Below are 68,168 nucleotides of genomic sequence, written 5' to 3'. Positions count from 1 at the left end.
TTTGTGATCTTTGTTCTAATTTTATTTCTATTGTTTACATATTAAATTGTTGATCTTGTTCATATATCGTTGTTACTATTTGTGATCTTGTTCTATATCTTTGTTTACTTATTTTGTGACTTGTTCTATATCTTTGTTACTATTGTGATCTTGTTCTATATCTTTTTACTATTTTGTGATCTTGTTCAATTATCTTGGTTACTATTTTGTGATCTTGGTTCTAATTCTTTGTTACTATTTGTGATCTTTTCTATATCTTTGTTACTATTTTGTTGATCTTGTTCATATCTTTGTTACTATTGTGATCTTGTTCTATATTCTTTGTTACTATTTTTGTGATCTTGTTCTTATCTGTTACTATGGTGATCATTGTTCTACCATCCTGTTACTATTTGTGATTCTTGGTTATATCTTTGTTACTATTTGTGATCTTGTTCATATAGCTTTGTTATATTTGTGATCTGTTCTATATTCTTTGTTACTATTGTTGATCTTGTTCTATATCTTGTACTATTTTGGATCTTGTCTATCATCTTGTTACTTTTGTGATCTTGTTCTATATCTTTGTTACTATTTGTGATCTTGTTCTATATCTTTGTTACTATTTGTGATCTTGTTCTATATCTTTGTTACTATTTGTGATCTTGTTCTATATCTTTGTCACTATTTGTGATCTTGTTCTATATTTTTTACTATTTTAAGATAATGTCTCATTATAAATAGACATATAGTGTATATATCGATTCAAAGAGTGACTTTAATTGCAATTATATTTCAACAGTTAAACTTCCTTGACAACCAGATCGGCTATCCAGCTTTATTCTAAACGACACAGTTCTCAACGCTAAGAGTGAAATGGTAACTCTTTTTTTCTCTGTGTTTGTGTGTGTGATGCATTCATTTACACATAAACACATAAAATAAACACATAAAACTGTATAGTTTATCTGCAAACACTTCTTTTTTTCACCCGAAAATAATTTTACATTAAAGCTCATTTGAAACAACCAATAGTCTTGCAATGTTTTTTATTGTTTATAACATCTTTCTTTGCACATTAAAGAATCTCTTTGTTTTCTTGTTCGTTTGTTCTTTCGCGCATTTTTGTTTCTTCTTACAGTATACAGTCGATGAAAATGATTTTTTTGGAAATAACCTGGAGATTATAAAGAAAAATCGGTTATTGGAGCTTCAGAAACTGCGAAAGCCCGTGGACGTAACTGAGTAAGTTTGAAAGATGATGTATCTTAATAAGTATTTAGTATATACTATCTTTGCATTTTATGTGTAGATATGTTGATGATGATTGATGATGAGTGATGGATAGAATGAGGATGATGATGATGATGTCGATTTGTAATGCGCCAGTATCCATCGTTCGAAGAAACGCTCTCAGTTGAGCAGAAAAACAAGAAGAAAAAAAAGAATGTGAACAAATATATAAAACATCAGGAAAGTAAAAAAAAATATAGACAGAAGTGTTTCTTGGTAGTTTAAGACTGGTTGGAAAGTTAAGTATACATACAAAATATTTAAGTAGTAATACATTGTTATTGGTGTAAACATAGATTGTAAAATAACCCGAGGTATAAACCTGCTGTTTTGGAAGTGAAGATGCAAATTTCTTCTATAGTACAGTTATTAAAAAAAAGTTAACGGCTTTTATTTCAGGTGGCCAATGTCTGCTTCTGCTGTCAATGCTTACCACTCATATCTGACAAACGAAATAGGTAAGACAGCAGAGGAACACTGTGGCTTCACATTTGATGCAGTTATGGGACCACTATCACAGCGTCCAGCATCTATAAAGTTAAAATATTTACTATTAGTTGAAATTTAAATCAAAACGACACAAAATTAGGTAACATTGCAAAATGTATAAGAGAAGTCTATTTTAGGCAGGACTGTTAGCTTAATTAAATACTAAAACTGTCTCCATATAAACTAATTAAGTACACTGCGCTCGTCGGCAAAAAGCGAAGGGTTTTTCAAGAAGTAGTGAGTGGAAGACATTATATGGCTCAAGTCAAACGGTTGTCGACGGAGTACATTTCTACAAGAATTTCATGTTACTTTGCTTGTTTAAAAGTTAAAATCTTGTTATTTTGTAAAAAAAAAAAATGGCGTAATTTATTTTAGCTACGTACTTACATCTTATTCAACTGTTCCTTGCAGTGTTTCCAGTGGGATTCTCAGCCCACCGTTCTACAGTAGAAAGTTTTCCGAGTATGTAACATGTTGAGAAAATGTCATATCAATATTTCTAGTTTACTTTATAGTACTGGTTCATAAATCATGAATCATGGTTTAAATGGAAGAAAAAGATCCACAGTTTCAGTTTGGTTTCGTATATTCATCATCGCTTTGACTTCTCTCTGAGCATATCGGAGTACTTTAAAATTTGTAGAATAGACAAGATGGTGTATTTCTGCCTGCTATAACCTTTTCTTAATTTTACATATCTTATCCTTCACATCTTCTGTGACATCCTTTGTGCCATACACACACACACTCTCTCTCTCTCTTGATAAATCCATTGTATTGATTTTTCGAAATGGTGGTTTTATAGCTTGTAAAGAAAAATGGTTATTTGGTAATTCCTTTTTAAACATTGTGAATGTTCACAACTACTTTGGTATAGTTTTCTCCACAAGGTTGTATTTATTACACATGCATTAGAAGATATAGCTGAAAAGCAAGGGGAGTTATGTTATTCTCAAACATGTTATAGATAATGGGTGATACTCACCTTAACCTGTTGTTCTTAAACTTTTTTGAGCATAGGTACCAGGCAAATACTTTTATACGGCCCTCTGAAATACTGGGGTCTGTGTACCAGTAATGAAGCATTGAGAAAAGGTTCACACCTTCGCAGTTGAAAAGATTTTTAAGCATAAGGGATACCTTCAGTAAAACTTCGAATGGGTATTAACTGTACTTAAATGCCATCAGCGAGGTTATGTTTAACTCCCGTACAGAATGTTTGAACTGCCCCTTTTGCCCTGACATAGTTGAAAACTGAACAGCACTTTCTCCTTACACAGCACTAATATATGGACCTTCGAATAAGCTTTTCATCCTACAAAATATTCAAGCACAGCTTCCCTTTTCCTTTGACACTCTTGATGTCAGATTAATAGAATGCGAACTAACACTCTTCTTGCCTCTTTTGTTTTAATGCACTGGAAATTAACAAAAAACTGTGACTTAACCATATATGTTAATGTAGTAAAACTGTGACTTAGGCGACCAACATACATTTTAATGTTAGTTGTATATGTGTCTGTGACTAAATTAATTCTGGATCAGTATTAACTTTGTACTTCATATTATATACTGTATGGTTATGGCTAATAACAAGCATATCTTACTCACGGGCATGTTGTGCTTACTATATTATATTACTTTGATTATTCTTTGATTGGTTATGCTCCCCCTGGAAAAAGGGTGATGGGGCCTATTTCATAAACTGATTCTGGATTCTGATTCTCTCTCTCTCGCACTCTCTCTCACTCACTCTCTCACTCTCACTCTCACGCACATAATTCCGAGATTTATGAGTGCTTGTGTGCGTGCAGCTATGTTTTCTGGTAACATTATCTAAGATCCATGTTTCAGCGCGCTGATATTCGGTAGCATTGGCTTCATCATCGGTCACGAGATCACACACGGCTTTGACATCTTAGGTAACACCAAATTATTTCCAGCTTACATCAGAAGAAACGTAGAAAAAATTTCAGTGTAAATCATGTAGACGTTAATGTATTTAAATTTCAGTAAGGACGCTGTCCAATGGATAAAGTGTTTGTGAATACCTGTATTTGTGTCAACAAACAGAGATAACAAAAGCCGATGTTGTGTCGAGCTGCCTTAAGATTAAAGTTAAAATTTCCAGCTTTAAGAGTGGTGTAGCCTGGCTACTTAGAAATGCTTGCATCCTTCTCTATGCAGGCAGCAACATTTGATGAAAGGAAACTTGGGAACCTGTGGTGGACTGAAGAGACTTTAAGATCTTCAAAATCGGACCCATGCTTTGGTGAACCAGTTTCAGTCAGTTCGTAACAAGGAGCTGAATCATGCATGTGTGTAACATGATTCATAGCACCAGGACCAAATAAAATGTAGGACTTCTATGTTCTGCATCTTTTAATGTTAGAGATTCGACTGTTTGTTGATTTGAGATAGAATACGAGAGAGCGAGTAAACACGATGCATAGAAGGAAAAAAAGAAGGAAACGAGTAAAGGGGACTAGAGAGAAAGGTAGAGGTGATAATTGAAACATAAAAACAGAAAATAAGGCAAGAAGAGAAAAAATTGATGGCGAAGAACGTGGAGTGACAAACATAAAAGTAGGACTTTGGGATGAGAATGCATGTGGACAGTAGGAGGTAAAATTAAATTCGTTGCAATAATTAAGACTATATAATATATATTGAGTCTTGTGTGTGTGTGTAGTGCAGTGTGATGATTAGTCGCACATAAGCAGAAAGAAGGACTTTTACAACGATCTTCACTTGTTTGAATAACTACAGTTACATGTATATTCCTTATGTTAAATGTGAGCGTGAGTGCGTGCTTGTATTTGTGAGTTCGTATGTGTATGTTTGTGCGTACTCGTCCCTGAACAGGTCAATGGACGGCTGACTTTACATGAAAACATTGCTGACAACGGTGGAATCAAAGAAGCTTTCAGGGTAGGCCACTCGTAAGAGCCGTAATTAATATGTATGAGGCTATTTGCTCTAGTCTCTTTAGCTCACACGTGCATACACAGGTCGCATGCTTTAAACTCACCTTCTCACCTTCCCAGCCACAGGTCTGAGCGAATTCTGTTGCTTTCGTTCAGGCATACCGCAGTGCTATCAAAGAGAAGGGCCGAGAGGAGGACAAGTACCCTTCATTACCGTACACACAGGACCAACTGTTTTTCATAGCATTTTCTCAGGTCACCTCTTACGTTTGATATAGGCTTATTACATTCATCTAATGCAGCTTCTATCAGCTTATTGGTATAAATTATTAATTTTGAGGAAAAAGTAAATATGTTTATATGTAAAAGTAAAGGAAACTGAAATGTTCCATACACGAAAAGTCCGATTATCTACCATTAATACTTAATCTTTCACAATACCTTTTACATAAAAACTGATAGCTACACATTTAAATTTCGTAGAATCTTTATCGTAAAGTTTTACTTTTATGCATCAATTCACATTTATTTTAAACTTCGTATAATTGTTTTTTTTCCTCAGTCCTGGTGTGGTAATTATTCACCATTCATAAGAAAACTCCGTCTGCTGTCAGATCTCCACAGCCCGGGAAACTTTAGGTGAGGTGTACATACGTATTTGTGATTCTCGTGTAGCCTGCATTAATTTCAAGTGAAGTGTAAAAACCGCTTTTTCTCCCAACATACAAAACATTTTATTATATAATGAATAGATACACCCAAACTTACAAAATATACATGAAAATGTCACACAAAAAGCACCGCACATACAGAAGGCCACATAGACACCCAAGAGGACATTCACTAGCAAAAAAAAATAAATAAATAAATTAAAAAATCATCAAACACAGTGTACACACACTTCCCAGGCAACCTCTCATTAATACAACAAAGCACTAATCTCAAACCTTAGAGCAAAGTATGACAGCGACAAATGTATCAAACAAAAACATCAGGGTGTGTGTGGGACACAGGTATTTTCGGTCTGAGCAAGCCTCAAACCAACAACCTATTCCTAAATTGCTTTTTGTTCTGATTCGTTTTTCGCTGTACTTCTTTTCTCCTTTCTTTGCCTTGTGTTCTAATCATGATACATATATATATGTATATATAACATGCAATTATACATGGAAATATTTCAAGATTTAAGCCACATACATATAAAAGCTGCATGCAATACATAATAGTCTAACAAATACGGCAGTTCGTCTACTGTGATGTAGGCAATTACAGATAGAGCCGTTATGTAAGAAGTACAATGGCTAAAAGGGAGACCACTGATTCCAAAGATATTCTATTCTATTCAATAAATTGCAACAAATTGCTCCACAATATTGTGACTTTTAAAATTTAGCATAAACTTATCCACTGTTGGTATGGCCTTCAAGAATCTGCATTTATAAAATAAACAATTTTCTAGAAGAATAATGAAGTTACAAAGCTTTGTCAGCCCACCCAGTGTCTACTAATACTAACAATACAATTTCTTTCCAAAAAGTTTAATTTCCACTTAATGGTTATTTAACATTATTCCCTAGTTATCCCCAAAAGCATTACTCAATGACGGTGTTCAGAATATGTGTTCAATATTGATTGTCCTGTCTACAAAAAAACAACAAAGAGAAGAAGTAGGGAGCTTTCATTAAAAGAACGAGTTTGTGGGTAGTTTGTAATTATTAATCCGTTGTTGTAATACATTCCACACCTACTGATCTTTCAGATCATCAAATCGTTCATGCTAATGCTTGACACCTCGTCTCAATGTGATAAAGATTATGATGCTGGACTCCACTGGCTTTCTATCAATGAGGTTCTTATGCTTAGCTTGACAACTTATTTTTTCAGGGTGGATAGGAACTCTTCAGAACAGCGAAGACTTTGAGCGAGTCTTCAAGTGCCCTGTTGATCACCCAATGAATCCTCGGCATAAAATGTCAGGTCTGGTAGAAGTGAAGTCACCTTAAGAACCCTCACACTATAAATGGCGACTTAGAGGCCTAGGGTCCTTCGTTTCTCAATTTATCATCTCGGCAATTGATAATGTATTTAGTTATTGTAGGAAAAAAGAACATTGCAAGAACCCGACTTTTACGATCAAGTACTCTTTTGCTGTTACCACTCTCTGAGCAGTATGTGCAAGAACATCTAAATGTTATTTATTAGGTGTTGTAATTATTCTGTTTGTATGAATATCAGTTAATATTTTATTTAATATTTTATATACATTTATATACTTGAGATTATTTCTTTTTGTAATGCCTCAAAATGTCACCGTGCACGTGAAGCCAACACTGCATGTGTATATATATATAGGAGCAAGATCCCTAATCTAGATATACTAAACATGGGGAAAGCTTATTAACATGTACCAGTTGTCTAGTAAAAGGTTTGATATCTAATGTGGCCTTACTGTTGTTACCCACTAATATAGCTATCCAGTTGTCTAGTAGTAGCTGACAACAACTCTAGGCGTCGCTCTTTTTGGTTTGCGATGCTGTCTACTGCTAATATTGATGTCTGATTTATAGCAAAAAGTAAATAAACTTACATTTACACTGCATTTTGAGTTATTACTAGTCGGTCATTATTTAAATATAGTCTCTTTTTCCTTTGTCTTCTTCCTGTTCTTACGCTATCTTCATTATGATGTATACTCTGTGCCACCAAGTCAACTCGAGGGGCAGTTGTTATGAAACAAGAGTTAGTTGCTTCCTCTGGGCAAAATGAGGACCTCAAAGAAAATCATCTTGTTTTCGAAGTTATAAAGCAGCGAGGAGACTCGGCGGCCGACACTTCTTCGTGCACACGCACACACATATAATGATATCTGCACACACAAACAATGTTTTAAATTAGGTAAGTCATATCTAAAAAAAATATAAATCAATTGTAATTACACACAACAAACATCAGCAAAGGAAGGGATCGATCTCAAATTGCCCAGTCCCCTCTTTCCCACCTCATCCTTCACAAACGAGAGTACGTCGCGTCGTATTTGACGACAACAAACGTGCGGTCTTTGGACAAGGTCTTTGTCTGGCCCTCCACAACAAGTTGTGATCACTTTAAGTCAAATGTGACTTTGAACAGCAACGGCAGACGAAAGCTTTATTTGATGATATTTAATAACCGGCCATTTATTTAGTTGCAACCATTTGCTAAAGGTTCTTGTTGCTTGTCACTGCTACATTTAGGGTTCGTGAAGGAATAACTTTATAACAGTATACTGATATTAACTGCCTGTGTGTGCTTCCTACATCACTTTCCTCTGTGCGTCTGTGAGTGTGCGTGTATGTGTTACTCGTTTGTCATAACAAAAAGTAATTAAACTGTTGCTGTGTTCATTCGCGGGCTTATTTAACTACAGCTTCATCTCTTTCGAAGTATATGCATCAAAAGGCTTAACTAACTGCCCACATTTCAAAAATGTATCTTTAACGTCCGTCAGAGACTAAACTTTCTCTTTTTGCATCTATCAATATATTACGATATAAATATATATTATACAATCAACTACTACAATACTTTTTACTCTTTTCATCATGCTAATATTGTTACAGCCTCTTACCCATAAACAAGTACTTGCTGTCATCAAGACACGTGGCACGAGGGACGATCTCTGCTCTTTGAATCTTACTAGCAGCTTCTTAGCTCTGAGAAATTATGTAGTGTTTTAGCGAATAGTAAGCCACGGCACTATCAGATCTTGCTACTAAAGGACCCTCATACACCATCTCCACTCTATTTTTAAAAATTTTTCTTCTTTCCAGTACTCGTAATATCGTTGGTGGTCACTACTACTACTAAATAGTAACGATAAGAAGAAGGAAGATTAAGAGGCATCACATTCAAAGCCCAACAGCATCTTCTATATCAAAATGTGTGCTCAAAAGGAGAATAAATAATAGAACGACACATAAAGCAAGAACAAACGGTTGGAACATCAGTTGTCCTCACAAAATACTTTGGAGAACGCGAGGCTGTCCATGGCCATTAGGTGTAGGCTAGTATTTCTACTGCACTTGTGTAAAATCGCGCGCGTGTGTGTGCGCGCGCGCGCGCGTACGTTAAAAGTGTGTTTTTACATCTACACTTGTGCAGCTCATCTTGCTGATGTCGATTGAATTAAAGTCATGGGAATTTTTTCGGTCAGAAAATATATCCTATTAATGAGGGAAAGGAACAGCCCATTGTTTTCTCTTGTACTTAAGCGATCTAAAACTTTAAGTTTGAAGGAGCCCCCACCCCAGTTATTTTGAACATAACTGGACTTGGTGCTTTATTTTATTATCCTCCTAGCTACACAAGCAGAGTCGTGAGGGGTTTTAATTCCACATCCTCATTGTCTTACATGAAGCCACGGTTTAACGGCTTGAATCTCGCTAAGAGAAGCGATTATTGGCTCGGACTTCGAAAAGAACTTTTGGCCAGGAAGATAACCAGTCATTTGGACAACAAAAATGTCTACGGTAGCTGAAGTGGCCTGGGAGATTACTGTAAAAGTGGCTAGGAAAGATCTGGTTTCTTTCTGGATCTTTTTCCCTGTGGCTTCTCAAGGTTCTAACAGTGACAACACGACTTTTTATTTCTCATAAGCCCTGCTTTAGTATTTAGTTCACAATTAGGGACGTTTGTTTAAATGTGTGTGTGTATATATATATATAGTACGTACACAAGTGCGTGCGCACACACACACACCACTTTAGTCTTGCAATGTTTAATTAGATAAACTGTTACACGCCAAACCCACATAAAGTCATAAAGTAAACAGCTGAAAAGAGCCACTTGAGATGTTGCCAAATAGCAATAATCATCATCCACACCTACCAAAAAAAAAACAAACAAAAAAAACAAATAAAACCCCAAAACACATCGACTTTGAAAACCTCAAATGGCAGCGTGTGTGTGTTCATGATCTACTAATTTAAGCATACCACGGTTTTGTTTCATAAATAACACGTAAGGCAGAATGAGTCAGATTGCAAGCGGAGAAAGGGAGTTAACTCTAGCAAAAAATAGAGGAAGCAGACGGCATTGACGGACATAACAGTGGAAGTACGTTGTGTGTGCGTTAAGAGGTGAAGCATAGATGCCAGCGCTTAAGAAGTAATTCCTTGCCTAGCCAAGGTATTTTTTTTTTCGTGTACGGGCAAATTGTGTTGGAGTACTTCTGAAGAAGGAAGCCTCACCTCCCTAGATCATTCCTCGATCGCCATTGGTAAGGCACCCAGCAGTGTGTGGACTCAGTGCACTATGGCTTCGTGTCGTTCGCGTTCTTCGAGTACCGCTACTGTGACTGTGTGAACCCCCTCCCCGACACGGCCATTGTGTACGGCCTTGGAGTATCATCTATCGCTGAGCTACAAGGAGTTTTCTATCTCCTCGTGAAAGGAAAATCCGCCTCTAGTAGATTACCAGTGTGATTTGTGTTATTCGTGTTCCGACTGCAGATGGCAAAGGGCGACAACTCTACGCACTGTGAGTATGGTTACAGACGACTGATATGTTGAAGAGAGGTACTGAGATCTGATACACCGCGGACTAGAACTTTAGAAACTGTTTTCAGTAATGAACTGAGAGAATGATATACCTATATAATTAAAAGTAGAGACTATTACATTACTAGATGCTTACTTGTCATAGATGGTTTTCACCGTCTTCTCTCAAGAACTGAGTGCTAAGACATTGTCGTATAAATAGATCTATCTGTATTCTATGTCGTAAAATCCTGAGCAGCTTAATAACACGATGTGTACAGCCTCAGGCAATCGTTGTATTTTGTGTCGAAAGAACGCGTACGGACGTCGTGTGTGTGTGTGTTGCTCCTGTGAGAGGTGGCGTCCGTGACAGTGTGCGTGCGTGTGTGTGTGTGTGTTCTATCCATCGTTTTCTCCAAAATCCGGCTATACGTTTTTCAGGCCAAAGCTGAATACAGCTCCTCATCGCCCTCAGTGTGATGGATTGTGATGTGGATGCTGATTACCATATCTGGAGAAGATCATGAGATATACACAAAGACCATCCCATCTCCGTGTCAGTGGATGTAGGACGGTAAATTTGTCTTCATCTCCTTTCTACCTCCAGTTCCTGCCTCGTTCACTGCAATATTCCGAAGGACCTTTTATTTAAAGGCCAGCTTCGTTTGTCTGAGACAAAAATTGTCGTTATATATAGCCTTAGTTTGTTAGGCCCTATGCTCTACTTGTGGCGAATAGGAACAAGATAGAACAAGAAGATAGCATTAGTTACTGGCTTCCTTACACAGAAAGTGGAAATATCGCTCAAAGAATCAAAACCACTCTAACTTCAGTGTATGATTTAACGATCTGAGCTTATCATCGCTGCTGTAGAGTACAACCTTGCCTACTGTCACCACTGGACATGACTAAGCTCCAAGATTCACGAACCAATATAGTACAATAATATCTACTTTCATTTTACTATATGTAAGAGCTATTTCTTTCTGCAATGCCGGTCATTTAGTAGAAACGCGTGACTGCATAATTCATATTTGTGTTTTTCAATTTTCAATAAAAGTAGAAGAATTGTTTAGGCTTAAATGTTAAACTTGACACAAAACGTCCTTTCTATGTGACAAGCAACATGCAGTGGAGAAAATATATAGAGATGGTTGACACTCCATCAAAATAAACTGCCATATTGTTTTATAGTAAACGAATTATTTTGAATAACTTGCAGTCTTAATTCATACTCTACAGATTCATCAGACAAATATATCATCTAGAAAAGTGTTCAAATTTTGGGACATAAATTTCTACAAGTATTGAATTTTCAAAGTTTTAGATTCTTTCTTCAGCCCCTAATAATTCTGAAGTCAGAATAACAAGATTAAGATAAAAGGTCCTATCTGTCTTACATTTTATCGCTTTGTTGATAGAAGACGTAATCCATTGAATTATTTTTACATCATGGAAAAACTGAAGTTTTCTTCTAAAAAGAAAATTGTTCTTTAGCCGAACGTAAGCATCTAAAATGATCTCGCTTTGTTTTGTTTTTTTAAACAATGGTTTCATAATTTACAATTCATGGTAGAATAACTTTTTTTTACTTGTATTTGTTTGAAACTCAATAGCTTACTAAATGTAAGTACACGAGGTACAAGCCAAGCAAACATGCTATTCTCTGGAACCTGACAACAAACACAGGCGTAAGAAGTTTATTGGAATCATCGCGGGCTTTGTGGAGAACAGGAATGTGAGCCATGTGCATGTAAAATGACTAATCGTCTTCTAATTCTTTTTCATCTTCTATCTCACTACAGAGTACAGTATCTATAAATATTATATGTGCGCCTGATTATTTTCTATTAATATGGCTATGTAATGCAGAAATGCATGCATTGTTTTGATTTAAGGAATCCAGCGACTGCACTTCATTGATATCTACGAGGTGGCTGGAGAGACTTCGACCTTCGTGATGAGAGTCACCTGTCTATAAGACCTCACTTTTTGACGATGCAGCGCATGAGCAGTCTCACTGTGGACTGACCTACTTCTTAAACTGCTGGACTGGGATTTGTCTCAGAGAAACCGGACACCGATACAGGTACCAACTCTGTCCGAATTAAACAGTAGCGTGGGGGTAGTCTGGTAGCCACACTACAGTTGGTCTGTATGCCAAACCTCCATTCCGACTGCTGTTTCTTTCTTGATATCAAATACAAGGAGATGCTGCACAGAGGAAGGTGCCACTCTCAAGTAACCGTTGTCTGGGGTCAGGTCGACCGCAAGTTAATTGTGTGTAATCGTCATTAAACATACCGATACACCTTTTCCAGTAGCTTCGTACATACGAAAGTAGTGACCCTGCGAGCAGATGCTGAGTTTTAACTTTACATGGATTTGTCATATACACATACAATGATATTTTGATGACAAAGTAAATGTTAGCATCACTGAACTGAACACACTCAAATATCTGGACTGACTGTGTGCAGCTCGTACAGTAACTGTAGGCTTCGTCCATTTGCCCGCCATCAGAACCCGGCCTCTAATTCACTTCATCGCCATGAGTGACACTGAAGACCCCAGTATTGGACAGAGCAAGGAATCTGGCAAGGCCCTGACACCAAGAGAGAAGTTCCACGCCTTTCTATCCATTCTCCTTTTTGTCGCCTCAGTGATTTTTCTTGCACTCTTCGTCACTTTTTACACCAGATATGAAGCCGGGAAAGGCAAGTGACAACTGCGATATTTACGAAGATGCCAGCAATGTGCTGTCTGTCATCTTAAATCTCATAATAAATTTTAAAATATAATTATACGGTTTAACGAATCCGGTGCTTGCGAGTCTGTATCATTCACTGATTTAGTCTTTAACATGGCTAATTGGCTGTCAGTAGTTCACTATGTTTTGACTGTTTGCTGAGGTCGTATGTAGCGATAAGGCATGTGAAGAATAGTGAAGTATAAAGGTTTCGTAGGAATGTCACCACTGGCTGCAATGAAAACATAAACACGGCCACCAAACAATAACTTTAAAAATGTTATGTCGTCATAGCGCCATCGTAACCATTGTGCATAGACAAATCTGTTTACTGTTAACTGTCACTTTATGCAGTGCCCGTAAAGGTGCACGGTAGCATGAAATTGTTTTTATAGATGTTAGAGTCTCTTGCTGGAAAATCCACTCGACACCTTTCCTGATGAAATGGGTATCTGAGTAGGTAAAGGCGTCGGGTACTAGATAATGTGACGAGCTCGGCTCTCAGATTCTTTGCCTTTATATTTACAATCGCAGAAAAGTTACTGAAAGCTCAGTTGAAGCATGATGAAATTAATTACAAAAAGAAGAATATACAGTTAAGCAAAATTATCTTTAACCCTTTAATAAATAAATTGCACTTACTAACTTCTTGCAATCAGCCACGCAGCAGCAGGTGTGGTAAATATATGTCGACTGTCACACAGTTGTCATGAATCGAGAACTGAGCTTGATTGTTCTCCTGACATGTCGAGCCAGATATCGAGAAGCAGTACACAGAACACATAACTAAAAACTCAAGACATGTACTTAACTGAGGCTATGAAGTGAAAATAGTAAATTCACTTTGTGTTTTGACGAAAAGGTTTATTCAGTGTTTCATTGTTCAAAATAACACAACCTCACGACGATATCTATTCCAGGTGCGGCTGCGGCTCTTGAAGGTGTTTGTCAGACGTTTGACTGTCTGGAGTCAGGTGAGTATACGTGGAAGGATTAATAACACTCGATGAAGGCGCGAAGACATGATGTAATTTTGTATAAGGAAAAAAAAATTGTTCTATGAGTCTGGTGATGCGATCTGCGCTTGCAAAATAGTGTGCTTTCTCATACACTATGATTCTCCTTCTATATGAATCATTCTATGCCGCATTATCACAAGCTTTTATTTACTGTAGGCTTATTCTTGTCATGTGATCTAGTAATAAATCGACTCACAACACGTTGCCCACAAGCACGCACAAACGCACACACACACACACACACACACTCTCTCTTTTATCTTTTTCAATACTTCATCAGTTATCTGTGAAATACTGTAGTTTTCAAAGTCATAAACATCTGTATTTGAAAGCACTATCAAAAACATTTCTTTATTTCGCAAGCAAAATCTCACGAGGAAAATGTTTTGATGATGGCCACCACTTATTCGACAAATAAAATTTCTCTCTCTCCCTCACACACAGAGAGAGACACCGTTAGTTACACTATTATCTCATGTTCCTGAAATAAAGACAAGTAACATCCTGTGCATTAGCTTTTACACTTTCGTTGTCTTTATCACATTTCAACAGCTGCTTACATCGCCAAAAGCATCGACTCCAGTGTGGATCCTTGCAAAGACTTTTACCAGTTTGCATGCGGACGCTGGGTGGAGGAGCATCCAATACCAGCTGGCGAAAGATCCATCGACACTTTTAAAATATTAAATGACGAGATCAATGAGTTCTTGAAAGGTCTGAAATAGAGATAAAAGAAAAATATATGCAAGCAATATATGGTAGTGATTAGAATTTCGATGATTAATATGGTTCTAGTCGGAAAAAGAACCTTTATGTTTGGAGCACACTGTGTGGTTTGTAATGTATAAAATGGTTTCCTCTAGTATTTCTTTCTTTATTGCTGTCAATGAGCATCAAACTGATCATAGTCATCCAAGTCTTGCCTCACTAGCTCTACAGCTTATCACGATCCTGACTTCCACTTGAGTTTGTATCGCTAAGAAGATTGTCGTCAACTTTTCGATGTCTTCGATGTGCTAAACGTAGCTGTTTAATAAGTTGCCAGCTTATTATCACTTTTTTCAATCAGCTTGGTATCAATATGGAAGAGTGACATACTTTATTGATTTCAGTATTAAAGTAAACACTTTATTCTATATAAATAATTACTTTTGTATTCTATTAAACCATGCCATGTTTTTCTACAAGCACATTTACACTATACATCATTATTAATTATACAAAATTTTAAGACGGTTTGATTTAGCTGCAGTGAAGCTATTGTTGACAGCCTAATATGTAGACTGAAATGTGTCTGCAGACCAACTTAGAGTCAACGACAGCGCAGCACCCGAGCAGTCAAGCAGGCGCGAGCATTCTTCCGTTCTTGCGAAGATATTGGTACGAACCTGATGTCTCCATTGACATGTCTAGTACATCCTATCTTCTTTTATTTTCAATTTCTCAAGCAAACTCAACATTTCCTATAGCTCCCCATGATGGATGATGATAATGGATGCATGATGAATGGAGGATGATGGTGGATGGTAGATGAAGGATGATGATGATGATGATGATATGATTATGATGGATATTATTATTATTACAGATACCATAAAGAAACGAGGCAAACAACCGTTACTTGACTTCCTCAATCTAACTGGTAGCGGCATCTACCCGACACTTCAACCGAACTGGACAGACTCGGGTATGAACTTGTCGGAAATCGTTGAGTACCTGACTACTATGGGTGACCTTGGCTTTAACGCCTTCATCTCCATCTTTGTGAGCGCGGATGAGATGCAATCGGACCAAAACATAATCAAGGTAACGTATGAACCACCCTTCTTTTTCTGCTGTCTTCTTTCACACACCATTGTGTTTTCCTCCTCTGAGGTCCTCTTTAATTTTCACCCTCTGTTGTATTCTCTTCGTTGTCCTGAGTTTCTTCTTAAATTGCTTTTATTTCTCATTAAATTAAAATTATAGATCTATTGAAAACACATTTTTTTCGTCGTTCAAATCAACGTTTCCTTATCTGTGTTAAAATAATAAACCATCAAGTATATTTGGATAAATAGTTCTCTCTTGCTCACTGACCCGACTTCCTTAGAATCATTGTTAAACAGGTTGTAGAATACGAGTTAATTGTTAAGGGTTATACAGATTTTGAGGAAGCAATTGAAAACAACTAAACATCACGGAATAACGGAAAACCATAAATTTGTCAAGATTTTGTAACTATAGCTATAATACATGTTTTGAGAAGTTGTAGGTTCAGAAAAAAACCGTTCATCATCATCATCATCAATCATCATCATCATCATCATCATCATTATTATTATTGTTCATTGATTTGTGGCTAGCTTATGACACACACTTACTACTATTAAATGTGTTAATTACCACAAATTCTGACATCATATCTCGTATCCAGCGGACAAACCTTTAAGTCATTAGGGGCGTTCTATCAGCCTATCATTAAAGTCTTGCATGCAGGTAACTGGGACAGCCATTTGTCTAAAAATGTCTGACGATTAATTCAGTTCACACAGACTGAACTGGTTCTGGATTCCCGTGAACTGTACCTTGAAGAGAGAAACTCCACTGTATTGAAGTATCTAGAAAATCTATATCGCGAGGTCCACGAGGCGCTGGGTGCACACGCTACCACAGCTGCTCAAGACGCCAAAGATGTGGTGGACTTTCAGATACAGCTGGCCAAAGTAAGTGTCGGATAATAAGAAAACTAATGCACCTATTAGTGTAAGGGTTGAAGTAATACAAGTACCCTGTCATTTTCTTTCTACCCTCTAGGACACGTCCGTATAGGTTGACAACAATACACCAAAGCATCGACATAAACACTCTGAGATAAACGACATTGTGATCGCTTCCAACCCAGTTTCCTCCCGTTTTACTCAGTTATAATGTAGACAGCAGAGGGCAATATGCCTTTGTTAGTGAATGGTTAGTCGTTGAACGCTATTGCAAGCAAATCTGTGTTTTTTTATGATAGTGCGCTAGTCAACTCCAATGACCGGGTTCACCACCACATGCAGTCAGCTTCTCGGCCAAGCCAGTCTCAGGCCTTGTTAACAGACCCGATGGTTGTTACTCTCACTGTCACATATGCCTCTGGCACACGGTCTACTGTGTATCCCCGTTAAACTTTTTATCTCTTTGTTTTATGTCAGTCCTTATTACCTCATCATCTGCTAGTGTCATGAAATACCTCACTGTTAAGCTCCAGAAAGATAAAAAAAAAAAAAAAACCAACCAGAGAAGTAGATTCTTTGGCCTACTCATCATCAGATTCTGAACCAAATATGATTGTTAAACGTTTACTGTAGTTTTTTGTGGTTAACTGTCGTCGTTTTCTGTATTATTTGTCTATTACCTTCTTTTAAATGTTCACACGGATTGTCTGTGTGATTTATAATTTCCCGTGTTAACATTTATTACATTGAATGTTGTTACACATGTTGTCAGATGTAGTAGATCCGATGGGGGACAATTGCAATCTCTGTTAAACATTTTCATCGTTTGCAGGCCACTGAACCAAAGGAGAAAATGATGGACAGAATTAATCAGCTCCACAGAATGACTCTAGCGAACATGACTGCCAGGTTTCCACAGGTGTCACACAGCAAATCACCAATATTCTTTTTAATGAAAACACGTGTGTGTGTGTGTGTGTGTGTGTGTGTGTGTGTGTGTGTGTGTGTGTGTGTGTGTGTGTGTGTGTTTGTTTCAAGTTTGTATTTGTTTCGGTCTGTTTTACTAAACTTATTTCATATCGTAGTTTGACTGGCTGCGCTATGTGCAAAGGCAGTTCAGCCAGATGGGATTAAGCTATAACATCAACCTGGAAGAGGTGGTGGTCAACGACGCTTTGGTGTATTACACGAATCTTTTCAAACTGGTTAATCAAACATCTGTCAGGTGTGTATTTTCGCCCCATATGTACTGTTCTCTGTCTGTGTCTATTTAGTGAAACATTAAGACTGCGTAGTCAGACAGATCCTCATCGCAACGGTAGTCTGTCATGTGATCCCGGTGATTTAGGTGATCTCGCTAATACCTAGCTTATCAAATCAATAATATACAACAAAATTTGTAGCCTGCATTTAAGGTAAATCTGAAATATGTGATCTCTGTGGTACATTGTGTTATTAAAATAGCGTATATTCGTATGCATATAAACTGTAAATCTTTCATTACAATAAGTTGCTTCAATTCCTTCATCTCTTTCATGTCTTTATTTTTTTCCTTTATTTGCTGTTTTTTATTAGGTTATTTATGGTTTCTAGGCTCTTATGTAATATAACGCATTTTATTTAAAATAAACTGAGATATGCCTTATATTTAAGGAATGTTTAATGGATGCTTAACAAGCAGAGTAGAGACTGGCCTGAAAGTATGTCAGAACGGACTAGATACCTAAACCCATCCTCTTCTGGTGGAGTAGAAAACTTTCTCCTGAGTAAAACGTGTTCCCTTATCCATATGACTTTCATTTTTTTAATAACAGAAGAATTAGCTAGCTGTGATGCTTTGGGGTTAGATGATTCTCAGATGTAATATGATAAATAAATTTGAAACATGACTTTTTCCAACACAGAGTGTTGGGAAACGTCGATAGTTAAGAATGGAGGTTTGATCAAAATTAGCGCAGTACGTTGCATGTGAACAGAAACAAGTTTTAACCACATTGAGATAATGTTTTATCATTATATTGTATATTATGTATGGATAATATATTACACAAACCTAACTCATTGATATGTCACTGCTATCAAATAAATGTAAGTGCAAAATGTGCAGGCAATAGTAAAGTCAATATTCACCTGTAGCTACGAAAACTAGGAGCACCCGAAACTAAAGACGATTGAACAAATTTGTTAAAAACATAGCCTTGGAAAGTTTAAAAGATGACATCTTAATTGAAGCATACAAGTAATGACAGAATTGTGTCTTTACAATATCAAGCGAGGTATGTGCAAAAATATGAAGATATTCCTGTGTCATTCGTTGTTAGTTTATCTATCCTGTAGACTATATTCTCCGTTCATTGGATTTCTCCATCATAATGTTTGTGTGACAGGACGTTGCTAAACTATGGCATGTGGCGTTTCGTACACAAGTTTCTAGATTTCCTCGATCCGAGACTCGACAAGGTGAGCATTTATGCCAACATACTACATTAGTTTATTTCTCAGATCGGGTGGATGCTGGCATCTAAAGTTTATCTCTCATTTTCTTTTCTCCTTTACTTGTTAAAGCTGTCTTTTAAAACAGGAGAAAAAGGAAAAAGACAAATTGCAGAACATGTTTTGTTGCTGCAAGACAGGTTCGTGTTATTGTTTCAGATACAGACAGTCAATCGTCAGAACGTTGGAAGACTTGTGTAAAAATCACAGAATTATCGTTTCCATACGCTGTGGGTAGACTGTATGTGGACAAGAAATTCTCGCCGAATGACAAACGCAGGGTTCGTACTAACAACATTCGAATCATAAACACTGCAGACCATTGGCCATAGACAAAATAGAAAAGATTTTTAAGAACTACAGAAAATAGAGTACCCAAATAATTCCTTAAAAACTTGTTATGTTGTCAGATAGAAAGTTTAAAGAATACCTAAAACAAAGTTGTAAATAGTATTATTATTGTACATTTGTAAAAGCTCGACAACATTTCGTCTAACGTTTAAAGTAGTTGTTTGACTTGGTATGTGTTGTATACCTATATAAATGTATATCTATTTTTAAGTAGATTTGTATTATGTGATTCATTTGCAATGTGAAGCTCCGGCGCTGGTGTATTGTGGGATTTACTTTCTACAGACGGAGCACATGTTTGAAAAGCTGACTGTGGCTTTTAAGGAGATGCTACTAGAAGTCACCTGGATGACACAACGTACAATGGAAAAAGCGTTGAAAAAGGTCAGAATCTTTCCTGGCAGGCTGCTGCCTATTTTTCTTGGGAATAAGATGTGAAAAGAATGTTTGGACTGTAAAAATAGCTAAACAGGCGATTGACGAGAGTTCTGTCCCTTTTCCTAACAGGTTGAGGGAATCGGCTCCTTGATGTTATTTATGTTTTGTTGTCGTGCTTCGATTTGGATAAAAGTGTATGACCTTACTGTTTACTCGAGATTCTGCTGCGTTTTGAACTCCCTTTAATGATGGAACGCAGCGATCGATCGAGTCCTCGCCTTGTCCTTCCTTCTACATCTTTGTTACTATTTGTGATCTTTTTCTACATCTTTGTTACTATTTGTGATCTTTTTCTATATCTTTGTTACTATTTTGTGATCTTGTTCTTTATCTTTGTTACAATTAGCGATCTTGTTCTATATCATTGTTACAATTTGTGATCTTGCTCTATATCTTTGTTAATTGTTCTACATCTTTGTTACTACTTTGTAATTTTGTTCAACATTTTCTGTTATCTTGTTCAGCGCAGTAAGTCTGCCTTTTGATGAGATATTGCGCTTTATAAATTTTCCTATTATTATTATTTAGTAATAAAGAAAGCAGCCAGATGGTATTGGCTGCAAAACAGATTATCTGTGAGGGTCAGTACAAAAGTTTATTCCTTTTGAAAGTTTCTGTTTTTACTTTTTAATGATAATGTCTCAGAATAGACATATAGTGTATATATCAGTACAAATAGGGACGTTAATTTTAATTATATTTTGACAGTTGAACAATCTTGGCAACAAGATCGGGTATCCGGACTTAATTCTAAACGACACAGCTCTCAACGCTAAAAGTGAAATGGTAACACTTTTTTATGTGTGTGTGTGTGAGGTGATGCATTCATTTACCCACTATCATAGCCTCGCAATCATACACTCAGGCAAAAAATAAACAAGATAAAACTATGTAGTTTATTTGCAAACACTTCTTTTTTTCCCCCAAAACCCCTTCATTTTACAGCAAAGCTTTTTTAAACAACCAATAGTCTTGCAATTTTTTCCATTGTGTTTAACATCTTTCCTTCGCACATTAAAGAATCTTGTTGTTCGTTTGTTCGTTCACGCAGTTTTGTTTCTTCTTACAGTACATAGTCGAAGAAAATAATTTCTTTGGAAATAACCTGGAGATTACAAAGAAATTTCGGTTATCGATGCTTCAGAAACTGCGAAAGCCGGTGGACGTAACTGAGTAAGTTTAAAGACGATGTATCTTAATAGGTATTAATCATATATTATCTTTTATTTTATGTATAGATATTTTATATAGGCATACAAAATATGTAAGTAGTAATACATTGTCTTTGGTGTAAATATAGGCTGTTGTAAAATAATCGGAGGTATAAACCTGCTGTTTTGGAAATGAAGATGCAAATTTCTTCTATAGTACAGTTATAAAAAAGAGTTAACGGCTTTTATTTCAGGTGGCCACTGTCTCCTTCTACTGTCAATGCTTTCCACTCATATCAGACAAACGAAATAGGTAAGACAGCAAAGGAATACTTCTACCACTGTGGCGTCTCATCAGATGCAGTTATGGGACCAATATTAAGCGACCAGCAGCTACAAAGTTCACTTTTCTGGGTTATATTTTTATATTTGATGGGGGATAAAAACATAGTTGTCTCGTGATGGCTCTTTAAGTCGATAACGTTCTCTGATTATGACAACCGCTAAGCATGATGGGATATCGAGTATGTTCTCATACTCAGTGTTACTGTGGGGCTGCGTTGTGTTTCTTCTCCTGTCTCAGGCGGTGAAATAGGTGCATAAATGAAATTTATTATCAATTGTTCTCTTACAATTATTACTTCAAAATGCATTGCCTTAATGAATCGTTTGTTTAAAAACTAGCAAAAAATAAATATACAAGAGAAGTTGTGAGTGGAAAACATCATATGGCTCCAGTCAAACAGTTGTTGACGGAGTACGTTTCTACAAGAATGTTTTGTTACTTTGCTTGTTTAAAATTTAAAATCATGTTGTTCTGTAAAACAAAATGGCGTGATTTATTTTACTTACGTACTTACATATTTTTTCACTGTTCCTTGCAGTGTTTCCAGCAGGAGTCCTCAGCCCACCGTTCTACAGTAGAAAGTTATCCGAGTATGTAACATGTTGAGAAAATGTCATCTAAATATTTCAAATTTATTTTATACAATTTTTTATACTACTAAACACACGCACACAATTCAAGATTGATGAGTGCTTTGTGCTTGCAGCTATGTTTTCTGGTAACATCTAAAATTCATGTTTCAGCGCGCTGATGTTCGGTAGCATTGGCTTCATCATCGGTCACGAGATCACACACGGCTTTGACATCTCAGGTAACACCAAATTATTTTCAGCGTACATCAGAAGAAACGTAGAAAAAAATTCCGTGTAAAATCATGTAGATCATAATGTATTTAAATGTCGATGAGATCGCTGTCCTCCTCCTGATTTAAGTGTTTGTGACTGGTTGTATTTGTGTCAACAAAGAACATCAAGAACCGATGTCATGTTGTGTCGAGCTGCCTTTAGATAAAGTTAAAATTTCCAACTTTAATAGTGGTGTAGCCTGGCTACTTAGAAATGCTTTCATCCTATCTCTATGCAGGCAGCACATTTGATGAAAAAGGAAACTTGAACTTGTGGTGGACTGAAGAAGACTTTAAGATCTTTCAAAATCGGACCCAATGCTTGGTGAACCAGTTCAGTCAGTTCGTAGACAAGGAGCTGAATATGCATGTGTGTAACATGATGTCATAGCACCAGGACCAAAGTTAAAATGTAGACTTCTGTGTTCTGCATACTTTTATATGTTAGAGATTCGACTGTTTGTTGATTTGAGATAGAATACGAGAGAGCGAGTAAACACGATGGCATGAAGGAAAAAAAGAAGAAAACTGGAGTAAGGGGACTAGAGAAATGTAGAGGTGATAATTGAAACATAAAAACAAGAAATAAGCAATGAAGAGAAAAATGATGGCGAGAACGTGGAGTGACAAACATAAAAGTAGGACTTTGGGATGAGAATGCATGTGGACAGTAGTAGGTAAATTTAAATTCGTTTCATTATTTAAGTATATATATATGTGTGTGTGCACTCTGATGATTAGTCACAGTTAAGCAGAAAGGACTTTTACAATGATCTTCAGTTATTTCCAAAACTATATTTACATTAATATTCGTGATATTAAATGTGATTGTGTGTGCGTGCTTGTGTGCGTGCTTGTATGCGTGTGTTCGTATGTGTATGTTTGTGTGTACTCGTCCCTGAACAGGTCAATGGGTGGCTGACTTTACATGAAAACATTGCTGACAACGGTGGAGTCAAAGAAGCTTTCAGGGTAGGCCACTCTTAAGAGTCGTACTTAGTATGTATAAGGCTATTTGCTTCTAGTCTCTTTAGCTCACACGTACATGCACAGGTCGCATGCTTTAAGCTCACCTTATCTGAACATCTCAGACCCACATACACCTGCCAACCTATCAAGGAGAGATTAAGGCAATAATGAGATGTTGTTCTCAACAGCAGTAGACATGCTTTTCAATATATTTTAGACACTTTAAAACTTTGTGTGTACGTGCAATTGTCTGTGTATGTGTCAGAGAGAGAGAGTACGCGCAACATTAATGCTTGCTTTTTTGAGATGAAGGTATTAAGTCCCAATAGCCTGGAGGGCATTGACAGTAAGTGGTTCACTGTATGTAAGAGGTCAAAACCTTGTCCGGTTACTTCCCCTGATTAAGTAGGCGCCTGTTACTTCTGACTGGTTACATATAGTTTCCAGCCACAGGTCTAAGCGAATTTTGTTGCCGTCTTTCAGGCATACCGCAGTGTTATCAAAGAGAGGGGCCGAGAGGAGGACAAGTACCCCTCATTACCGTACACACAGGACCAACTGTTTTTCATTGGATTAGCTCAGGTCACCTCTTACGTTTGATATAGACTTATTACATTCATCTAATATCGGCTTATCGATATAAATTATTAATTTTGAAGGTAAAGTAAATATGTTTATATGTAAAGGTAAAGGAAGCTGAAATGTTCCATACACAAAAAGTCCGCAGGTTATTTGATTAATCCACCATTAATACTTAATCTTTCACAATACTTTTTACACAGAAACTGCTTAGGAACACATTTAAATTTCGTGCAATCTTTATCGTAACGTTTTACTTTTATAGTTTAATGCACTTTTATTTTAAACTGAGTATAATTTTTTTCAGGTCTTGTGTGGTAAATTTTCACCATCCTCTAGAAAACTCTATCTGCTGTCGGATTCCTACAGCCCCGATAACTTTAGGTGAGGTGTGCAATACGTTTTTGTGATTCTTGTGTAGCCTGGAATAATTCCAAGTGAAGTGTAAAAATAGCGTTTTGTCCCAACAAAACAAAACATTTTATGATATAATGAATAGATACACCCAAACTTACAAAATATACATGAAAATGTCACACAAAAAACACCGCACATACAGAAGGCCACAAAGTCACCCAAGAGAACATTCACTAGCCACATTACCATATCAAACAAGTTATTATTCTCCACTATGCAGCGTTACTAAAAAAAAATTTCTCCAAGACCAACATTCGTTCTACTAAGAAACAAGCAAAACAAAAATGTAGATAATGCAATGCTCAAAAACATAAATAGTGTGTTGTATATAAAACATCAGGGCGTGTGTGGGCTACAGGTATTTTCGGTCTGAGCAAGCCTTAAACCAGCAACCTATTCCTAAATCGTTTTAGCTTTGATTCTTTTTTGCTGTCCTTTTTTTTCTCCTTTCATTGCCTTGTGTTCTAATCATGATACATACAAGTACATCACATGAAATTATACATAGAAATATTTCAAGATTTAAGCCACCTACATATACAAGCCACATTTGCCATACATAATAGTCTAACAAATACGACAGTTCGTCTACTATGATGTAGGCAATTACAGATAGAGCCGTTATTTAAGAAGTCACATGGCTAAATGGGAGACACTGTTTCCAAAAGGATATTCTATGCTATTAATAAATGCAACAAATTGCTCCACAATATATCGTGACTTTAAAAATAGCATAAACTTATCCACTGTTGGTATGGCCTTCAAGAATCTGCATTTATAAATAAAAACAATGTTTCTAGAAGAATAATGAAGTTCAAAGCTTTGTCAGCCCACTCAGTTCTACTAATACTAAACAATACAATTTCCAAAACGTAGTTTCCAGTTAATGGTTATTTAACATATTCCCTAGTTGGTCCCAAAAGCTTTTACTCAATGGACGGTGTCAGAATATGTGTTCAATAGTTGATTGTCCTGTCTACAAAAACAACAAATAGAAGAAGTAGGGAGCTTACATTTAAAAAGAAACGAGTTTGTGGGTAGTTGTGTAATTATAATCCGTTGTCTGTAAATACATTCCACACACTACTGATCTTCCAATCATCAAAGTCGTCATGCTAAGTGCTTGACACCTTGTCTCAATGGTGATAAGATTGACTGCTGTACTCACTGGCTTGCTATCAATAAGGGTCTTATGCTTAGCTTTTGACAACTTATTTTTCAGGGTGATAGGAACTCTTCAGAACAGCGAAGACTTTGAGCGAGTCTTCAAGTGCCCTGTTGGATCACCAATGAATCCTCGGCATAAATGTCAGGTCTGGTAGAAGTGAAGTCACTTAAGACCCTCACACTATAAATGGCGACTTAGAAGGCCCTAGGGTCCTTTATTTCTCACATTTCATCTCGCAATTGATATGCATTTAGTTATTGTAGGGAAAAAAGAAATATTGCAAGAACCCGACTTTCGGTCAAGTACTACTTTTGCTGGTTACCACTCTCTGAGCAGCTATGTGCAAGAACATCTAAATGTTATTTAATTAGGGGTTGTAATTATTCTGTTTGTATCAATTTCAGTTAATATCTATATACTTGAGATTATTTGTTTTTGTAATGCCTCAAAATGTCACTGTACACGTGAAGCCAACACTACATGTGTATATATATTTATAGGAGGAAGATCCCTAATCTAGATATACTAAACATGGGAAAGCTTATTAACATGTACCAGTTGTCTAGTAAATTTGATATCCAATGTGGCCTTATTTTTACCCACTAACATATACAAGTTGTCTAGTAGAGTACAAGAACTCTAGCGTCGCTCTTTTTTGGTTTACGATGCTGTCTACTGCTAATATTGATGTGTGATTTACAGCAAATAGTAAATAAACGATAATCGTCAACACCAGAGATCGTGTCAGATGCAATTGCACTTACATTGACACTGCATTTTGAGTTATTACTAGTCGGTCATTATTTAAATATAGTCTCTTTTCCTTTGTCTTCTTCCTGTTCTTACGCTACCTTCATTATGATGTATACTCTGTGCCACCAAGTCAACTCGAGGGGCAGTTGTTATGAAACAAGAGTAAGTTGCTTCCTCTGCGCAAAATGGGGACCTCAAAGAAAATCATCTTGTTTCTGGTTATAAAGCAATGTGGAGACCCCGAGCCGGACACTACTTGGTAAATCTTAACCAGGCACCTTTTTAACCACTTGATGACTATTACACCATGGATGAAATAACATGAAACTTGTGGACACAGCTTTATAACTACGGAAACAAGATGCTCGTGTTTCCTATGCCACCTCAGGGCAACACTGCCCTTAACTCTCATCAATCGAGCATCGCAATTTCTGGGAAGTTGTCTTTGCAAATGTCAATAGCCTGTTCCACATTCGCACACAAAAAGGAAATTAAGTTTCCGCAAACATACCAAAAAAAAAAAAACCCGCATATGATTTCACAAACACATGCATCTATATTGTAATTGTAATCGTAATTACACATAACCAACACCAGAAAAGGAAGGAACGATCTCATATTACCCAGTCCCCTCTCCTCTTTACTCCCACCCCATCCCGAACATCGTGCAGTCGTTTGACAAGGAGTTGGTGTCTGGCCCTCCACAACAAGTTGTGAACACTTTAAGTCAAATGTGACTTTGAACAGCAACGGCAGACTTTCCTTAATGATATTTAGAAACCGGCCATTTCTTTTGTTGCAACCATTTGAAAAGGTTCTTGTTGCTTGTCACTGCTACAGTTAGGGTTCGTTAAGGAATAACTTTATAACAGTCTACTGATATTAACTGCCTGTGTGTGCTTCCTACAACACTTTCCTCTGTGCGTAGGCCGTTTATGTGTGTGTGTGTGTTGCTCTATTGTCATAACAAAAAGTAATTGAGCTATTGCTGTGTTCATACGTGTTTGTGTGTGTGTGTGTATGTGTGAGTTAAAACATGTTTTTACATCTATACCTGTGCAGGTCATCTTGTCGATGTCGACTGAACTAAAGTCATGGGATTTTTTGGTCAGAAAATATATCTTATTAATGAGGGGAAGCAACAGCTAATAGATTTCTCTTGTATTTAAACGATCTAAAACTTTAAGTTTGAAGGAGCCACCCCAGTTATTTTGAACATAACTGGACTTGGTGCTTTATTTTATTATCCTCCTAGCTACACAAGGAAAGTCGTGAGGGGTTTTAATTCCACATCCTCATTATCTCACGTGACGTCACAGTTTAACGGCTCGAATCTCGCTAAGAGAAGCGATTATTGGCTCGGATTTCGAAAAGAACTGTTGGCCAGGAAGATAACCCAGTCATTTGGAGACCAAAAAAGTCTACGGTAGCTGAAGTGGCCTGGGAGATTACTGTCAACTTGGCTAGGAAAGATCTCGTTTCTGTCTGGATTTTTGCTTCCTATGGCTTCTCAAGGTTCTAACAGTGACAACAGGACTTTGTATTTTTCACAAGACCTGCTTTAGTATTTTGTTCACAAGGGACGTTTGTTTAAATATGTGTGCATATATATATAAACACGTACACAACACACACCTCTTTAGGTGTGGACATGTTTAGTTAGATAAACTTTCACTTCCCAACCCACATATAACGTAATAAAGTCAACAGTTGAAAAGAACCACTTGAGGTGTTGCCAGACGGTAATAATCATCATCAACACCTACCAAAAAACAAAACCCAACCCAAAACACATCAACTTATAAAACCTCAAATTGCAGCGCGGTTATTACCCAAAATCCTACTGCAGGTCTTCTCGACAATTGTGTTGCTTGCCTTAGTTTATGTCAGTCGATGGTTATCATGAATAACAAAGTAGAAGCCTTTTACACTGCTGCTGTCAACCTAGGAAAAATTAGGTGAGTTGCTGTTCTTTGTTAGTAACAAGAATCTCTTAATGAATGTGGTTATCGCGCTACATGCACTGTCTATATGTAAATGATTTAAACTGTCTGAGTAATGTAGTGAATAGGTAACACAATCTGTAACTGTTAAATGCTTTCTAAGTGGTCGTGCTTCAAGCTCTCCAAGCAAAAGTTACTAAATGTTCAGATGAATTTTGTACTAATTCCATCACTGAGTATATTACGTAGAAAGAGTTTTGAATAGAGCAAGCACACTACATAAGAGAGCTTTACTATTATCAAAATATAATTTAGACCTACTTCCTTTCAGGTAGATGTTTTACCAATAAAGTTATTAGATAAGAATAAAGATAGTGCATCTGTGTTCTTTTATGTTGAGATGAATGTCTTCGCTCATTTAGTGTGTGCTTCTAGTGTGTGTCAACACGAGAAAAGCAGGATATAACTTCCTGCTCTTGTCCACACTGTTGTGTTTACCTATACGCAGTACAACTTCAGTATAGTTTGGAGAGTGATGACAGCTTTGGTGTCCGGTCACTTAATCCCCAGACACTTCATCCCCGACACTTCATCCCCGACACTTCATCCCCTAGACTTTTAATCCCCAGACACTTCATCCCCAGACACTTAATCCCCGACACTTCATCCCCAACACTCAAGAGCAATTTTCATATCATATTGTTGAAGAACATTAAATTTACTAGCTTATATGAACTTTAACTAATGTTGTTGATGTTCAAATGACGTTGAAGTTAAAAGCATGATTTGAATTTGAATTTCAATTAAATTTTTCGCTGACTTCATAATTTTTATAGTTAAGGATTTAGTTTAGGGATTAAGTGTCTGGGGATGAAGTGTCTGGGGATTAAAAGTCTAGGGGATGAAGTGTCGGGGATGAAGTGTCTGGGGATTAAGTGACTGGGAACCGACAGCTTTAGAATCGAGTTCCATCAATGAGGGTACTTCATCAATTATTTATCGCATGCCCAGTCCTCGCTGGTTGGAGGTTAAAGCGGAAGTGGGGGCAGACTGTTAGCTATTCAGTTGTTTTTACTGAGAAACATGCAAGTTTTACTGTTGTGTTATACATTTCTGCAACGGTAAATTCGAAAAAAAGGTAAGAGAAAAGTTTTATCTACTTTCCAGATGGTAAATGCCTAAAAACTCGAAAGACAAAACTTGTGACTATGTTATAATATGATGTAAGCGATACGACTTTGTGCTGACAGCAAATTTAAGTAGTCCGGTCGGCATTTCGTATCAAGATGTTTACATAAATGACATTTTTAATCAGCTAGATTTCAATATTACATGTAAAATGTATTACATGTATTACATGCCAGGCTTAGAGAAAAGTCATGTAAAAGACATTGACTCCGAAATAACGCTGGCGGAGGAAACCTTATAAGTGTGAAGATTAGCACTGTTGCAAGATATACATTGATAAAGATCCAGAAATCGTTGACGAAACAGAAAATATATGCAGAGTAATGTTTTTCCTATTGTCTTCACATTTTAACGTGTTGTGATTGCCAAATCCTTTAGATATATATATATCTTGAGAGAAAACAATAAATAATCGCTTTAATCCACTTTAACCCATCTTCTCATTTTGATTATTTTAAGGTATTGCTAGAATAACTATACGAATAATTTTATTTCTACTTTCTTTGCAGGATCACGAGAAAACGAAGTCCATCATCAAGAGACAAGTGCCTCATTATTCTTGTTGGAGTGTTTGTTGTCTTCATTGCTCTGTTCGTCAAATATGACGAAGCAAGAGGCAAGTAAACAATTCGTGAAAAAGACAATTTTTAAAAACTCTTCAAAATATCTTTTTTAAAGTTACAATGCTGAATTTTTTCATCATTTTACTGTACATCAAGGCAATTTGCTATGTTTTTCTAGTAAGTAAAATGTTAAATATCATGGTCGTTTTCATGCCTTAATTATCTTAATTTATTTTTATTTCCTGCGTAATATTTTTTGGTCTTTCAAGTTTTTGAGGGTGAGCGTGTTTTGGTTCTCAAACAACTGACTGACACTCCTTTTAATTTCATTTTCCTGTTTTCTTGTATATTGTTGGTCAAGAGCAGAGAATGCAAGTTGTCTTGACTGTCATGCTGCGCGATATACACGAGTTCAATTAAATTGGTAATTTGCCGAGTCATAGTTATTGTAATATCTGTATATCAAAAGAGATATATCCCTATAATTATTTATCTTTCAAACTCCCTTTTATATGGCTTTCACTATTATTTCTTTCGTTATTTCTTTGTGTCTTTTTTTTATTATATAGCCTCGCATGCTCTAAGATAAGTCATGAGATCTCTGTCCAAACAACAAAACTCGAAATATATTGAGACACGAGGAAGCAGTGAGAGCTAGAGCTGGGGCTGTAGATTACAGCTGGGTGTCATTTGTGCTGACATCACTTTATTTTATTGTCTTAGATGACTTAGATGATACGCTTGATGGCGGCGTTTTAAAAGGCATGGGAATAGGGAAGCCTATTAAATATAATAGCTCTGAACAGGTCAATTATGCTAAGGCGACAAATTTGTCTAAACAGAAAAAAGATCAAGTGTCCTCTCTTGAAAGACTGGCAGTGAATTTGTGGCGAAGCTATCACATAAAAGTAAACGATGAGTAATTTTGTTTGTTTGAATGATATTATATTAGTAAATTAGTTACTGAAGCATTTTGCGAAATTAAAAATACATGATAGCTGTACTGTTACATTCTCTTGTTTTTGAGAACAATTAAACAGGGTATGCTGATAATAATTTTAAAATAAAAACCAATAGAAACGATACAAGAAAATGTAGCATGCACTATAGAAACTGGATAAAAGTTAAAAAGGAACTATTCAAAATGCATGTGTGCTGAATGAAATAAATGAACCAAGAGTCATATGATACTTACCGCACTATACCTATTGAAATGGAAGTGTGTTCATGATCTACTAGTCAAAACATACCACGCTTTTCTTAACACAACCATGTAATGGTTAAACTGCATATTGATCTAGTCAGTTCCATATCTCTTGGGTGTCTATTTTAATAATTAAAAATGAATACTCAGATTAACACAATTCATGTGTACATGCATCAAGATAGGAAAAAAATCAAATTAAAGACACGCATCAACAATTATCCTGTCAATCATTTATATTATTTTCCGTGACTTGGAGATCAAGACTGCGGGACAGAGACAGAGGATAGAGAGGGTGAATACATCTAAGGAACTGAGTATGTATGTAAATAACTTAATGTCAGTTTGTATACTAAAAAAAAAACTTATTAATATTACATGCCTTTGTACTTAGTGTATAAACGTTCATGGTATACAACGTGGACTATTCCAGGTACAGCTACTGCTCCTAAAGATGTTAGCCTCACGTTTGAGTGCCTTGAATCAGGTGAGTTGTTGGAGCGCGCGCGTGCGAGTGCGAGTGAGAGCAAGTAATTTTATTTGCGTGTGTTAGTGTGTGCTCTATCCATCGTTTTCTCCAAAATCCGGCCGGTTAACAAAGTCTACAATGTATCTACAGGTCTGCACATCGTCGACGACACAGCAGCTGCAGAAGCGTTTGGGCGAACTGTTGCCTACTTAACGCCCTCTCATCAGTCTGGTGAGGTTACAACTTGAATTAAAATCTGTTTATGCATAAATAAATGTTCACGTGTGTGTAAAAATAATCTTCTTCGAGCGTGCTGATAATAAGATTTCTCGAATGTATTTTGAAGATTTTGAAGTGTCCGAATGAAACACGGGTGTGTCTGTTCCAGGTAAGACCCCGCTAGAAATTTGCCGAACGTTCGACTGTTTGAAATCAGGTAAGTTGTTTGGATGGAGATGTATCAAGAATACGGGTTTGCTTCACTTTGGGGTGACTTAATCTCTCGGCAGGAGACCGCAAGAACATCCACATATTTGTAAATATTCTTCTGAATGAGAATAAAACCTGGACTAGAGCGAGCAGGGTCCCAGCTGTCTTCCTTATAGGGTACATGATATCGTAACATTAGCTCAACAATATTAACCACATTATTTGTTACAGATATCATTAAACTTCTGTTAAAGTCTTCGTCGTCTCTTGACTCTCGTCTCATGCTCCACGAAAAGTATTAACTAAACATGCATGTAATGTTACACAATCTGGAAGCACATAAGAAAGGGTTTAAAAATCAAGGGAAATTCAAACAACAGAAATGCGATTATGTTTTAGCTTCTTTTTTAACACCAACAGGTGCTTACATCCCCAACAACATTGATACCGCAGTGGGTCCTTGCAAGGACTTTTATCAGTTCGCGTGCGGACGCTGGATTAAGGAGAATCCAATACCCAAAAGTTCCACAGGTTCCAAAGGATTTGCTAAAACAGATTTGGCTAGTTTCGTAACTAAAGAAACTGTCAAGGGTAAGATTTAAAATATAATCTAGAGAAAAATATTTGTCAATAAGATAAAATCTCCGTATCGTTTTCTTAGTTTATCTTACTTAGTTCTACTTTCTTTATAAAACATTTTAAAAGATTTGATAGTTGATTCTACTTTGTCTTGCATTCCTCTACTTCCAATGAATGAGAACTAGTAAGCTTGTTTTGGAACTTAATATCAAGTCAGTAGTAAATAAGATTTTTACTGGCAAACGCATAAACCTAAAAAATAACAAAAACAATTATAATATGAAGCGTTAAGAATATCTCAATTTTCCTGCAGAGCTTCTTAAAGTCGATGACAGCACAGCCCCACAAGCTGTGCAGCAGGCTCGTTCTTACTTCCGGTCCTGCATGGACGTGGGTGGGTACAGAAGCTGGCTATTGTTACTTTGTCTGCTTCCTTTCTCTTTAACAGCGCAGCACATTCTAGAAATTCTTACAATCCCTTGTTGATCAACGGTAGCAAAACTGTTAGTAAAGCTGAAAATCGCTTGCGGACCTTTAACCTTCCAACAATTGTTTTCTTGAAGTTTAACATTAGTATGGAGAGAAAATTTTGCAATTGTAATGACGGCGCTGTACTAATCATGGTGGATGGTTTATTACAGACACCTTGAGCATGCGTGGAATTAAGCCGTTAATCGACTTCCTAGACCGCGACATCATCTACCCGACACTTCAACCATGGTGGACAGACACGGGTATGACGTTCTCGGACATCATTGAGTACCTCTCTAATGTGGGTGACTTTGGCGTCAACGTTTTTTGTCCCTTTAGGAGTTATTCAGGACCAGATGCACTCAGAGAAGAATATCATCATGGTAACATTTTTTTCACAGCTACTTCTGTCAGAAGGGGATATATATATATATATGTGTAATTTTACAGGTGCTTCTGTAATATAGTATCATATTTTACAGCTGATTCAACGATTCTTCTATTTCTTCGTCTTTTTTTCTATTCTTCCTTCTGTTTTGTTGATATTTTAAAAAATTATTCTTAAATTATCGTCTTTTTTCAAAAAAAGTAAACTAAGGTTTCTTGCAAGGGTAACTTAGTTTTGTGTGTGTGCGTGCGCGTTCCGAGGGGAGGGTCTGATACTGATACAATCTCTCGAATGTGGATCAGAAGGTCACTTATTACAGGGTCTCAAGTCTTCTGAAAGTCCCAGACAAAGAAATCAAAATGGATGCTAAGATAAAAGAAATTTGAATTCCACTTTTTACCTACCGTGCCTTAGACGTGTCGACCACATTAGCTCACTTTAATGATCAAGTGTATCCTACCTCACCATAAAACAATAGACAACAAACAAATCAAAACAACAGAGATTAGATTGCATCTTCCCAATTCTTTGCAGTAATATGTTAATAAATTGTCTTTTAATTTATGGAGATGACCACTTTCGGGCACAATGCATTTTTGGTTTCAGTTCTTTCAAGCGACGGTCCTGCTGGGAGATCCATACAAGTATTTAGAAATAAAAAGGTCAGAAGCGATGGAGAAATTACAAAGCATGTATATGTATACCCACTTACGGTTGGGTGCAGATCCAATTACTGCTTTTCAAGACGCCAAAGACGTGGTGGACTTTGAGATAAAACTAGCCAAAGTAAGCATCAGATGACGATGATGATGATTACGATGATATTCTATGATGGATATTTTATGTGTGTGTGTGTATATATATAATTTATATCTTTAACGTGAACAAATAGAACGGGACTGTTGTTGTTGTGGTTTGTATATACCTCTATCTTATGAACGTTACATGTCAAAGATCTTTGAGTATACAAATATTGAAAGAACTGACATCTTTTATTTCACGGAATTCATTATTTAATGATAGTGACTTTTTTACACTTCAGGCCATTGTTCCACGAAAGGAACAAACTGACAAAGTCAAGGTGTTCCAAAAAATGACGGTGGCGGACTTGACTGACAGGTTTCCAAGGTAACAGGGAGACGTTAGCCTTGGTTTGCTGCTTCTTATGAATCCGGTTTACTTTGGATTGTGACTTGATTTATTCTGTAATAATATATCCATTGTCATCGTTACTGTTTGCTTGTATGTGTGTGCGTGTGCACGCACGTCATTATTTTTGTATATCTCCTGTCTCATCCTCTGTCTGCCTCTCTTCATGTATTTTTAATTGTACATAGCTATGAATCTTTCAACTAAACCAGTTTTTTTGCAGTTGGACTGGTTGAGTTTCTTACGGAATCAATTCAGCAGGACAGGAGAGGATTATAACATCACAATGGACGAAGTGGTAGCCATTGATGCTTTGAAGTATTATGATTATCTTTTCAGCCTGGTGAATAAAACACCAACTAGGTATGCTGTTTCCTTACTTTCTCTTCCATTAACAATTTAAGACTGCTGAACAAGTAAATCTAAATTCTCAGTTACTTTTCTAGTTCGTCCTCTCATTCATGTTTATTTCTATCACTGGAACTCTCTCCTCTTTCATATGCGCCACTCATCCGCTATCAAATCATTTAAATGAGCTTTAAAAATAATTTTCAGGAACTTTACTCTTAACAGCAGTCACCATAATGCTAGTTCATCTATTAGGCTTTTTTTGAATCTGTAATTATATAGATGATGATGCTAGATATTTTTAAACATTACTATCGCGGTTGCAATTTGCTGAATTCCTTTACTTAAAGAATATACCTTATAGACGTATGAAGTGTGTGTTATCGGATAGTCTGCAGTACATTCTATCAACACTTTGTCATGCAAGGCTTGTTTCTCCGTCGTGTCTGTCTGACAGGACGTTGCTGAACTACGGCATGTGGCGTCACGTGGTATTCCTTTCCCAGTTCCTTGCCCCAGACTTTCGACAGGTGAGGCAGCTCGTCATCCAGCTTCATTTGCTGCGCCACCCTGCTTGGCTGACCGGTTGGGTGATAAAATAATAAGAAGAAATTTATTTCTTGTCATTAGTGAATTTCTATTGCCTTTTCTATTGCCTATTGTCGATCGTCTAATCTTGTTTATCTCTTTGCTTCATCCTCAGCTATTGTATGGAGCCGTAGTTCGTGATGTCATCTGCTTACAGTACGTTCAAGAATATTTCCCTTTCGCTGTGGGCAGAATGTATGTGGACCAAATGTTCTCACCACAAGATAAACTAAAGGTATGTAACCTGACTTCCTTAGCTGTAAAGTGTATGATAAATGAGTTCACTTTGACGGAATCCAAGGCTGTAACCTTATTTTAAACATAATTATAATTTTTTGAAAATAAATGTTCGCGGGAGTGCAGTGGAAGAACAACGGAAGAATACAAATGATGGCTACTCAAATGCGCGGTACTATGCTTACCTGTTATGTTATAACTGCTTATTCGATCTTCTGTGATTTTGTTTGTATATCTGTAGTATATGTTGTAAATAAGATACTGGTGCTTGACCTGTATGTAAGAGATTACATGTTCTACAGGTAGAAAATATTACCGAAAGTCTGTTGACGGCTTTTAAGAAGATGATAAAAGATGCTCGCTGGCTGTCACAAGCTACGAAGACAGTAGCATTGAGAAAAGGTTAGAACCTATGCTAACTAGCATCGAAATTTTCTAGTAGTGAAAGAACTGTTCAGAATCTATTATTCATTGAACATCCTTAAGTACAGAGCGTCTTAAAATGACCAGAATGTGGCAGTCAATGGGCAGTCAATGAAAAGTTGCTGCTGGAAAAGATTGCATTGTCATCGGAAATGAGGAAATTTTAAGACTTCTAGGACGATGGGAAAGTGGGTGAAAAATCGATGACAAATTTCTACTGAATACATGCATACATGCATACATACATAAAAAGATGAAACAAACACAGAACCATTTCATACCTTTACTTGTTGTTTGTTGTGTTATTTCGCGACATTGTTTTTGAGCGTTGAATGATCCAAGTAGATGAAAATAGTAACAATGATATAACTAATTATTCGCTTTACGTTTTATTGTATCATTTTTTAGCCATAAAACTTGAGCAGGCAAAAATTTTGTGGAGATAGCAAATGTGTGATAAGACTATCTTTTTGTACCACATGAGACCGTTCCACCAACGACGGAATATACATACATATCCACAAATGGATGTTTGCTCAGAGACAATCAGTCTTTATTTCCTTTGTTTCGAGACGCGTTACGTTATATTCCATGATCTGTGGTAGAATAGTATAAGAAATTGTTACTTATTTTCACAGTTGAGCTCCATGGGTCGTAAGATCGGTTATCCGGAGTTTGTCCTTGATGACACGGCTCTCAATGCCAAAAGTGACAAGGTAACCTTCTGGTTCACTCTCTCTCTAATTCAAATACGCAGTCACTCACATGCACTCGTACAAACAGACATATGAACTGATATACATATTTATTTACATTTATTAATGGGATTTTGAAGGTTGATTTCCATTAATGTCGATTAACATTCGACTATTTTTTTCAACACAATAAATAATTTCTTTCATTTGTTTCAGAATGTTACATTCTTCTTGTTCTCATACTCAGCCGTTCATTCATTCTTTTATTTATTCATTTATTTATTAAAAAATTGTCCTTTTATGCAGTACTTTGTAAACGAAGACGACTTCTTCGGGACTAGCCTTGATATTTTGGTGGAAAGGACAGTCTATGCGCTTCAAAATCTAGGGAGGCAGGAGTACAGAACTGAGTAAGACTTATGTATGATGTGCAAATCTGCATATATATATATTGCAGTAACAATGGTTATAATGTCGTAAGCCATTTATTGTGTGACATATAAATCAATTAAAGGAATAAATGTTCACTTCTGTTGCTAAAAATGGGTGCCTCATCTAAGATTTAGTGAACATTGATTTCGATCTTCACTTCTTTATTTTCAGATGGAGCATGCCAATATATTCTGTTAATGCTTTCTACAATCCATATGTCAACGAAATAGGTGAGACACTGAGAGCAGGTTGTTGCATAAACGTATTTTCTTAATGTCGTTACACGTACGCGCGCCACGCTTACGAACACGCGCGCGCGCGCACACACACACACACAAACAATCACGTGCTGTGGTGAAATTACCTTAAACTACAAAGATTACATATACCACAAATCTTTTTTGTAGTCTGCATTCCTTGTTGCTACTTTCTCGGGGATCTTGTCGAGTTCTGATTACAAATTCTCTATTGGAACATTTTATTTACATCCAATCAAACAGTTACACCATACAGCACTTCACAGCTTCCTCACCCGAGAATCTCTCGCAGCTGCTGACACCGTCCCACCCGAGTAGGTCTCTTTGGTCTACTTGTGTGGACCTCCTCTCTGTGCCACAAATAAAATGGCAGAAATTTAGCAAACCCTCTTTTCTTGCTTCTTGGGCCCCAATGTTTGGAATTCTCTTACCATATCTCGTTAAACTGTGTCTTCGTTCAAAGCCTTCAAATCTGCTCTCAAAATCCGTCTCATTAAAAGTATCTTGCAAAATCAAGAGCATCCACAGTTCTTCATCCAAGCTCTTGATTCATTCTTCTGTAATAGTGTCAACTTTCTGACGCTTATTTGCTTAGGTAAGAAATATTTGTTTGTAGTCTTTTGAGTGCAGCGCAGTTGTAAAATTGAGCTCTATAAATTCGACGACGACGACGACGACGACGATGATGATGATGATTGTTTTTAGTAGGAAATATTTATTGTTTCTTTCACATTATTGCAGTATTTCCAGCGGGAATTCTCACCCTTCCCATCCTCGTCAAAAACTTTACAACGTAAGAAACAAGCTAAAATATGTTTTTATATATTCATATTTCCTTCCAAGTCTGATAACAATAATCATCAACACAATGTGTATTGAACAACGGCGACCACCCTGCAGTTGTCCAGCAGGAAGGACAACTGAGTTATCAGGGAAGATAAATGCAACGGAAGGCGAGGGTTGGTCTGTGCCTACCACACGCCCTGGGCATGGTGAACCATTTTAATTCACTCCCCTACATCAAGACCACTTAGACACTTATTCAAACCGGGCCGACCACCCATATACTTCATATTGAATTACTTTTACTAAAATCTGGGTGAACAAAAAATGACTATATCCAGTCATTTAGCTAGGTAAATCACATTGGAAAAGTGTTTCATCACCTAGCATAAGAAAGGAAGATTTTAGTTTGAAGATGTGAATTTTTCGGGTTGTACATTCTTTTGCAAAAGAGACGACGACACGAGTGCACGCGACAAGTCGGCAGGCAAATATCTCATTATTTTTGAGGCTATATCTAACACTTGCTATTCTTTGCTAGTCTCAGTTATATTTTTTTCATTTCTTTATGATGTGTAGCCATTAAAAACGACTGAATTTCGGACTAAATGTCATAGTAATGATCGACTGTGGGTAAGCCTGCATCGAAATTTTCTTTAAGAAAATACTAAATGATATACTTAATTTTCTCTGGATTTACGAGAAAGTGCTGTTTAACAATAGAATAAAAACATTTTCCCCTTTGCTTTAAGTTTGATTTATCTTCCTCTAATGTTTAAACCACAAGCTGTGGTGAATCTTTAACTCTAACTTTTATACCGACAACATTGGGTGAAGACTTTTAGTTTTGTGTTTGTGAGGGGAAATGGAAAGATTTGACTTTCCTGTGAATATCAGGGTTAGTAAATACACGCACAGACTTCACCAACATGGTATAAAATATTTGTGGTAAAACTGAGAACAAATTATTGCAGCGCTGAGCTTTACGGTAACCTCGGAACGGTCATCGCCCACGAGATCAGTCATTCCTTCCATGGTACAGGTAATACACATACCTGACTTTTCTGCTTACATCTGAGAAAACATCTGTGTTTAAAAAGCTGTAAAATTCATCATCAGAAAATGTTTTCTTTTGTCAGTTTCAAACTTTTCATTACTTCAATTTTTGTGCGCTGGATGTTTATGTTACATTTTATTGATTTATTGACTTTATATAACTGATTTGATGACTATGTGTAAACATTGTGGACTGCCTGCTACAGTTGTTTACTTTTGCATCTGCAGGTGCTGACTTTGATGAGAAAGGTAACTTGAGCCAGTGGTGGGGACAAAAAGACCTGAAGATTTTCCAAAACCGGAGTCAATGCCTGGTGGATCAGTACAATAAGTTTGTAGATAAGGAGATGAATTTACACGTAAGTCTTTTGTGTGGCCTGAGCTGGGCACATTAGTTATAGCAGTCTGTAGTGTTATGCATACGTGTGCAACTGTGCATCTTGCTACTCAGCTGTTTACACGTGTGATTGTGAATAAGCGAGAGAGATAATTGATGAGCGAAAGGTGAAGAGGGGTGAACGTGGTAAAGACAAAAAGAAGGGGCAGGGAAGAAGAATAAGAGAGAAAGGTAAAAGAAGAGAAAGAGAGAGGGAGAGAGAAAAGTGGACGACAAAGATGTTGATGAAAGTAATAATGATTAACTGAGGCTGGTTAAAACTATAAGTTTACTCTCTCTCTCTCTCTTTTTGCAATGCTTTGACAGTTATAACCCATCATGTCGTTTGTGGACACGTGCATACATTGTTCTCACATTCACGTGTAGGTCGACGGGTCGCTGACTTTGGATGAAAACATTGCTGACAACTGTGCGCTTAAACAAGCTTTCAAGGTAAGAACTACTCATTCTCAACTAACATGCTTTCACTAATTAAATAAATAATTAACTTTTATAAGCATGCACAGGTTTGTGGTTCAGAGGGATGTGATTAAGACCTTGGGCTAAATCTTATAAACATTCGCTCCTTCTTCTCTAATAAAAACGCAAATAAATTTTGTCCAATCAAAATTAACAACTACATCCTCCTACCTCATGACAGAACTTCAGATTTCCTCATCTAATAAGAAAGCATTACTCCCCGCATTTCTTACTACAGGAGTTGTACTGAGCAGGGATTTAGCGAAAGGTGGACAATATAACACCTTGTCTTCGGACTGTCCACTCTTCTCCCTGTCTCCACCTCTACACACCTTAGACTGTAGCATCGTATATGGTTGTAATTTATAAGTGTTTTGCCATTAATGAGGTCTCACAGAAAGATGCTACACTGCAAATTTTAATTGTGCTATACGTATTTTATCTCTCTTGTAAGGAATTGTGTACAGCATGTATGGTATGTATGACAGTGCATGATGTGTAGCTAACCTTTCAGAAAATAAAATACATTGTTGTCCCGCTTGTAAAATAACCGGACACCCAGAGCCGTGCGCGTGTTAAAGTTTTCGTGTGTCTCGGACCGTCCGAGTGCTGGTCAGCTCAGGGAATAGAGGGACGCGAAAGCATTGTTCAGATTGTCTCAAAGTCCCTGTGCGTCAAGTGGTTTCAACGCTGACTCACGTATCAAGAAAACGTAAGAGTGTGTAAGTAGAATGTGGCGTAAGGTGAGCCCTATAGCCGGGTGGTTAGGTGAGCAACCGTCACGCTGCCGACACAAGACCGACAGACTGACTGAGGCACGAGAGCCATCAGAGCGAGTCTGAGACGGACTCGCGAGCTGACCACAGAGACCGACGAGGAGACTGCGAGAGACACCGGGCTGTGACTATAATAATAACTGATAATAACAAACCTGGTGTGCTCTAAAGACAGATTAGTTCCTTTCTTGTTCAATGTGTCTGTCATTAGCAATATCTGTTCAGGCATATCGCAGTGTTATCAAGGAGAGAGGCCGAGAAGAAGACCAGCATCCTTCACTGCCGTACACACCGGACCAGCTCTTCTTCATCGGCTTTGCACAAGTCAGATACAGTTTACATTCACTTATTTTATAACATTAACAATATCTCACTTATCCCTAACCCTTTACAATTTATAGAAATTAGTCACGGAAATTCTAGTAAAAACTGAGGCAAAAATATAATGAAGTCATGAAATCATCCATGCATAGACATGGCTTAGATAGCCATTACAAACCACGTATGATGGGTCATTCTAGTAAAGTTGAATCCTGTGCTTATATTTACTGACTGGAAAATTTTTTTGGCAGGCCTGGTGTTCTAACTATGGACCCGAGCTCCGTAAAGTAGTAATGATGAATGACCACAGCCCGAATAACTTCAGGTAAATGGAACTACATTTATTATCAGACTTTTATAACCAGACATACTGATATCTAGTATACATTTCATAACCATAAGCCTGGACATTTGGGCGTTATGTTTCTTGAGTTGTATATAGAACAACCAAATCTGCCTTTTAATTAAAATAAAAAGTAAGATTAATACTTAATAAAATTATACGATGATTGTTGAAGAAAGACGAATTCTTAATACACATCCAGAAAGTTACTATATTTAACTTTAATTATCAAATATTGCAATGAAAAGTTTCTTTCTCTTAGTTTGATTGTTAACAGAAGAAACTAGAGTTAGGCACAGAGGACTTTTTTGCTCGCCTTCTCATTATTCAGATTATCATAATTGGCGATGTATTATTCTTCTCTTTCAGGGTTATAGGGTCTATTCAGAACAACAAGGATTTCGGTCGAGTCTTCAACTGTCCAGTGGGAAAACCCATGAATCCCAAGCACAAGTGCGAGGTCTGGTAGAATCGAGTTACAGTCTATCAAAAGAGGTGAAAGTTCATGGAGGACTCGTCGTGTCAAGTTATCTTTAAATTTTGATTGTAGTATGGAAATCAGGATCGATCTTACATCTTTGTTTTCTCAATGTTACCAAAAACTATAATCTCTCAACCTCTGTGTATGAATAGGTAGTTGCATGTTTAAAACATCAAATCTGTTTGATATTAAAAGCAGTCACTTATATACAATAAAGTCGTTGTATGATTGGTGTATGATGATAAGTAAATTGTAAAGGTTTATTAGATATCAATAAGTTTGTAATGACTGCTTTGTCTTTTTGAGAAATATTCTTATAATTATTTAAGAAAAATAACGCCAAAAGTCGAATCTGGGAAACCCACCATATGAAAAAAAGTTTCTTGGCCCGGAGAGGCTATAGGTTGTGTATATGAATTTATCCTCTCTTCTAGTAAATAGTAGCTGAACTAAAAGGGTTTACAAATTCTTTTTTTTTTTGAGACCAGCTGTGTGTGTGTATTTAATTTTTTTTATTTTTGGTGCAGCACATTGACCCTGTCTTTGATGGTGAGGTAGCGCGTTATCTAACTCAACGACTTTTTTAACGTCTAATAATAATGATGATAAAATAAATTATCTATTAATATTAAATATTAACTTTTAAAATAATTTGTTTCTCTTTAACAATGCTCCAATGGATTCCACACACGTTCAATCTCTAACAGTTACAACTTGGATTTGAAAATTTAGTCAAAATTTCGGCCAATATTTAAGAATTCATATAAAATGACAATGTGAGATCTTTCATATTCACCAACAGCTGCATCAATCTTTACACTTCTTTCAACATTAAAAATTATTTCTGCGTGCCTTCACCGCTGTCTATGTTTTAATAACCATACACAATATTGGTGACAACAACAACAATAATAATAATAATAATAATAATAATAATAATAATAATAATAATAATAATAATAATAATAATAATAATAATATACGTGTAAGTACCCAGTATCTGAAACAGTCCTATGTATGTACGTATTTTTAAACATCACACTTTTATCACTTTGAAATCCTGTGTTGGGTAGCAGGGTACCACATTCCCCAAATCTTATAAACCTAATATATAATGTCACCTTATTCCACTCATTAACATGCACTGGTTTTCTAGTAAAGCACCTGACTATGGCGTCTCTGTGGTGACTGGTGATGCTGCCTGTTGCTGTAGGTTGTAGGGAGACCCGGATGAAGACGGTAACGTACCCGCCAACAGAAGAAGTCGCGTCAAACACAATGTCAGCCACAACGATGATAATACATTTGTAACAGTCGACTAGCTAGCAGAGGTAGTGTACTTGTTTCTTCTTTTCCCCTATTCATCTGCTCTCTTCCTTACTCACACACTGCAATGAGGCCAGCTCCTCATGTCGCGAGTGATATGCATATAAGGTTACGACAGACATGAAACTCTTCAGATCTCTAATCTCCGATCATCCGTTCGTTCGTCTGTTTTAACATCCTGATTTTTTAAAATATCATTGTGCACATGACCTGTTCGGAAGGGAAAAACTTTAGTCTTGATCCCTCGAACCTTGCTAAGTCCTAAAAGTTGCTACTACAAATGTCGATAGTCCATTCAGCTCACACACAAGACGTAAATGTAGTTGCTTCAAACATCCATATTGAGTTACCTGACTACCTACCCAAACACACACACACAGTCAGTTATTTCCACCTTTCGATTTGTGCTGTCTGTAATGTGAATTTTTCCTTGTGCCTTTATGCGCATGATATTTTTCCTGGAGAGACACACACAGCATTTCAATGATACAATCAATATCGATATCAAGACCATGAAACGAAAGTAGACTTCCGAGTAATGGTGTCGCAATCTCACCTTGATATATACCCCACCCACCAACACGCATGCCAGGTCAAGTCGCGCTGGATTAGGGTGGCAACGCGCTCTGCTTCGACAAGAAATATTTTGTCTGCGTGAGACACAAGGTTTCCTTGCCTTCCGATCACTTGAAATAGTCACCATGGGGGACATTGAACAGCTAAGTATCACAGACAGCAGAGATGGACTTTACCCAGATGAAATATGGTGAGTTGGCTTTATTGCAACCCTTTGAAATCGAATAGTTTTTCTTTTGAGGCGATTTACAACTGACAGCGTTCCCCAAAAGTTGTGGATTTTATAGAATATTTTTTCTAATGTAGTTGAGATGTGTTTTTACAATTTTTTTCAACACCCTAAGTCATGATTAGTTAAGCAGTATTTTGCTCTCTATCCTAATACCACATTTGGATGAGAGCTTTTTTGAGATATGGCTTGTCTCTGTTTATTGTAGCCCTTGTGCCAGTTCCCAATGGAATGTTTGCATTAGAGGCAGGCTTTCTGTTTATAATCAGTGTTATCAAATGGTCGTGTTTGTATTTGCTTTTCCTCCCTACAGAGGGCTGGATCGAATGAGCGTTCATGCCTGCTCTTGACACCTTGTATAAATCATAAATTTTATGGATAAACCGCTCGTATGAGCATCTATATTATTATATTCAAACTAAATGAACGAGGAAAAAGCAGCATGGGTCAGGATGGTTTGAATACACGGGACTTAGATATCTTGGACGTGCGTCTCGCCATGGTTTGAAAGGAGAATACAAAAACAGGTTTAAATGTACTTTACTAGACATGACAGGTGCATGTCACGTTGAATATTGTAGTGCCCTCCTTCCACTCAATTTATTGGCTATGTGCTTGAGGAGAAAGTGTTCAGATAACAGTCTGTTGTTACGTTTAGACGAGTCCCTACCCTCTATCATTCTGCTTGCATGCATGCTTGTGTGCGTGTGTTTATGTGTAGACTAAGAGACGATACCTCCCTGGTAAAGAAATCATTGTGTTATTGTTTGTTATAACATTTCTCTGTTACAACATTCGAAGTTTCTCGCCAACACTATCCCCGGAAACCTTGGTATTCACATTAGCATTATACTGCCTGTGAATGCTATGTACAATGTTCACATGTAAGTCACTTTGTCCGTGGTCCAAATGTTAGGAGATAATACAGTTAGTACAATGAGGTTTGGCTGTCCTTGGTTCAGTGCATATCCGGGACACGCTATTCTTTCTCTGTGTTGGGTATCTGCTTACAGGGCAGGCTGCCTTGCCGTCATATACCCTCAGTTGCTGGCTCGACATAAAACACCTAATCCACCCCACCTGGCGGTACGGCTCACAAGCCCCAACCCGTGTTCTTCGCAGAAAAAAATGCAAACAGAAAAAATACCACAACCCTTCCTACCAGTGACTATCCCTTCCCACTACCTACAGGTGGGGATAGAGAAGAAAGACTCTCCCATTAATAGTGCGTCCCACTAACCAGGTGTGACAAGCCAACGAATGTTTACTGTTAGTTGAGTGCTACATACATGCAAGTTTTGACTTCACACACACACACACTTATCTGGCCCCACAAGTGAAAATAGAAAAACAGAATTGTTTGCTCTGGGCTCTTAAGGAGCTTAAGCTGATATGTAGCTACGGAGGCAGGTCGCAATACCCACAACAACAACAACAACAACAACAGCAACAGCAGCAGCAACAACAACAACTTATGGCATTATAGCTTGCGATATGTATCTGGACAACGTCGATCTGGTTTACTCGACATCGCTCGCATTATATATACAATCCTTTGAGTAATTGGTGACAATGTGGAAGAAAACAAAAGAGCACGAAGAAATAAGCACACATGCTTACACAGGTGTGTTCACATCAGTATGTTGGTAGCTGTAAGACGTTTGTAACGAACCGTTAGAAAATGTTTGTCAAACAACGGGTCATATGCTGTTATCTCTACTTTCGTTTTGGCAGGTTTTCATTGAAACAACGCCTAACACCAAGAGAGAAGGTCCTCGTCGTAATCATCATTATTATTTTTATGTTGTTGGTTATCTTCTTCGGACTTTTTATCGCCTTTTGCGTCAAATACGATGAAAAGAACGGTAAGTTCCATATTTTGCAAACCTTGGAATCTCTTCAATTAGAAAGAGACTCATAAAGACAGCTCCATACAATTTCAATGTTATTTTGATACTGTGACCTCTGTCTGTCTGTCTGTCTGTCTGTCTGTCTATCTGTCATGCATCATTAAATTTCAAAAGTTTCAGAAAAATCTTTACAACAGAACGTAGCTATTCAACTGAAATGAAACATCGGAAATAGAAAGAAGTATTTTACACCGAGATTTAATTTGTTATCTATAAGCATTTTTCAGGACTGGGTTTAAACATATGTGTAAATAATGCATATTAGAGTGTGTGTGCGTGATTCAGTCAACATTTATGGTAAATAATTAATTGTTAAATATTCTTGCTTGTGAGGATTTGTCAGTTAGATGACTTCGACCATTTCAGGCTCGACTGAGTTCGTTTCTACTTTCGTTCCGTCAGAAAATGTCTGCCAAACGTTCGAGTGTCTGGAATCAGGTGACTATGACCGGGTAGAGTTAAATCAGTTCAATGAATTAACATAAATACTTTATTTCATAAATGGGATTGCTTAAGAACGTATACATTTTTATAATATTCGAGAGCACAATCATGTGCTATCTCATATATACACACGCTGTATGTGCGTGTGTGTATATAAAGAGGTTATTAATCAAATATTTTGTTCTTCTTCGTCTTTTGGTCATACACTCTCTTCCAAAAACAAGACAAATCTTTATTATGCTGAAAATGTTAACACAGAACGCTTGCGCCACTTAGTTGACAATAAATAAATAGTCCACAAATAATGTTTCTGTCAAAGCCAAAAGATGGAATGTAGCGAAAAGTACTTCATTTCAAACTTCTTGGGTTAATTTGTCAACTTTCAACAGCTGCCACCATCGCCAAAAGCATAAACACCAGTGTGGATCCTTGCGACAACTTCTACCAGTTCGCGTGCGGACGCTGGATGGCGGAGTATCCTGTACCCTTGGGTTCCAGCAGAATTAATAATTTTATTCTTATAGGAAACGAGATCACACAGACGCTCAAAGGTCAGGGACTTGAACGAAAAGTTTCTGTGTTCACTTCATTGTTAAGTGATGTTAAGTGATAATCAAAACTTTGTGTTGTTGGATAATTACACGCAAATTTGGTTCTTATAAACCAATTAAAAAAAAGCAAAACTGAAAAAGTTTATTCGCCTCTTCTGTGTGATATATTCGAACCACTTTACATGCATCTCTACCTACAGTGGCGATGTTATTTTGTATTTAAATGTTTACAGTCTTATACACGGGTTGACGTTTCCGTTTCTTGTATATCAGTTAGTACATAATGATGTTGAATAAGGTTTTTCTGCGGTAGAGTTTACTTACTGCTGTATAGTTACTTTGCTACGCGTTTTCCTCCCTCTCCTTTTTTTCAGTCTCTGTCCCTCTCTCGAGTCGAATCCCCAGACATCCCTCAGTCTTACAGCCTACAGACAGTTAGCATTATACTACTTTGTGTATATTTAAAGTCTTCTTGTCATAAGTCTTTGTTTAATTTCTCGCCTTGCGTCACAACCCTTGAGGTGCGAGTCAAACGGCTCATTAAAGAACTGCTTATGAAAACTGAGATTTAGCTAAACCTGCTCGAAATGCATCTACAGGTCTACTTACCATCCAAGACGAAACAGCTCCTGAAGCAGTCAAGCAGGCTCGTGCTTACTTCCGGTCCTGCCAGGACGCTGGTGAGTAAGTCATCTCTCTCTCGTCTCGCATCTAGCGTTACCTGATCTCTCCAGCGGTATATTTAACGATACGTTATCTCTCTCGACTAACATGACGTCACCTGATCTCTTTTGATGCATTTCTAACCTTACCTAATCTCTCTCGACCCACATGACGTCACCTGATCTCTCTTGATGCATATCTAACCTTACCTAATCTCTCGTGACTCATCTGACATCACCTGCCCTGCGTATCGCAACGCTGGCGCACGAGTGCGCACGCGGGCGCCTACGACGGGCGGGCCGTACCGCAGCGAAATTTGAGTGAGCGCACGCGGGCGCACGCTTACTTGCTTGAGAGGTACTACGCCACGGGCGCAAAGATGGCCGCCATGGTTGTAAAGTTTAGGCGTGTCGATGATATTCACGGTGGATCTTCTAATAAATAAGTATTTTGCAATAGATAGATATATGCAACGACAAAGAAGGATATTTAAAGTTCAGATTTCATCGTCATGTCTTTCTAGAGATGGTAGATGAATTTGCCTTCGACCTTGAAACTTCGAATCGGGACGACAACAGAAAGTCTACTCGTCGTTTGTTTTTACGTGATATACTTGACTACCGCATTGTTCTTTCCACATAATCTTTAATTCTTATGGACTTTTTCCTCTTTTAGTTCCCAAATGAATGCCACTAAAAGTATATTGTTTGGCGCTGCAATATATTGCTTCTATTAATTCGTCGTCATTGTCAAATATGCCCATAAACAAAATGAAATTCTCTACTTCGCTGTCAGCCGCCATTTTAACAGGCGCCCACGGTGGGCGAAGGGTATCACAGGCTCTCTTGGGCGTGAGTGAGCGCCCGCGGGCATCCGCGGTGAGCGCCCGTGTTACGGTACGCAGGGCAGATCTCTCCAGCGGTACATGTAACGTCACATTATCTCTCTCCACCCACATGACGTCACCTGATCTCTCTTGATGCACGTCTAACGTTCATGGTCTCTCCAGTTGTACATCTAACATCTACAATTCTTTTTCACCCTTGACATCGGGCGTAGTCCACTCCTAGTCTGGTACTGCTTTGTTTATTATTTTAAGCAAACTGCCTCAATCTTTGAAAAAGAATACAAAGGTACTCAAACAGCTGAGAGTGGACTTTTCCCATTGAAAATGTTTTGAAATTACTCTGATGATGTCGACGACGACGACGACGACGACGATGATGATGATGATGATGATGATGATGATGATGATGATGACAGACACCAGAGAAAAGGAGGGCAGTAAGCCGGTACTCGACCTCTTCAATCTGAGTGGCAGTGGCATCTACCCGACACTACAACCGTCATGGAATGACACGGGTATGACGTTCTCAGACATCGTGGAGTACCTCGCAAACGTTGGTGACCTTGGCACTAGTGTTTTCACTCCTATGCTGGTCATGCAGGACGAGATGCAGTCAGACCGAAATATAATCAGGGTACATTGTAGAAGGTTTCGTTTTCTACTTCTATTTCTTTCATCTCTTTTTATTGCTTATTCGTTTTTGTGTTTTCTTCTTTTGTAATTTTCCTTTTTTTTTTCCTTGTTTGGCCATCTAACAAAAAGTAATTTATTTAATCTTTCTAATTTCACATTGAAATATTTGGAGCCTGTCATGACAAAAAAAGAACTTTCTGAATGTCCGTTAATAGCTCGTTGCAAATCTTTTATTACTTATTTTCTGTTTAGGTTTTGAAAGTGTTGTGCAGATATGTGCTTGCTACTAATTTCAGTTCTCGCAGACTGACCTGATCTTGCCAGCACGAGAGAGCTACTTTACAGAGAGAAACTCCACTGAGATGATGCTTTACGAAAGCGTGTATGCCCAGGTCCTCGAGGCGCTGGGTGCAAACGCTACCACAGCCGCCAAAGATGCCAAAGACGTGGTGGACTTTGAGATTGAGCTGGCATATGTAAGTGTGTGATAGCTACCATCATGATGGCTAATGTTGTGTGATGATGTTGCTATGTATACTATGTCTGCTACTTTACTACTTTCTTAGGTGTTTGGAACTGTATGTTATTATATGATGAAAAAAATCATTGTATCTCCACTCAAAATATTTACAGGCAATTGAATCGCCAGAGAAACGGCTCGACAAGGCCAAGCTGTACCACAGAATGACTATAGCTGACTTGACTACCATGTTTCCACAGGTAGTGTACAGAAATCATTTTGTCCTTTTTGTTGCTCGTTACTCTGCTTGGTTTTATCGAATGAGCAATACTTGGCGGGTGATGGGGGACAACTTTCTAGGTGGCGCCAGTGGATTAGAGGACAAGAAGTGAGCTTGTGTTGGTTTACGCTTCTTTACTCCTAGCAGTAGGACAGTACTTATTTGCTTATTTTGTGCCTGGATGATTAATTTTCTGACATAATATTATGTCGGTAAATTCCTGGACATCACGTTCATGTCTAACGGTGACAAGTGTCCGGTTAAAGTACGAGTAATATATTTAATTAGTACTCTGGATTCAGTTTTGATTCAATCTGGATAATGAATGTATCGTAGATGTTTAGCTTTTGAAATTGTCATATATGATCTCCGTCTTAGTTCGCTGGTCCACAACTTCTTTTCCCTTAGTAACTCAGAGTCACCAAAAGGATTACTCTCTTTGATTTACCGCTTAATATTGCTCATTACTTAATAATACAAATAATGAAGTGTAAAGCAAGTGTAGATCTCACTCATATTGACTTAGTGTGTGTGTTAGTGTGTGTGTGTTCGCTTCTGTTCTTCATCGGTCTGCATCCATGATCTCGTACACGAGCTACACAATCTATGTTGCAGTTTGCTTGGCTTCGCTACATACAGAGTCAGTTCAAAAAATTAGGTGTGGACTATAATATTACAAAGGATGAGATGGTCGCCAACGACGCCTTAACTTACTATACAAACCTTTTCACATTGGTTAATCAAACATCTAAAAGGTATGAGTATTTCGCCCTGAAAACGTGTTTGCACCCGCTTATGAGTGAGAAAGGTAGAAACAAATTATCAATATTGCCTAACTAGATAGTTTTCTTCATTTTATTACCTAAAGTAAAAATGTAACGCTCTACGTAAACTCAAACAAAAAGCAGAAAGAACACCTTTCTAAAGTAACTGTAGTCTCCTTTGGTTCAGCTCGTTCCCGTCGTTGCTATCCAGGAAAAGTACGATAACAAAAACTACCAGTTCGGGTTATTTGTTCTGAAAGAGATATATTTCGATCTCAAAAATGATGTCGGTGATGTATCATACTTTACTCGAGGTTTATGATTGGAGATCAACATCTGTTTTGTCTTTTCATGTTTGGCAGGACGCTGTTGAACTATGGCATGTGGCGTCAGCTGTGTGATTTCTTAGGTTACCTCGGCCCAAAATTTACCAAGGTGAGACCACGTGCCTCACTGCTTTCTCCTGGTCGTCTGATTTTCCGGATAACAGTAACTAAAACCTGTGTTTATGCCTGTAACATTGTTTCATATCGTTGCAAATTTCACAGAACTGTCCTCCTCCCAAAATTGCAAATTACGCATTAGATTAATTGGAATAATCTCCCGAATATCTCCTCTTCATCTTCAGATTGTGAAGGAAGCCATAGGAGAGCCTGACGAGGTGTGTGTAGTCCACACTCAAACAATCTTTCAGTATGCTGTGGGCAGACTCTACGTGGACAGCAAATTCTCATCACAAGATAAGCTAAGGGTACTTCTTTGACTCGTATTTTGGTGTTTTCAGTCATCCAGTCGACGTGGTAGATATGTCGGAGGCCAAAGGATTGAATACATTATAATGATGAACCGTAGTTAGGAAGAAAAGGCAATTAGATGACCCGGAGCAGGGACAAGTGTGTTGTTAAAAAGCTTTTGACCAGTTTTCGCATTTTATTTTACCACTACCATAGCCGTACTTATAAAGCGAGGGCAAAGATGTCCTGAGGAAAAGAAGCAGAATGTAGAGTCCGAGAGGTCTCGGAATCATAACTGGAAAGCAAGACAGTTCTTCTTTAGTTCCCGACTCTGCCCTGTGAAAACGACTTACTCTCATTTCTTATCTTCGGCCTCTAGAGTGTTTTATAACCGACCATAGATATTGTCCCAAGCATGAATTTGAAGAATGACTGAAACGAGAGTGAAAGCATTTATGTATATCTATGTGTTCACTGCATAATGTGGTTGAAATAACGGGTGCATCACATGTGTTGCCGTGCGTCTGCACACTCAACAGATGACACGCATGATTGAAAGTCTAATGAAGACATTCAAGGAGATGCTACAAGAAAACACCTGGATGACACAAGCTACGAGAGATGAGGCTCTGAAAAAGGTGAGAAACTGGGAAGTGTTGAGAAAGGCATGTAGAGAGTTAGACAAGCAATTGAAAGTCACTTTATGTACAGAACACCACATAATCTCACATTCTGTCACACAGTCTCACGCCTTTCTCGACTTTTTGTTTTACACAGAATAAGAAGAGTTTTTTTCAAATACTTTGCATTCTTTTCATTTATGTTTTTAGATCTACCTATTTCATAATTATTTACACTTATACTTGAAGTAGGTGTATTGTCCCTTCTTCTGCATTTTAGTTTTCTGCAACTTTATTTTTTAATGACTTCGGAATTGTGATTGACTGCTTACTTGCTGATTCATTTCGTTTTTCCTCTTGTCGTATCAACTTTCTGTGGCCGTCGCTATCATATTTTCATATTTTTACAAGTCCTTTCTGTGATAGACTTTATATCCGTGACAAAAAACATTTTACTGAAATGTTTGCTTAGTCATCACCTGGACATTTTCGTGGTGATTTGATCTACGTGTCTGATTATCGAGCTATTCTACTATCCCTACAAGTAGGGAAATCCGCTGTATAAATTCTTTAAATTATTATTATTTAATATTTTCGTTCCCAGATTAGTGTATGCATAGCTATACACTGCAATTCAGAAACATTAATTTATAATGAACATAATTCCAAACTAATTATAGAATTAGAAATGGAGATTTGATCGGGTGGCGTTACTGCTTCGAACAGTCTTCTGTGGACACACACACACACACACAAAAAAAAAAAAAATAAATAAAAATGAATGAAATAGTAAAATTGTAAAATGTTAACACTTGTCTCTTTTGTTTGCAGTTGAGCTACTTTACTGTCAAGGTCGGCTATCCGGATTTTATCCTTAATGACACGGCCCTTAATGAGAAAACTAGCATGGTAATTATCTTCCTCTCTCTCCGCTTTTCAGTGACTAACCCACTTAGTATTCCCTCACTCTTTCTCTCTCTCACTCACACACACAAATAGACATAAATTATTTATTTACGTGTTCGCTAGAACCTCACTTTTAATTTTTGCTTGCTTTCGATATTTATTTCTTTACTGTCCATCACACACTTCGTTTATAAAATACTTTTTCTGAAAGTATATTTATGTTTATCTCTATTCTATAACCTTTCGAACGTCAGCATTAGGGAAGAACTGGTTATCCCTTCTTGCATACAATTTTAAAGGTAGCAAAATGTTGTGTTGTGAACAATATTTCTTGCTAGTGCATTCACTCATTTTACTCCGAATTTTTGTCCATTTGTTGGTTTATTTCTTTTTACAGTACAATGTAGTTGAAAGCCATTTCTTTGGAACCTATCTGGATATTGCCAAGAAATCTTACCTCTTGATGCTTAAGAGTCTACGAGAACCAGTTGACAAAACTGCGTAAGCCTTTCACATGTTGTCTGAATTGCTTCTTCATAGTACAGTATCAAGTCTCATTACTTAATGCAAATGTGTCTGTTCTGGGATTTTTTTTTTTTAAGAATTTGTTGGTAACTAAAGTAGAGATATATATGTCTTCTACGAATCGTGGGGACCCAAACTAAACATTAAGGATTACGATTTCAGGTGGGGCATGGCTGCATTTGAAGTGAACGCTTACTACAGAGCCCTCAATAACGAAATCGGTAAGTCATTGACAACGTTGACTAGAATTTTTAGTGAGAAGATTTGCAAGCATACAGACGACTGAGGAATATTGGTAGACTGGCTACTTGCCTGCTTTGGCGGGAAAGAGCTTTCACCTAGAATGATTTTGCACTATGAGGGGAGAGGGATGGGAAGGAAACGAGAGCACCCAGAGAAACCCCCTCGAAGGTCAGAACTGCGGACAGAAAGTGTCCCTGAACCAACATCCTCTTACTGCAGGGGTGAATAAAGAGTATTTTAATTAACCCGTGATACTTGGAACCCCTTTGAGGAATGTTTTGAAATCTCTGAACAATATATATATAGGTAGGTACACCGAACACCACAGAAAGATTGAGACGCAAAAAAGACAGAGGAAAAGACCGTGAGATGGGATCAACGGACTTTAAAATATCAAATTTGCTTTGCTACTTAACTCAAAGTCTTTAAAGTTTAAATATTAAGTTTCTTTAAGAATTCTTAGTGTACAGCTTCCATTAAGTCTTAGGTTGAGCAATGCTTACTCTACGTTAGTTTTCAAGGCAGAAATTCAGAACACAGTTTGTTCTTTTTTTGAAACTCATATATAATAATAAGAATTGGTATTTATAATACACGGCATCATGACCTAGACAGATCGCACTATCTGCTCAGACCAATCATGATAAATGAAAGATAACAGTGAACGATGATGTACTTATAGGGACACTGAACAACAGAAAGATGAAGTGCAAGAGTAGAATGTAAAGCAATGGATGAAGGAACATGATAGGTTAGCATGACAGACAGTATTGCAAGGGAGCTAAGAATGGCGATTCAGGGATAGTACATAATCAACAGATTTATCTACCCTTCTGTAAACTAGTTTTACAAAATAGACAAGTTTGTACTCTGTATTATTGACTTCTTTTTATTTATGTATTATTTGATTTTTATTTTTTGATCATATAGTTTGTACATGTAAATGAGTGATGCAGTGGGGTAGGGACTGTCTAGACCAGACCTGGGCAAAGGCCGGCCCGCGGGCCGGATCCGGCCCGCCTCCTGTCTCTGACCGGCCCGACCGCTGGCCCGTCCGCCAGTAAATATGCTATATATACAGTATTGGGTAAAACTGAGTTAACTATATTAGTCCGGCCCTCTAAAACCATCCCAATTTCTCATGCGGCCCCTTAGGAAAATTAATTGCCCACCCCTGGTCTAGACATAGGTAAATGTCAATAAATATTAGTCTTGTATTTAAAAGAGGCGGTAAAAATATAGTATACGTTGGTAAGTAAAAATCGATTCCCTTTACAGTTAGTTGTATTTTGCTTAAAAAATTGAAATAAAACTAACAAAGTCATTTTATTGCCTTTCTTTGCAGTATTTCCAGCGGGAATCTCTAATCCACCGTTCTACAGCAGTGGGATTTCAGAGTACGTTGACATTGTTTACTTTCATAATAATTTAATATTATTAGTCCGTGATGTTTTTTGTTGGGTTTTTTTTTTTAGTTTATCGTGGAGGAAACTTAGGAAATAAGTATGCGAAATTCGGTGTCTGCAAGGCACAGATAAACAAAATAATACACATAAACAGCACCAAGACGTGTAGTACGTGTGTGTGTGTGTGGTGATGTCTATGGGATCTTTACCTGAGATCCACATGTTGCAGTGCCCTGCTGTATGGTGGTATTGGGACGATAATTGGACATGAGATCACTCATGGGTTCGATAGTCAAGGTAACGTGTGACAGCAGAAATGTCAGATTTTACCATCATTTGAAAAACACATTTTTATTACACCAACATAATTTCTCGCTCAGCTCATTCACTAATTCCTTTGTGTTTCAGATATTTTTTTATAATATTAGGCTGGTTGCATCCAAACATTACACAAATGTTTTAAGAGATGCTGCTGTAATTTTGCACATCATCGCACAAAACTTAAGACATTTATATTTTTTATCTACTGATGGCATAAGCCTCATATTGAGCAACCACTTACCTTGGCAACGACAGGTAGTGCGTATGATGAGAAAGGCAACCTACGGCAATGGTGGCAAGACGTGGATCTGAACGTCTTCAAAAGCCGGACTCAGTGCCTAGTGGATCAGTACAGTCAGTTTGCATACAGTTCTCTGAACATGACTGTAAGTATCTTACATGTCAGGAATTTTTTTCTTTTTGAATGCTCCGCTGTGCTCTGCTTAGATTTACGATATCATGTTAGTTTGTGTAGTAATCAAGAGGGTGGATGAACAAGATAGCATGAAATAGAGGAAATTAGAAAAACAGGAATGAAACATTCAAGAGAAGAGAAGGAATAGTGCAAGAAAGAATACATAATTAAAGATATCGCAGATATATTTGAAAGACGATGAGAGACGACGGATGTTAAAAGAGAGTGGGATAGATTCCTCTCGGGATAATGAGTAAAATTGTAATTAACTGCACTAATCGCAGCTTACTCTTATTATCACGACGGTGCAGGATCATGTTAAACTGAAGAATGTAAAATGTTTATGTGTAGTCATGTAAACACGCGCATGTCTGTTGCTGTACTATTCTATGTGCAGGTGAATGGAAAGCTTACTTTAGGAGAAAACATCGCTGACTGCGGTGGAATACGAGAAGCATTTAGGGTAGGTCGTTCTTAAGGGTTTTAAATCTTTTTAAGTAGCCGCCGGAAAATATTTTCAGCGTCCTTGTGCTTCAGAATTCTTGAAACACGTAGAGCAGACTTTAAAATAATAATCACATGATTATACAAGGTAAGTCCAGAACAGAATAGTACACAATGGAAGCTGCGAAATTAGCCTATAAACAAGTGGTAAACAAACAGACAGCATTAAACGACTTGGTATAAATGGCTCCTACGGCCATTCATTTTCTCTCGATTCGAGAAAATCTCCCTCTCTCTCACACACACACACACACACACATAAACACACACCTGTGAACAGTTGTTACATGTCTTGAGGTTCACGAAAATGGACATCGATATAGCTTACCAACTGATGATGTTCGAAGCGCACGGACTATATAGTTGATCACTCTCATCCATCAAATCGCATGCCTTAAGACATGAAGTGTAATTGTCAATCCTGTTGTTGTATTTGCCAAGCAAGAGAGAAACTGCCATTATGGTCAGTTTGGTGCACGCGCAACTATTTGCCTTGATATAACGTGCGTAGCAATTCCATTTAGTCCTTTGTTCTGTGATCATTCAGGCATATCGCAGTGTTATCAAGGAGAGAGGACAAGAAGAGGACAAGTACCCGACACTACCGTACACACAGGACCAACTCTTCTTCATCGGCTTTGCGCAGGTCAGGTTCTTTGTTTAAAAGACTTTTATTATCAATTCTATCAATCCGTTGTTTTCTAAATATGTGAATATCTATAGAGATCCTGGTAAAGTTTAGTGTAAATGCTAACTTTTCATGTAAGATGAAAGATCTTTCTATACTTCATTAGTAGATCTTACACACAACCAAAACTTCATTTTAGTCATTGATGTTTCTCTATTTCCAGTCCTGGTGTAGCTTGGTTACAGCATACTCTCTGAGAACTAGCCTGCTGACGGATGTCCACAGCCCAAATGACTTCAGGTGATTGTTTTTTTTTTTTTAACAAAAAATAGCTTAATTCTAGCAGTAAGCTCATCAGGTTAGTTTTACAATTACAAAAAAATAGCCAGATTCTATTCGGTGAAGCGCAGAGGTCCAGAATCTAGTCTACACAACATGCAGCAACATACGTGATTCGCAAATAAAAAATTTGAGAAACGACATGGTCCACACTGGTCCACAATGCTAGAACAACTAAAAGTGTCAGTAAAAAATACACAAAACCCAGTAAAGACAAAAATCCAAAGCAAGATCGAGGGAAGAACATGAGACGGAAGCCGTTAGTGCAAGAAGATGTCTATTTGAAGTAATGACGAAGCACAAGCACAAAAGAAAAAACATAACAAAGGCGAATGGTGTAACAAACACCAAAGAAGAGTAGGAGACAACAAACATCACAGATGAGTAGGAGACAACAAACATCCCAGATGAGTAGGAGAAACCAAAACTTGAGGTATATCCACAGACGGGACAAAACGACAGAGCTGGTCCCCTCCAGCCAGCTAGACCATGGGACATAACTCTCATTTTTGTAGCTCCAGTTACTCAAAGAAATATTTTGATTGACTATTTTGGTCAAATTCTTAAGAATGAGTTTATTTATGTGGGAATTTTATTTTTAACTTACATCTATAAATATTTTTTCTACTTTTGTACTTTTTATCCTGATTTAGATGAAATTTAGCGCTGTTGCCCAACTTTCATGCTCGTAATGGTTTTTCTAGACCTGTTGTAAATCTCCCATGCTCATGTTATTTGAGTGAAAAAATTTGCAGTGCCTTTAATCTTTAGTCGTTCTCAGTTCGTCCATTTCCATTCATGTAGTAGGGCTTTACACCAAGTAGCAGAGCTGTTCTTCTCTCTCTCTCGTCTGTGTGTGTGTGATGAACATGAAGATGTTTGTGCTGATCGTTTGACATGTTGTTTTGCAGGGTGATGGGATCAATTCAGAATAGCGATGACTTTGGGCGAGTCTTCAACTGTTCTGTAGGAAAACCCATGAATCCCCAGCATAAATGTCAGGTCTGGTAGAAAGGACACTACTCACGGCCCAGAAACTACAAAATATTGGAATCATCACCCGAAGACTCGTTGCGAGTTGTGCTACCCATAGTTCATCTCACTACTTTCATGTAACCCAGTATTAAAAAAACGTTAACCATGACATTTTTATGTGCACCAAATTAAAAACGTCTGTTTGAAATCCGTTACTTCAAATTTTAGTTTTATAAACTATCTTTTAGTCTCAAAATCGACACATTGACTCAATAGTTATCCTGCATAGAGTGAAGTAAGGCTGATAGTTTTTACCTGCTTTAAGTGTTGCTCCAGTCAAACATTTACAGAAGTTGATAGCTATACCCAGAGGCTATGAGAGCTACAAATATCACAGTATTAACTCGTTCGTAGAACATATTTAAGGCACTACACAACTTTCAGCAATACACAGATGAGTTTAGTCTCAGCCTAGCCTGCTTCATTTTTTTCATTGAGTTTAATTTGTTTTTGTTATTGTTTTGATTCCTAGCAGCTTATATTGTCTTCAATTTTTCATTTATAACACTATGAAACTACCTAATTACGAAATTTTAAAATCAAAATTAAAATGAAACTAACTTGGTGTGCTACCTGGAGGATAGTTTAAGACAGTCGCATTGACAATTATCGAAAATGAATGTGAGCTAAGTAAGACTCTTCCTCTCTGTCTCTCCCTCCTTGTGTTTTGTGTGTTTGTGCATGTGTATATTTGTGCACGAATTGGTGTGGGAGCGCGTTTACTGATTATGACTGTTGGGATTTATAAAAGAACAATAAAATTATAACAATAACAATCTTAAATGTCTGTGTGTGCTTCTGCAACAGTATCCTCTATGCTTACACCAAGTGTTTGTACGTGTGTGCGTGCATGTTGCGCTTTTGTCACAACAATTTAGCTGTTTCTGTGTTTGCACACGTTTAGCAAACTACAACTTCATTACCATCAAAGTCTTTGCTCGGAAAGCCTTAAAAAACTATCCAAACCTACCAACATTACATTTGATGTCAAGAACCAGTCCTCCGCTCATAGTGCCCATCAATTATATCACAGTAATCTATTGCACTCCAACACCTCTATCTTTTTCTCTTATTTTTGAGGCTACATTTTCCTTCTTCGTTTGGTTGTCTTTATGGGATGAAGGAACAGCCGACGTGTATTCAAACGATAAAAAACTGTAAATGACCCCAAGTTATTTTTAACTAATTGTAGCCTACCTGCTACAAGAGGAGAGCTGTGAGTCTGTAATTACTCGTACTCGTGGTCTCACGTGACGTCAACGTTTTGACGCCGTTGATGTTTAACGGCTCGAATCTCGCAAAGTGAATGCGATTATTGGCTCACATTTCGCAACGGACTTTTGGCAAGTAGTGTAACTGTCCTTTGAACACAAGAAAAGCTCTCGGAAGCTGGTGGCCTGAGAGATTGCTGTAAACGTTGTTGACAAGTACCCGACACTGCCGTACACACCGGACCAACTCTTCTTCATCGGCTTTGCACAAGTCAGATACAGTTTTTACATTCACTTAGTTCTAGTAAAACTATACTAGAAATGTTAATTGTTAGCAAAACATCTTCTGGTGCTTAAAAGGATTTCTTTGCTTAGTACTTTGTACATACCTGGTCTACCCCGGGGCACTACATGTAAGTTGACAACAGAACAAAAGTAGGTTGAGTAACTGAGGCAAACATATAATGAAGTCGTAAAATCATCCATGCATAGCCATGGCTTAGATAGCCATTACAAACCACGTATGATGGGTCATTCTAGTAAAGTTGAATCCTGTGCTTATATTTACTGACTGGAAAATTTATTTTTGCAGGCCTGGTGTTCTAACTATGGACCAGAGCTCCGTAAAGTAGTAATGATGAATAACCACAGCCCGAATAACTTCAGGTAAATTAAGCACACATGCTTACACAGGTGTGTTCACATCAGTATGTTTGTAGCTGTAACAAGAACCGTTAGAATTAAAATGTCAAATAACGGGTCAAATGCTGTTATCTCTATTTTCATTTTGGCAGGTTTTCATTGAAAGAACGCCTAACACCAAGAGAGAAGGTCCTCGTCATAATCATCGTTATTCTTTTTATATTGCTGGTTATCTTCTTCGGACTTTTCATCGCCTTTCGCGTCAAATACGATGAAAAGAACGGTAAGTTCCATATTTTGCAAACCTTGGAATCTCTTCAATTAGAAAGAGACTCATAAATACAGCTACATACAATTTTCAATGTTATTTTGACACTCTCTGTCTGTCTGTCATGCATCATTAAATTTAAAAAGTTTCAGAACAATATGTACAACAGAACTCAGCTATTCAACTGAAATGAAACATCGGATATCGAAAGAAGTATTTTACACCAAGATTTAATTTGTTATCTATAAGCATTTTTTAGGATTGCGTTTAAACATTTCTGTAAATAATGCATATTAGAGTGTGTGTGTGTGTGTGTGTGTGTGTGTGTGTGTGTGTGTGTGTGTGTGTGTGTGTGTGTGTGTGTGTGTGTGTGTGTGTGTGTGTGTGTGTGTGTGTGTGTGTGTGTGTGTGTGCGTGATTCAGTCAACATTTATGGTAAATAATTAATTGTTAAATATTCCTGCTTGTGAGGATTTGTCAGTTAGATGACTTCGACCATTTCAGGCTCGACTGAGTTCGTTTCTACTTTCGTTCCGTCAGAAAATGTCTGCCAAACGTTGGAGTGTCTGGAATCAGGTGACTATGTCCGGGTAGAGTCAAAACAGTTCAATGAATGAACATAAATACTTTATTTCAAAAGTGGGATTACTTAAGAACTTATTCATCTGTGGAATATACGAGAGCACAATCGTGTTCTATCTCATACACAAACGCTGTGTGTATGTGGAGAAAGAGATTATTAATCAAATAGTTTGCTCTTCCATCTTTTGGCCATACACTCTTTTCCTAAAACAAGACAAATCTGTATTTTGCTTAAAATGTTAACACAGAACGTTTCACGCGCTTCCGCCACTTAGGAGATGATAAAAAAAAGCACGAAAATAATGTTTCTGTCAACGCCAAACGACGGAATGTAGCGAAAATCACTTTATTTTCAAACTTGTTGGGTCGATTTTTCCACTTTCAACAGCTGCCACCATCGCCAAAAGCATCAACACCAGTGTGGATCCTTGCGACGACTTCTACCAGTTCGCGTGCGGACGCTGGATGGCGGAGCATCCTGTACCCTTGGGTGCCAACGGAATTGATAATAGCATTCTAATAGACAAGGAGATCAAACAGACGCTCAAAGGTCAGGGACTAAAACAAAAAGTTTCGGATACTTTATTGTTTCTATGTTAACTTCATTGTTAAGTGATTTTAAATGATAATCAAAATGCTGTGCTGTTGGACTATTACACGCAAATTTGGTTCTTATGAACCAATTAAAAAAAAGCAAAACTGAAAAAGCTTATTCTCTACTTCTGTGTGATATATTTGAATCATTTACATGCATGTCTACCTACAGTGGCGATGTTATTTTGTATTTGAATGTTTACAGTCTTCTAGACGGTGTGACGTGTCCGTTTCTTTTATATCAGTTAGTACATAATGATATTGTGTCAGTTGTTTCTACGGTAGAGATTACTGACTGCTGCATAGTTACTTTGCTATGCGTTTTCCTCCTCTCATTTTTTTCAGTCTCTGTTCCTCTCTCGAGTCAAATCCCCAGACATCCCTCAGTCTTACAGCCTACAGACAGTTAGCATTATACTACTTTGTGTATATTTAAAGTCTTCTTGTAATAAGAATTTGTTTTATTTCTCGCCTTGCGTCACAACCCTGGAGGTGCGAGTCAAACGGCTCATTAAAAACTACTTATGAAAACTGAGATTTAGCTACAACCTGCTCTGTTCGAAATGCATCTACAGGTCTACTTACCATCCAAGACGAAACAGCTCCTGAAGCAGTCAAGCAGGCTCGTGCTTACTTCCGGTCCTGTCAGGACGCTTGTGAGTACGTCATCTCTCTCTCGTCTCGCATCTAGCGTTACCTGATCTCTCCAGCGGTACATGTAACGTCACATTATCTCTCTCGACTCACATGACGTCACCTGATCTCTCTTGATGCACGTCTAACGTACACGATCTCTCCAGTTGTACATCTAACGTCTACAATTCTTTTTACCCTTGACATCGGGCGTACTCCACTCATAGTCTGGTACTGCTTTGTTTATTATTTTAATCAAACTGCTTCAATCTTTGAAAAAGATTACAAAGATACTCACATAGAAAATGTTTCGAAATTACTCTGATGATGATGATGATTGATTGATTGATTGATTGATTGATTGATTGATTGATGATGATGATGATGATGATGATGATGATGATGATGATGATGATGATGATGATGATGATGATGATGATAGACACCAGAGAAAATGAGGGCAGTAAGCCGGTACTCGACCTCTTCAATCTGAGTGGCAGTGGCATCTACCCGACACTACAACCGTCATGGAATGACACGGGTATGACGTTCTCAGACATCGTGGAGTACCTCTCAAGCGTTGGTGACCTTGGTGTTAATGTTTTCATTCCTATGCTGGTCATGCAGGACGAGATGCATTCAGACCGAAATATAATTAAGGTACATTTTAGAAGATTTTGTTTTCTTCTTCTATTTCTTTCATCTCTTTTTCTTGCTTATTCGTTTTCTTCTTCTTTTTTATTTTTGTTTCTTGTTTGGTAGTTTAATAGAAAGTAACTTAGGTGTGTGTAAATCAAGGCGTTAATGGCTATTCATGTCTCACTTTCAGTAGAGATAACAACTAAAGTCATGTTTTTGTCTGGCACCACGTAGGTAATACAAAAAACTGTATTTGCATTTTTTTCTAATCTTTACAGCTTAAGAAATTTTCGAGAAATAATCAAGCAGACGGTGATGCAACAAAATCATATTTATTTAATCTTTCTAATTTCACCTTAAAACATGTTTAGCCGGTCATGAGAAAAAAGAACTTTCCGAATGTCCCTCACTAGTTGTAAATCTTTCATAAGTTGATATTTTCTATTTCGGTGTTGAAAGTGCTATGCATATGTGTGCTTGCTACTGATTTCAGTTCTCGCAGACTAACTTGATCTTGCCAGCACGAGAGAGCTACTTTACAGAGAGAAACTCCGGTATGATGATGCTTTACGAAAGAGCGTATATCTTTGTCCTCGTGGTACTGGGTGCTGACGCTACCACAGCCGCCCAAGATGCCAAAGATGTGGTGGACTTTGAGATTCAACTGGCACATGTAAGTGTGTGATAGTCAACATCATGATGGCTGATGTGTGTGTGTGATGATGATGTTGTTATGCATACTATGTCTGCTACTTTATTATTTTCTTTGGTGTTTAGAACTGTAGGTTATTACATGATGAAAAATCATACTTTTGTTTATTGTGTTTCCACTCAAAATATTTACAGGCAATTGAATCGCGAGAAAAAATGCTTGACAGGGCCAAACTGTACCACAGAATGACTATAGCTGACTTGACTACCATGTTTCCACAGGTAGTGTACAGAAATCACTTTGTCTTTATTGTTACTCGTTTCTCTGCTGTGTTTTACATAATGAGCAATACTTGGCCGGTGATGGGGGACACTTTCTGCTGGGCGCCAAGTGCATTAAAGGACAAAAAGAAGTGCGCTTCATTACGCCTAGCAGTAGGACAGTACTTATTTGCTTATTTTGTGCCTGGAGGATTAATTTTCTGGCGTAAAATTATGTCGGTATATTCCTGGACATTACATTCATGTCTAGCAATGACACGTGTCCGGTCAAAGTTCTAAAATACGAGTAATATTTTGATTCAGTACTCCGTTTTCAGTTTTGATTCCGTTTGGATAATGAATATGTTTATCTTAGATGTTTTGAAAATTTAAATAGATAAAAGAAATCGTCAATAGTCTTGAATAGAAACAACCGCTAAACGTTGATTAGACTTTATTCGATTGGCAACTTGGTTCTTTAAATAATTTTTACTTGAAATCGTGCAAGAAAAACTAGCTATGAGTCAAGCTATACAATAAAGTTTCAGCCAGAAAAAAAATTGTTGGGATGATTGATACAAGGCAATATTACGTGCACCTGGAATCTTAGTCTATCGTTGTTTATGGTAAGTGTCCACATCTTCTTGTCCCCTTAGTAACTCAGAGCCACCGAAAGGATTTCTCTCCTTAGTTTACAGCCAAATATTGCTCATTACCTAATAATAGACATAATGAAGTGTAAAGCAAGTGTAGATCTCACTCATTTTGCCTTAGTGTGCGCGCGTGTTTGTATGTGTCTGTGTGTGTGTTCGCTTCTGTTCTTCATCTGTCTGCATCCATGGTGTTTACATGATCTGGTACAAGAGCTACATAATCTATGTTGCAGTTTGCTTGGCTTCGCCACATACAGAGTCAGTTCAAAAAATTCGGTGTGGACTACAATATTACAAAGGATGAGATGGTCGCCAACGACGCCTTAACTTATTATACAAACCTTTTCACTTTGGTTAATCAAACATCCAAAAGGTATGATTATTTCGTCCTATAAACGTTTTTGCACCCGCTTTTCGGTCATCACACGGCTAAGAAATGTTGACAACCTTCTATTTAAACTCCAATAATAAGTAGAAAGACTTTTTTCAAACTGATTGTAGTTTCCTTTGGCCCAGCTCCTTGCAGTCGTTGCTATCCAGAAAAAGTACGATTAAAAACTACCCATTTGGGTTATTTGTTCTAAGAGATATATTTCGATCCCGAAGTAACGGAATATACATGCTGATCAGAAATATTCCTAGTGTAGGATGGACAATTTCCTCACTTGAAATATACATTTTATTCCAGGTTGATATATAGACAGAAGATTTTACTCATACAACCATATGTCTGACAGAGAGGACAACTTAACTATATGAATATATTAGTTGTATACCTGTACTAAAACCACTTTGTCAAGACTCGTTCTCTCTTTTATATATATATACCGGTCATTCTTTTATTTAATTGTATAAAGCAAGATCAGAGTCAGTTGACTCTCTACCTGTGTAACTTTTGAAAAGATACTTTATAAACCGTGTTTTGGGGAGTGCTGCTTAAAATCTTATCAATGTTTTAATTACACAGGCATTTTAATGTCACTAGAAATTATTCAACATTGATTAAATCTGACTTTTTCAAATTGGTGTGTAGTTTAACGAGATAGAAAGTCTTCAGCACCGTCCTTATCGGCAGAATTCAACAATAATAGTTTATTTTCCAAAATCTAGTTTATAAAGTGTTGATGGCGCACCTGCACGATGATATCATGATACTTCCTTCACTACAAGGGATGACGAAAACAGGACGGACGTTTACTCGCAATCTGTACAATTTCTCCTTTACTCAATCTCAGCTTCTTGAAATTATATTCGATAAAAACATTAAAATGAGGTACATTTGTCCAAGCTAATACATTAATTCTTGCAACGTCTTCTCTTCCCCAAAAGGTAAAACCTGAGAAAATTCCGCAAAATGATGTAGATCACTATTGATCTGTACATTTTACTGGTGTACATAAATCGAATATCTAAGAATAAGAAACGGGTGCCTCAAACAGCCCACCTGTCATCTATCCCAGTCTTTGACACATGGTATGTAACACAGGGGAATTTGCGCAAAAACGGGTTTTCTCGAAGAGATCAAGCAAGTCGACGACTTGTTGATGTCGGTGATATATCATACTTTGATCGAGGTTTCTGACTGGAGATCAGCATCATCTGTTTTGGCTTTTTTATGTTTTGCAGGACGCTGCTGAACTATGGCATGTGGCGACACCTGTGGAATTTCTTAAAATACCTCAGCCCAACATTTACCAAGGTGAGAAGACGGGCCTCTGATTTCTCCTGGTCGTCTGATTTTCCGGATAATAGTAACTAACACATGTGTTTATACCTGTAACATTGCTTGACTTCGTTGCTTCGTTACAGTTTCACAGAACTGACCTCCTCCCAAAATTGCAAATTAGGCTTCAGATTAATTGAAATAATCTCCAGAATATCTCCTCTTCATCTTCAGATTGTGAAGCAAGTCATAGGAGAGGATAACGAGGTGTGTGTAGTCCACGCACAAACAATCTTTCAGTATGCTGTGGGCAGACTCTACGTGGACAGCAAATTCTCATCACAAGATAAGCTAAGGGTACTTCTTTGACTCGTATTTTGGTGTTTTCAGTCATCCAGTCGAGGTGGTAGATATGTCGGAAGTTTTCCAGAGGCTAAAGGATTGAATAAACTGTAATGAGGAGCCGTAGTTAGGAAGGAAAGGCAATTTGCTGGCCAGGGACGACAGGGACAAGTGTGTTGCTATAAAGCTTTTGACCAGTTCTCGCATGTTATTTTACCACCACTAGAGCCGTAGTTATAAAGAAAGGGCAAATATGTCCTGGGAAAAAGAAGCAGAATGTAGAGTCCGAGAGGTCTCGGAATGGTGACTAGGAAAGCAAGATAGTTCTTCTTGAGTTCCCGGCTCTGCCCTGTGAAAACAACTTACTCTCATATCTTAACTTCGGCCTCTAAAGTGTTTTATAACCGACCATAGATATTGTGTCAAGCATGGATTTTAAGAAGGGCTGAAATGAAGGCATTTATGTATGTCTGTGTGTTTATTGCATAATGTGGTTGAAATAACGGATGCATCACATCTGTTTGGCCGTGCTTCTGCATCACATGTTTTTGGAACACACAACAGATGACACGCATGATTGAAAGTCTAATGAAGACATTCAAGGAGATGTTACAAGAAAACAGCTGGATGACACAAGCTACTAGAGATGAGGCTCTGAAAAAGGTGAGAAACTGCTTTGAGGGGTTTAATAATTTCTTGTTGGAAGGGTTGAGAAAGGCATGTTGAGAGTTAGACAAGCAATTAATTGAAAGTCACTTTATGTACAGAGCACCACATAATCTCACATTCTGTGACACGGTCTTACGGTTTTCTCGGGTTTTTGTAGAGCTGTTTTGAATACGTTGCATTCTTTTCATTTATGTTTTAGGTCTCCCTATTCCATAATTATTTACACTTATACTTGAAGTAGGTGTGGTGTCCCTTCGCCTTCATATTAGTTTTCTCCAACTGAATTTTTAATGACTTCGGCATTGTGATGGACTGCCTACTTGCCTGATTCGTTGTTTTTCCTCTTCTAGTATCAACTCTCTGTGGCCATCGCTATCATATTTTCTTAATTTTTACAAGTCCTTCCTGTGATAGACTTTATTTCAGTGCTAAACAACATTTTACTGCAATTTCTGCTTAGTCATCACCTGGACATTCTCCTGACGATTAGTTTGATCTACGTGTCTGATTGTGGAGTAATTCTACTTTAGTCAAATGAATTCCCAATCTGTAGAGCTGCCTTATATACATCTTGGTCTGAATGTTATCGAAGAATCACCTGACATTACCATTAACTTCAAAGGAGAGCCGAAGGAAGTTTATCTGTGTTGTGTTTTCGTGTTTGTAACATGTTATCACGTGATAACAGCCTTCATTATATACAACCGAGAACCCACGTTTGTAGGACATGATTTGTGTACAGGTTTTTCGGTCTTGTTTATGTTGTCCCCCCTTCTCTCCGTTTGTTTGCTGACGTATAATGGATTATGTTTGTTGTGTAGTTTTGTTTTTGTCTGACT

The 68,168-nt window shown here is 37.5% G+C and overlaps 6 protein-coding genes and 2 long non-coding RNA genes across 15 annotated transcripts in view; all 8 read left to right on the top strand.

Moving 5' to 3' along the window:
- Positions 1–4,308: 4,308 nt before the first annotated feature.
- Positions 4,309–6,699, top strand: LOC112557258. Its single transcript, XR_003097927.1, has 4 exons — positions 4,309–4,695; positions 4,848–4,946; positions 5,254–5,330; positions 6,576–6,699. It is a non-coding gene; the product is annotated as an uncharacterized LOC112557258 (long non-coding RNA).
- A 3,056-nt stretch (positions 6,700–9,755) lies between these two features.
- LOC112557256 (neprilysin-2-like) lies at positions 9,756–15,612 on the top strand. Of its 6 annotated transcripts, none has more exons than XM_025227002.1 (8): positions 9,756–10,208; positions 10,649–10,763; positions 12,106–12,296; positions 12,688–12,924; positions 13,877–13,930; positions 14,528–14,689; positions 15,276–15,355; positions 15,564–15,612. In XM_025227002.1, the coding sequence occupies exons 4-8, from the start codon at positions 12,759–12,761 to the stop codon at positions 15,570–15,572; spliced, it is 471 nt and encodes a 156-aa protein (XP_025082787.1). In that variant the 5' UTR covers positions 9,756–10,208; positions 10,649–10,763; positions 12,106–12,296; positions 12,688–12,758; the 3' UTR covers positions 15,573–15,612. The 6 variants fall into 6 exon arrangements, with proteins under 6 accessions (XP_025082787.1, XP_025082786.1, XP_025082785.1 ...); XM_025227001.1 differs by having other exon boundaries at positions 10,649–10,773; XM_025227000.1 differs by having other exon boundaries at positions 10,649–10,781.
- Positions 15,613–15,700: 88 nt separating this feature from the next.
- LOC112555782 (neprilysin-4-like) lies at positions 15,701–26,167 on the top strand. The gene is made up of 17 exons (XM_025224296.1): positions 15,701–15,781; positions 16,501–16,680; positions 17,507–17,593; positions 17,760–17,899; positions 19,062–19,134; positions 19,308–19,448; positions 19,804–19,902; positions 20,665–20,742; positions 21,026–21,129; positions 21,362–21,420; positions 21,992–22,043; positions 22,197–22,264; positions 22,537–22,667; positions 23,204–23,269; positions 23,750–23,848; positions 24,153–24,229; positions 25,485–26,167. The coding sequence occupies exons 1-17, from the start codon at positions 15,701–15,703 to the stop codon at positions 25,582–25,584; spliced, it is 1,635 nt and encodes a 544-aa protein (XP_025080081.1). The 3' UTR covers positions 25,585–26,167.
- A 4,552-nt stretch (positions 26,168–30,719) lies between these two features.
- On the top strand, positions 30,720–32,564 carry LOC112558249. The gene is made up of 5 exons (XR_003098110.1): positions 30,720–30,785; positions 31,515–31,568; positions 31,701–31,781; positions 31,939–31,986; positions 32,400–32,564. It is a non-coding gene; the product is annotated as an uncharacterized LOC112558249 (long non-coding RNA).
- Positions 32,565–34,032: 1,468 nt separating this feature from the next.
- LOC112555774 (neprilysin-11-like) lies at positions 34,033–36,146 on the top strand. Its single transcript, XM_025224284.1, has 5 exons — positions 34,033–34,203; positions 34,460–34,543; positions 34,787–34,929; positions 35,372–35,444; positions 36,042–36,146. The coding sequence occupies exons 1-5, from the start codon at positions 34,090–34,092 to the stop codon at positions 36,144–36,146; spliced, it is 519 nt and encodes a 172-aa protein (XP_025080069.1). The 5' UTR covers positions 34,033–34,089.
- On the top strand, positions 35,618–42,944 carry LOC112557900 (endothelin-converting enzyme 1-like). The gene is made up of 12 exons (XM_025228038.1): positions 35,618–35,737; positions 36,042–36,141; positions 36,801–36,878; positions 37,164–37,267; positions 37,461–37,519; positions 38,288–38,339; positions 39,304–39,371; positions 39,614–39,744; positions 40,149–40,214; positions 41,243–41,341; positions 41,590–41,663; positions 42,051–42,944. Exons 3-12 carry the CDS (start codon positions 36,810–36,812, stop codon positions 42,148–42,150), a joined length of 822 nt encoding a protein of 273 aa, XP_025083823.1. The 5' UTR covers positions 35,618–35,737; positions 36,042–36,141; positions 36,801–36,809; the 3' UTR covers positions 42,151–42,944.
- A 3,088-nt stretch (positions 42,945–46,032) lies between these two features.
- LOC112557897 (endothelin-converting enzyme 2-like) overlaps positions 46,033–68,168 on the top strand; it is a 51,154-nt gene continuing 29,018 nt past the window's right edge. Inside the window, exons 1-21 of one of the 3 annotated variants that reach the window (XM_025228028.1) lie at positions 46,033–46,158; positions 46,570–46,641; positions 47,037–47,198; positions 47,798–47,878; positions 49,125–49,342; positions 49,638–49,817; positions 49,975–50,061; positions 50,697–50,836; positions 51,208–51,280; positions 51,474–51,596; positions 52,119–52,217; positions 53,031–53,108; positions 53,503–53,606; positions 53,793–53,851; positions 55,219–55,270; positions 55,509–55,576; positions 55,856–55,986; positions 56,413–56,478; positions 57,067–57,165; positions 57,371–57,447; positions 58,398–59,297. In XM_025228028.1, the coding sequence (XP_025083813.1) occupies positions 46,095–46,158; positions 46,570–46,641; positions 47,037–47,198; positions 47,798–47,878; positions 49,125–49,342; positions 49,638–49,817; positions 49,975–50,061; positions 50,697–50,836; positions 51,208–51,280; positions 51,474–51,596; positions 52,119–52,217; positions 53,031–53,108; positions 53,503–53,606; positions 53,793–53,851; positions 55,219–55,270; positions 55,509–55,576; positions 55,856–55,986; positions 56,413–56,478; positions 57,067–57,165; positions 57,371–57,447; positions 58,398–58,497 (2,133 nt within the window). In that variant the 5' untranslated portion in view covers positions 46,033–46,094 and the 3' untranslated portion in view covers positions 58,498–59,297. Of the gene's footprint in view, positions 46,159–46,569; positions 46,642–47,036; positions 47,199–47,797; positions 47,879–49,124; positions 49,343–49,637; positions 49,818–49,974; positions 50,062–50,696; positions 50,837–51,207; positions 51,281–51,473; positions 51,597–52,118; positions 52,218–53,030; positions 53,109–53,502; positions 53,607–53,792; positions 53,852–55,218; positions 55,271–55,508; positions 55,577–55,855; positions 55,987–56,412; positions 56,479–57,066; positions 57,166–57,370; positions 57,448–58,397; positions 59,298–68,168 lie in introns of those variants that run through there. The other 2 variants (XM_025228029.1, XR_003098011.1) reach the window with 2 other exon arrangements.
- On the top strand, positions 60,044–63,410 carry LOC112557901 (neprilysin-11-like). The gene is made up of 6 exons (XM_025228039.1): positions 60,044–60,398; positions 60,527–60,657; positions 61,147–61,218; positions 61,613–61,774; positions 62,394–62,474; positions 62,894–63,410. Exons 1-6 carry the CDS (start codon positions 60,367–60,369, stop codon positions 63,211–63,213), a joined length of 798 nt encoding a protein of 265 aa, XP_025083824.1. The 5' UTR covers positions 60,044–60,366; the 3' UTR covers positions 63,214–63,410.

The sequence above is a fragment of the Pomacea canaliculata genome, linkage group LG2, assembly GCF_003073045.1.
Source record: "Pomacea canaliculata isolate SZHN2017 linkage group LG2, ASM307304v1, whole genome shotgun sequence".
Lineage (NCBI taxonomy): Eukaryota > Metazoa > Mollusca > Gastropoda > Architaenioglossa > Ampullariidae > Pomacea > Pomacea canaliculata.
The sequence above is the reverse complement of the archived record's forward strand: the minus strand, read 5'-3'. Positions and strand labels throughout refer to the sequence as shown.

Excerpts from the sequence above, each read along its gene's own strand:
- LOC112557256 (XM_025227002.1), top strand. The coding sequence starts at position 12,759 with ATGAGTGACACTGAAGACCCCAGTATTGGACAGAGCAAGGAATCTGGC. Across the intron at positions 13,931-14,527 it reads GTTTGACTGTCTGGAGTCAG|CTGCTTACATCGCCAAAAGC; the intron begins GTGAGTATACGT and ends ACATTTCAACAG. Across the intron at positions 14,690-15,275 it reads GATCAATGAGTTCTTGAAAG|ACCAACTTAGAGTCAACGAC; the intron begins GTCTGAAATAGA and ends ATGTGTCTGCAG.
- LOC112555782 (XM_025224296.1), top strand. The coding sequence starts at position 15,701 with ATGGGTGACCTTGGCTTTAACGCCTTCATCTCCATCTTTGTGAGCGCG. Across the intron at positions 22,044-22,196 it reads TACAGTAGAAAGTTATCCGA|CGCGCTGATGTTCGGTAGCA; the intron begins GTATGTAACATG and ends TTCATGTTTCAG. Across the intron at positions 22,668-23,203 it reads ACAAGGAGCTGAATATGCAT|GTCAATGGGTGGCTGACTTT; the intron begins GTGTGTAACATG and ends GTCCCTGAACAG.
- LOC112555774 (XM_025224284.1), top strand. The coding sequence starts at position 34,090 with ATGGAGAAATTACAAAGCATGTATATGTATACCCACTTACGGTTGGGT. Across the intron at positions 34,544-34,786 it reads ACTTGACTGACAGGTTTCCA|CAGTTGGACTGGTTGAGTTT; the intron begins AGGTAACAGGGA and ends CCAGTTTTTTTG. Across the intron at positions 35,445-36,041 it reads TTGCCCCAGACTTTCGACAG|GTAGAAAATATTACCGAAAG; the intron begins GTGAGGCAGCTC and ends CATGTTCTACAG.
- LOC112557900 (XM_025228038.1), top strand. The coding sequence starts at position 36,810 with ATGGGTCGTAAGATCGGTTATCCGGAGTTTGTCCTTGATGACACGGCT. Across the intron at positions 39,372-39,613 it reads TCATTCCTTCCATGGTACAG|GTGCTGACTTTGATGAGAAA; the intron begins GTAATACACATA and ends TTGCATCTGCAG. Across the intron at positions 39,745-40,148 it reads ATAAGGAGATGAATTTACAC|GTCGACGGGTCGCTGACTTT; the intron begins GTAAGTCTTTTG and ends ATTCACGTGTAG.
- LOC112557901 (XM_025228039.1), top strand. The coding sequence starts at position 60,367 with ATGATGAATAACCACAGCCCGAATAACTTCAG. Across the intron at positions 60,399-60,526 it reads CACAGCCCGAATAACTTCAG|GTTTTCATTGAAAGAACGCC; the intron begins GTAAATTAAGCA and ends TCATTTTGGCAG. Across the intron at positions 62,475-62,893 it reads CCGGTCCTGTCAGGACGCTT|ACACCAGAGAAAATGAGGGC; the intron begins GTGAGTACGTCA and ends TGATGATGATAG.